The sequence below is a fragment of the Apodemus sylvaticus genome, chromosome 3, assembly GCF_947179515.1.
Source record: "Apodemus sylvaticus chromosome 3, mApoSyl1.1, whole genome shotgun sequence".
In the NCBI taxonomy this organism is placed as follows: Eukaryota; Metazoa; Chordata; class Mammalia; order Rodentia; family Muridae; genus Apodemus; species Apodemus sylvaticus.
The window spans coordinates 92306959-92379047 of NC_067474.1; positions in this window are offsets into that span (position 1 = coordinate 92306959).

Consider the following 72089-nt stretch of genomic DNA (forward strand, 5'->3'; position numbering starts at 1 on the left):
TTTTCCTAATCTGTCCATTGAAGAGTGTGGGGTATTTAAGTCCTCCAAAATTATTGTTTGGAGTGTTATGTGTGCTTTAAGCGTAAGGTTTCCTTTACGAATGCCGGTACCCTTGTATTTGGGGCATAGATGTTCAAAATTGAGAGTTCTTTCTGGTAGATTTTTCCTCTGATGAATATAAAGTGTCCTTCTGTGTCTTTTTTGATGACTTTTGGTTGAAAGTCTATTTTATTGGATATTAGAATAGCTACTCCAGCTTTTTTCCTGGTACCATTTGCTTGGAGAACTGTTTTCTAGCCTTTTACTCTGAAGTAGTGTTTGTCTTTGACACTGAGATGCGTTTCCTGTATGCAGCAAAATGTTGGGTCTTGTTTACGAATCCAGTCTCTTAGTCTATGTCTTCTTAATGGGGGAATTAAGTCCATTAATGTTAGGAGATATTAGGGAACAGTCATTGTTGCTTCCTGCTATTTTTGATGTAATATTTATGTTTGTGTGGTTATCTTCTTTGGGATTTGTTGAAAGATTACTTTCTTGCTTTTTCTTGTGTGTATTTTCCCTCCTTTTGTTGGTGTTTTCCATTCATTAACCTTTGAAGGGCTGAATTTGTGGAAAGATACTGTGTAAATTTGTTTTTGTCATGAAAAACCTTGGTTTCTCCATTTATGGTAATTGAGAGATTTGCTGGATATAGCAGTTTGGGTTGGCATTTATGTTCCCTTAGGGTCTGCATGACATCAGCTCAGACTCTTTTGGCTTTCTTTTTTTTTTTTTTTTTTTGTTTTTTTTGTTTTTTTTTTGTTTTTGTTTTGTTTTTTTTTTTTTGTTTTTTAATTCCTTTATTTAAAGTCAAATTTTTTTTTATTATTCGATATAATTTATTTACATTTCAAATGATTTCCCCTTTTCTAGCCCCCCCACTCCCCGAAAGTCCCGCAAGCCCCCTTCTCTTCCCCTGTCCTCCCACCCACCCCTTCCCACTTCCCCGTTCTGGTTTTGCTGAATACTGTTTCACTGAGTCTTTCCAGAACCAGGGGCCACTCCTCCTTTCTTCTTGTACCTCATTTGATGTGTGGATTATGTTTTGGGTATTCCAGTTTTCTAGGTTAATATCCACTTATTAGTGAGTGCATACCATGATTCACCTTTTGAGTCTGGGTTACCTCACTTAGTATGATATTCTCTAGCTCCATCCATTTGCCTAAGAATTTCATGAATTCATTGTTTCTAATGGCTGAATAGTACTCCATTGTGTAGATATACCACATTTTTTGCATCCACTCTTCTGTTGAGGGATACCTGGGTTCTTTCCAGCATCTGGCAATTACAAATAGGGCTGCTATGAACATAGTAGAACATGTATCCTTATTACATGGTGGGGAGTCTTCTGGGTATATGCCCAGGAGTGGTATAGCAGGATCTTCTGGAAGTAAGGTGCCCAGTTTTCGGAGGAACCGCCAGACTGATTTCCAGAGTGGTTGTACCAATTTGCAACCCCACCAGCAGTGGAGGAGTGTTCCTCTTTCTCCACACCCTCTCCAACACCTGCTGTCTCCTGAATTTTTAATCTTAGCCATTCTGACTGGTGTAAGATGAAATCTTAGGGTTGTTTTGATTTGCATTTCCCTAATGACTAATGAAGTTGAGCATTTTTTAAGATGCTTCTCCGCCATCCGAAGTTCTTCAGGTGAGAATTCTTTGTTTAACTCTGTACCCCATTTTTTAATAGTGTTGTTTGGTTTTCTGGAGTCTAACTTCTTGAGTTCTTTATATATATTGGATATTAGCCCTCTATCTGATGTAGGATTGGTGAAGATCTTTTCCCAATTTGTTGGTTGCCGATTTGTCCTCTTGATGGTGTCCTTTGCCTTACAGAAACTTTGTAATTTTATGAGGTCCCATTTGTCAATTCTTGCTCTTAGAGCATACGCTATTGGTGTTCTGTTCAGAAACTTTCTCCCTGTACCGATGTCCTCAAGGGTCTTCCCCAGTTTTTTTTCTATTAGCTTCAGAGTGTCTGGCTTTATGTGGAGGTCCTTGATCCATTTGGATTTGAGCTTAGTACAAGGAGACAAGGATGGATCAATTCGCATTCTTCTGCATGCTGACCTCCAGTTGAACCAGCACCATTTGTTGAAAAGGCTATCTTTTTTCCATTGGATGTTTTCAGCCTCTTTGTCGAGGATCAAGTGGCCATAGGTGTGTGGGTTCATTTCTGGATCTTCAATCCTGTTCCATTGATCCTCCTGCCTGTCACTGTACCAATACCATGCAGTTTTTAACACTATTGCTCTGTAGTATTGCTTGAGGTCAGGACCTCTTTTGGCTTTCATAGTCTCTGGGGAGAAATCCAGTGTAATTCTGATAGGTCTACCTTTATATGTTACTTGAATTTTTTCCTTACTGCTTTTACTATTCTTCCTTTTTGAGTACATTTAGTGTTTTAATTATTATGTGACGGGAGGAATTTCTTTTCTGATCAAATTTATTTGGCGTTCTGGAAGCTTCATGTATGTTCATGGGCATCTCTTTCTTTAGGGAAGTTTTCTTCTATAATTTTGTTGAAGACCTTTACTCGCCCTTTAAGTTGGAAATCTTCACTTTCTTCTCTACCTATAATCCTTAGGTTTTGTCTTTTCATTTTGTCCTGGGTTTCCTGGATATTTTGGTCAGGATTTTTTGCATTTTGCATTTTCTTAGACTATTGTATCAATGTTTTCAATAGTATCTTCTGTAACTGAGATTCTCTCTTCTATCTCTTGTATTCTGAAGTTGATGCTTGGATCCATGACTCCTGTCTTCTTTCCTAGGTTTTCTATGTCCCGCTTTGTCTCTCTTTGTGATTTCATTATTGTTTCTTCCTCCTTCATTATATCCTGGATGGCTTTGTTTAATTCCTTCACCTGTTTTGTTGTGTTTTTCCTTAGTTCTTCAGGGGCTTCTCCCTGTTTACTTGTGTTTTCCTGTTTTTCTTTAAGGGAGTCATTTAAGTCCTTCTTGAAGCCCTCTATGAAGCCCTCCATCAGCATCATGACCTGTGATTTTAAATCCAAATCTTGCTTTCCTGGTGTGTTGGTGTATTCAGGACTTGCTGTTGTGGGAGAATTGGGTTCGGATGGTGCCATATTACCTTGATTTCCCCATGTTTGCCTTTTGCCATCTAGTTATCTCTGGTGTTAGTTGGGCCTGCTGTCACTGGCTGGATATTGCCCTTCCTGTGTGCCTGTAGGCCTATCTCAGCAACCCTGGGTGACCTGCTTTGCTCTGGCACAAATTGTTGTGGTGCTGCAGAGTTCCTGGGTACAGGAGGAGTCCTGGTGGTGTGTGTCCCAAGTGATCCTCTACTGTGGTGAACCCTGCCTACCAATCTGTTACACAGTCACAGGAGCAAAGTTGGTGGCTGAGACACACTCTCTTGTAGTAGTATTTGGGTATGTAACTCTGTGGCCCTGATCAACTCTGGATGCAATCTGTGCTGGCTCTCTCCTCTGCACTGGCTGCTGAGTTGTTTAAAATCTTCTGACTTTTCTGCATTTGAGGAGACAAGCTTGATTCTCTGTGTCCCTAAAGGCAGATAGGAAAGGAGTCTGTGCTGGTGAACTGAGGTCAAGAATCCTGGTCTGAGTGATTGTTGACCAGATCCTCAGAGGACGTACCTTCAGAACATTCACCAAGAGTAGGAGAGACCCCCTGAGTGGACCACACAGAGATGGGAATTGATGAAAAAAGCAAGAGGATTTTTATTTAGTATCCAGCATGTTGGGGCCACCCTGCACATGGAGATAGACATATCTATATCATCTATACACAAATATTATTTACATATATTTTATTGATTATTTTATTTATTCACATTTCAAACATTATCACTCTTCCCATTTTTCCCCTGCATAAGGTCCTTATCCTCTCCTCCCTCCACCCTGCCTCCAAGAGGGTCCTCCACCACCAGACCACACACTGCTGCCTAAGCAACATAGCATTCATTTATCCTGGGTCCAAGCCTCCATACGACCAAGGAGCGCTCCTCCCAGTGATGCCAGATAAGGCAATCCTCTGCTACATATACATGTGGAGCCATGGGTACACCCTATGTATTCTTTGGTTGGTGGTTTAGTCTCTGGGAACTTTGAGTGAGTCTGATTGGTTGATATTGTTCTCATTTTGATGTTGCAAACCCATTCAGCTCCTACAGTCTCCGTTTAGCTCTGTACACCATTTTGTATTAGGGTTATTTGCTTCTCTGGATTCTAACACCTTGAGCTCTTTGTATATTTTGGATATTAGCCCTCTAACAGATGTAGAGTTAGTTAAGAATTTTCCCAATCTGTGGATTTACCATTTTCATATTGACATTGTCTTTTGCCTTACAGAACCTTTTCAATTTTATGATGCAATTCTTGATCTTATAGCATAAGTCATTGGTGTTCAGTTCAGAAAATTTTCTCCTGTGACAATGTGTTCAAGATTCTTTCCCACTTTCATTTCTGTTAGATTCATTATATCTGGATTTAAATAGAAGTCCTTGATTCACTTGGAATTTGGCATTATAAAAGAGATAAGAATGGGTCAATTTTCATTATTATACATGCTGACCATCAGTTGATTCAGCACCACTTGTTGAAAATTTTGTCTTTTTTGTCCAATGGATAATTTTGGTTCCTTTGTCAAAGATCAAGTAATCATAGTTATGTGGGTTCATTTCTGGGTCTTGAATTCTATTCCATTGATCTACTTGCCTGTCACTGTATCAATACCATGCAGTTTTTTATCAGTATTGTTCTGTAGTACAGCTTGGGGTCCAGGATGCTGATTCCTCCAGAAGTTATTTTATTGTTGAGAATCGTTTTCACTATCCTGGGCTTTTTGTTATTCCAGATGATGTTCAAATTGGTCTTTCTCTCTCTAAGAAGAATTGACTTGGAATTTTGATGGGGATTGCATTGAATCTGTAGATTGCTTTCTGCAAGATGGCCATTTTTACTATATTAATCTTGCCAATTCATGAGCATGGGGTGTTCTTTCTATCTCCTGAGATCTTTAATTTCTTCCTTCAGAGACTTGAAGTTCTTGTCTTACAGATCTTACAACTTATTAGGGTCACACCAAGCTATTTTATACTATTTGTGAATATTGTGGATGTTGGTGTTTCCCTAATTTCTTTCTCAGCCTGTTAATCCTTTGAGTACAAGAAGGACACTAATTATTTTGAGATAATTTTATACCCAGTCACATTACTGAAGTTGTTTATCAGTATTAGGTGTTCTCTGGTAGAATTTTTGGGTCACTTAAGTATACTGTCATATCATCAGCAAATAGTGATATTTTGACTTAATCCTTTCCAATTTAGATCCCTTTGACCTCTTTTTGTTGTCTAATTGTTCTGGCTAGTACTTTGAGTACTATATTGAATAAGAATGGAGAGAGTAGTCAGCCTTGTCTAGTCCATGATTTTAGTGAGATTGCCTCAAGTTTCTCTCCATTTCATTTGATGTTGGCTACTGGTTTGGTGTATATTGCTGTTACTATGTTTAGGCATGAAACTTGAATTCCTGATTATCCCAGTACTTTTATCTGAAGGGGTGTTGAAATTTGTCAAATGCTTTCTCAGCATCTAATGATGTGATCATGTGGTCTTTGTTTATATAGTGCTTTATGTTAATGGATCTCCTTATATTGAACAATCCCTGTATCCATGAGATGAAGCCTACTTGATCATGATGGATGATCATTTTGATGTGTTCTTGGATTTAGTTTGCAAGATTTTTATTGAGTATTTTTGCATCCATATTCATAAGGGAAATTGGTCTGATGTTCTCCTTGTTTGTTGGGTCTTAGTGTGGTTTAGGTATCAGAGTAATTGTGGCTTTCTATAAGGAATTGGGTAATGTTCCTTCTGTTTCTATTTTGTGAAATACTTTGAAGAGTATTGGTATTGGGTCTTCTTTGAAGGTCTTAGAGGATTCTCCACTAAACCCATCTGCTTCTGGGCTTTTTTTTTTTTTGGTTGGGAGACTACTAATAACTGCTTCTACTTCATTAGGCAATATGGGAATGTTCTGATCATTTATCTAATCCTGATTTAACTTTGGTACCTGATTTCTCTCTTTCTTCCTTGACCAAGTTATCACTGAGTAGAGTGTGGTGCAGCTTCCATGTGTATGTGGACTATCTGTTGTTTTTGTTGATACTGAAGAGCAGTCTTAGTGATCTGGTAGGAGGCATTTCAATTTTCTTATATTTGTTGAGAGGTCTGTTTTGTGACTGAGTATATGGTCAGTTTTGGAGAAGGTACCACGATGTGCTGAGAAGAAAGTATATTCTTTTGATTTTGAAATGTTCTATAGATATCTTTTAAATCGTTTCGGCTCATAACTTCTGTTAGTTTTACTGTCTCTCTGTTTAGTTTCTATTTCCATGATCTGTTCATTGATAAGTGTGGGGTGTTGAAATCTCTCACCATTATTGTGTGGAGTACAATGTTTGCTTTGGATTTTAGTAAAATTTCTTTTATGATTGTGGGTGCCCTTGAATTTGGAGCTCAAATGTTCAGAATTGAGAGTTCTTCTTTGTTGATTTTTCTTTTGATGAGTATGAAGTGTCCTTCCTTATCTTTTTTGATATCTTTAGGCTGAAAGTAGATTTTATTTGATGTTAATGGCTACTCTCGCTTGTTACTTGGGAACCATTTACTTCCAAAATTGTTTTCCAGCCTTTTACTTTGAGGTATTATCTGTCTTTATCATTGATGTGGGTTTCTTATATGCAGCAAAATGTTGAGTCCTGTTTACATATCCAGTCTGTTAGTCTAGGTCTTTTAATTGGAAAGTTGAGCCCACTAATATTAAGAGATATTAAGGAAAAGTGATTGTTGCTCCCCATTATTTTTGTTGTTAGAGGTGAAATTATGTTTATATGGCTATCATCTTTTTGGTTTGTTACTAGATTGTTTTCTTCCTTTTTCTAGGGTGTACTTTCCCTCTTTGTGTTGGAGTTTTCCATTTATTATACTTTGAAGGGCTGGATTTGTGGAAAGATATTGTGTAAATTTGGTTTTGTCATGGAATATGTTAGTTTCTCTGTCTATGGCAACTGAGAGTTTTGCTGGTTATAGTAGCCTGGGCTGGCATATTTGTGTTCTCTTCATGTCTGTATGACATCTGCTCAGGATTTTCTGACTTTTATAGTCTCTGCAGAGAAATCTGGGGTAATTTTGATTGGTCTGCCTTGATATGCTAGTTGATCTTTTTCCTTTACTGTTTTTAATATTCTTTCTCTGTTAGGTGCATTTGGTGTTTTCATTATTTTGTGACAGGAGGAATTTCTTGTCTAGTCCAATCCATTTGGAGTTCTGTAGACTTCTTTTATGTCTATGGATAGCTATTTCTTTAGGTTAGGGAAGTTTTCTTCTATAATTTTGTTGAAAATATTTAAGGGCAATTTAATTTGAGAGTCTTTACCTTCTTACCTATTATTTTTAGTTTTGGCCTTCTCATTGTATCCTGGATTTCCTGGATGTTTTGGATTAGGGCCTTTTAGCATTTTGCATTTTCTTTGACTGATGTGTCAATGTTATCTATTAGATCTTCTGCACTTGAAATTTTCTCTTCTATCTCTTGTGTTCTGTTGTTGATGGTTGAATCTATGACATTTTGTTATTGAATCTTTTTTTATTCGATATATTTTTTATTTACATTTCAAATAATTTCCCCTTTTCTAGCCTCCCACTCCCCGAAAGTCCCATAAGCCCACTTCTCTCTCCCTGTCCTCCCACCCACCCCTTCCCACTTCCCTGTTCTGGTTTTGCCTAATACTGCTTCACTGAGTCTTTCCAGAACAAGGGGACACTCCTCCTTTCTTCTTGTACCTCATTTGATGTGTGGATTATGTTTTGGGTATTCCAGGTTTCTAGGTTAATATCCACTTATTAGTGAGTGCGTACCATGATTCACCTTTTGAGTCTGGGTTACCTCACTTAGTATGATGTTCTCTAGCTTCATCCATTTGCCTTAGAATTTCATGAATTCATTGTTTCTAATGGCTGAATAGTACTCCATTGTGTAGATATACCACATTTTTTGCATCCACTCTTCTGTTGAGGGATACCTGGGTTCTTTCTAGCTTCTGGCTACTATAAATAGGGCTGCTATGAACACAGTAGAGCATGTATCCTTATTAAATGTTGGGGAATCCTCTGGGTATATGTCCAGGAGTGGTATAGCAGGATCGTCTGGAAGTGAGGTGCCCAGTTTTCGGAGGAACTGCCAGACCGATTTCCAGAGTGGTTGTACCAATTTGCAACCCCACCAGCAGTGGAGGAGTGTTCCTCTTTCTCCACATCCTCTCCAACACCTGCTGTCTCCTGAATTTTTAATCTTAGCCATTCTGACTGGTGTAAGGTGAAATCTCAGGATTGTTTTGATTTGCATTTCCCTAATGACTAATGAAGTTGAGCATTTTTTAAGATGCTTCTCTGCCATCTGAAGTTCTTAAGGTGAGAATTCTTTGTTTAACTCCGTACCCCATTTTTTAATAGGGTTGTTTGGTTTTCTGGAGTCTAACTTCTTGAGTTCTTTATATATATTGGATATTAGCTCTCTATCTGATGTAGGATTGGTGAAGATCTTTTCCCAATTTGTTGGTTGCCGATTTGTCCTTTTGATGGTGTACTTTGCCTTACAGAAACTTTGTAATTTTATGAGGTCTCATTTGTCAATTCTTGATTTTAGAGCATACGCTATTGGTGCTCTGTTCAGAAATTTTCTCCCTGTACCGATGTCCTCAAGGGTCTTCCCCAGTTTCTTTTCTATTAGCTTCAGAGTGTCTGGCTTTATGTGGAGGTCCTTGATTCATTTGGATTTGAGCTTAGTACAAGGACACAAGGATAGGTCAATTCGCATTCTTCTGCATGCTGACCTCCAGTTGAACCAGCACCATTTGTTGAAAAGGCTATCTTTTTTCCATTGGATGTTTTCAGCCCCTTTGTCAAGGATCAAGTGGCCATAGGTGTGTGGATTCATTTTGGGATCTTCAATCCTGTTCCATTGATCTGCCTGCCTGTCACTGTACCAATATCATGCAGTTTTTAACACTATTGCTCTGTAGTATTGCTTGAGGTCAGGGATACTGATTCCCCCAGCATTTCTTTTGTTGCTGAGAATAGTTTTAGCTATCCTGGGTTTTTTGTTATTCCAGATGAATTTGATAATTGCTCTTTCTAACTCTGTGAAGAATTGAGTTGGGATTTTAATGGGTATTGCATTGAATCTGTATATTGCTTTTGGCAAAATGGCCATTTTAACTATATTGATTCTGCTGATCCATGAGCATGGGAGGTTTTCCCATTTTTTTGAGGTTTTCTTCCATTTCCTTCTTCAGAGTCTTGAAGTTCTTGTCATACAGATCTTTCACATGTTTGGTAAGAGTCACCCCAAGATACTTTATACTGTTTATGGCTATTGTGAACGGGGTCATTTCCCTAATTTCTTTCTCAGCTTGCTTATCCTTTGAGTATAGGAAGGCCACTGATTTGCTTGAGTTGATTTTATAACCTGCCACTTTGCTGAAGTTGTTTATCAGCTGTAGGAGTTCTCTAGTGGAGTTTTTTGGGTCACTTAGTTAGACTATCATGTCATCTGCAAATAATGATAATTTGACCTCTTCCTTTCCAACTTGTATTCCTTTGACCGCTTTATGTTGTCAAATTGCCCGAGCTAGTACCTCAAGTACAATATTGAAAAGATAAGGAGAAAGGGGGCAGCCTTGTCTGGTCCCTGATTTCAGTGGGATTGCTTCAAGTTTCTCTCCATTTAGTTTGATGCTGGCTACCGGTTTGCTGTATATTGCTTTTACTATGTTTGTGTATGGGCCTTGAATTCCTGTTCTCTCCAAGACTTTAAGCATGAAAGGATGCTGAATTTTGTCAAATGCTTTTTCAGCATCCAATGAAATGACCATGTGGTTTTGTTCTTTGAGTTTGTTTATGTAGTGGATTGCATTGATGGATTTCCGTATATTGAACCAACCCTGCATTCCCGGGATAAAGCCTACTTGATCATGGTGGATGATCTTTTTTTGTGTTTTTGGATTCGGTTGGCAAAAATTTTATTGAGTATTTTTGCATCGACGTTCATAAGCGAAATTGGTTTGACGTTCTCTTTCTTTGTTTGATCTTTGTGTGGTTTTGGTATCAGCATAATTGTGGCCTCATAGAAGGAATTGGGTAGTGTTTCTTCTGTTTCTATTTTGTGGAATAGTTTGAAGCATATTGGTCTTAAGTCTTCTTTGAAGGTCTGATAGAATTCTGTACTGAAACCATTTGGTCCTGTGATTTTTTTTGGTTGGAAGACTTTCTATGACTCCTTCTATTTCTTTAGGGGTTATGGGACTGTTTAGATGATCTATTTGGTCCTGATTAAATTTTGGTATTTGGTATCTGTCTAAGAAATTGTCCATTTCCTCCAGATTCTCCAGTTCTGTTGAGTATAGGCTCTTGTAGTAGCATCTGATGATTTTTTGGATTTCCTCAGTTTCTGTTGTAATATCTCCCTTTACATTTCTAATTTTGTTAATTTGTATACTTTCTCTGTGCCCTTGTTCAGTCTGGCTAAGGGTTTATTTATCTTGTTGATTTTCTCAAAGAACCAGGTCCTGGATTCATTGATTCTTTGTATGGTTCTCTTTGTTTCTAGTTGATTGATTTCAGCCCTGAGTTTGATGATTTCCTGTCTTCTACTCCTCCTGGGTGCATTGGCTTCTTTTTATTCCAAGACTTTCAGGTGTGTCGTTAAGCTACTAGTGTATGCTCTCTCCATTTTATTTTTGTAGGCACTCAGGGCTATGAGTTTTTCTCTTAGCACTGCTTTCATTATGTCCCAAAGATTTGGGTATGCTGTGCCTTCATTTTCATTAAATTCTAAAAAGTCTCTGCTTTCTTTCTTTATTTCTTCATTGGCCAAGGTGTCATTGAGTAGAGTATTATTCAGCCTCCATGTGTATGTGGGCTTTCTGCTGTTTTTGTTGCTATTGAAAACCAGTCTTACACCATAGTGATCTGATAGGATGCATGGTTTTAGTTCGATCGTTTTATATTTGTTTAGGTCTGCCTTGTGACCAATTATATGGTCGATTTTGGAGAAGGTACCATGAGGTGCTGTGAAAAAGGTATATTCTTTTGCTTTAGGGTGAAATGTTCTATAAATATCAGTCAAATCCAATTGGTCCAAAGCTTCAATTAGTTTTACTGTGTCCCTGTTTAGTTTCTGTTTTCCCGATCGGTCCACTGAGGAGAGTGGAGTGTTGAGGTCCCCCACAATTATTGTGTTACGTGCAATGTGTGCTTTGAGCTTTAGTAAAGTTTCTCTTACGAATGAGAGTGCCCTTGCATTTGGCTCATAGATGTTCAGAGTTGAAAGTTCTTCTTGGTGGATTTTTCCTTTGACCAGTGAGAAGTGTCCTTCTCTGTCTCTTTTGATGACTTTATGTTGAAAGTCAATTTTATCTGATATTAGAATGGCTACTTCTGCTCATTTCCTGTGACCATTGGCTTTTAAGATTGTCTTCCAGTCTTTTAATCTAAGGTAGTTTTTTATCTTTGACACTGAGGTGTGTCTCCTGTATGCAGCAATTTGTAGGCTCCTGTTTCCTTATCCAGTCTGTTAGTCTATGTCTTTTTCTTGGGGAATTGATACCATTGTTGTTAAGAGATATTAAGGAATACTGATTATTACTTCCTGTCATTTTTGATGTTCTTTTTATATTTGAGTGGTTATCTTCTTTTGGTTTTGATGAAGGAAGGTTACTATCTTGCTTTCTTCAGGGTGTAGTTTCCCTCCTTGTATTGGCGTTTTCTTCCTATTACTCTTTGCAGAGCTGGGTTTGTGGAAAGATATTGTGTAAATTTGGTTTTGTCATGGAATATCTTGGTTTCTCGATCTATGGTTAATGAGAGTTTTGCTGGGTATAATAGTCTTGGCTGACATTTGTGTTCTCTTAGAGTCTGCATGAGATCTGCCCAGGATCTTCTAGCTTTCATGGTCTCTGGTGAGAAGTCTGATGTGATTCTGATAGGTCTTCCTTTATATGTTACTAGGCCTTTTTCTCTTACTGCCTTTAATATTCTTTCTTTGTTTAGTGCATTTGGGGTTTTGATTATTATGTGATGGGAGGTATTTTTGCTCAGGTCCAGTCTGTTTGGAGTTCTGTAGGCTTCTTGTATATTCATAGGCATCTCTGTCTTTAAGTTGGTAAAGTTTCTTCCATAATTTTGTTGAAGATATTTGCTGGCCCTTTCAGTTGTAAATCTTCACTCTCATCTATACCTATAATCCTTAGGTTTGGTCTTCTCATTGTATCCTGGATTTCCTGGATGTTCTGGGATACAAGCTTTTTGAATTTTGCATTTTCTTTGACAGTTGAGTCAATGGTTTCTATGGTGTCTTCAGCATCTGAGATTCTTTCTTCCTTCTCTTGTATTCTGTTGTTTATATTTGCATCTATGGCCCCTGATTTCTTCTCAAGGTTTTCTAATTCCAAAGTTGTCTCCCTTTGTGATTTCTTCATTGTTTCTACTTCTGTTTTTAGATCCAGAATGGTTTTGCTCAGTTCCATCATTTGTTTGTTTGTGTTTTCCTGTAAATCTTTAAGAGATTTTTGTGTTTCCTCTTTCATGACTTCTGCCTCTTGACTCAAGTTCTCCTGCATTTCTTTAAGTTTTTTTTTTTTTTTTTTTTTTTTTTTTTTTTTTTTTTGCCTTTCTTCTTTATTGGCTTCTATCTCTTGGGCCTTATTCTCCTGCATTTCTTTAAGTGATTTTTGTGTTTCCATTATATGGGTTTCTTGCTTATTCATGTTCCCCTGTATTTTTTAAGAGATTCATTTATGTCCTTTTTGTGTTCTTCTAGCAGCATCATGACCAGTGATTTTAAATCCAAATCTTGTTTCTCTGGTGTGTTGGCATAACCAGGACTTGCTGATGTTGGAGAGTTTGGTTCAGATGCTGCCATATTGCCTAGATTTCTGTTAGTAGCGCTCCTGCATTTGCCCTTTGTCATCTTGTTCTCTGGAGCTAGTTGGTCTTGTCTCTGGCTGGTGTTTCAGCCTCCTGAGAGGCTCTAGGGCTATTTCTGCAACACTGGATGGCAGGGTTTCCCTGTTGCAGATTGCTGATGTGCTGTCTTCCTCTTGGGTGCCCTTGCAGCCCTACTGTGCTTTGCCCCAGATTGTGTCAGTGAACAAGATGGTGCCCGTTTGCTCCTTCAGGGACTGCTGAGGGTGTATGCTGCAGGGACGTTTTCTTTGTGTTGATCACTCTGCTGGGCAGCGGAACTCCCAACAGGGTTGGTGCACACAAGGCTAGCCTAGCTGCTCAGGCCCTGAGTCTAGGCAAAAGCTTGGCAGGCCAATGTCCAAGCAAAGTTCCCCTCAGCTGTGAGTGTTAATTGGGTCTGTCAGATGGCCAGGATGGAGGTGTGTGTGTGCTCCCTGAGAGTGCTGGGAGAGTCTGCTGGGCTAACAACCTCCTGGCTGGGTTGGCACACAGATGGCCCACTGAGCAGCCCAGGGCCTGGGGGCAGGCCAGGGCCTGACTGTCTTAGACCCCTGCAATGTCAGCCTCCAGCTATGTCTGTTAGCTGGTTTGGTTTTGCCTGCTAGGACTCTCTGGCTTCTGTAGGCAAAATGGCGGGGGTGTGCGCAACAGCCCGGACAAACTACCTCCTGGCTGGGTTTGCAAACTGGTGGCCCCCTGACCAGCCCAGGGCCTGGGTGCAGGCCAATGCCCGTCGGGCTTAGACCCCCTTGATGTTGGTCTTGGGTTGTATTTGTGTACCTCATTCTGTCTTATCTCTCTGGCGTCAGAGAACCAAGATGGAGGCCAGTCTCTTGTAACTGACTGGGGAGAGGCAGAGTTTTGATGTGGCTTCTGTGTGGTGAAAGGCACCGTAAATCCTCCGCTGCTTGCAGCCCAGCTGGCCAGCGATGGCCAGTGGTTGTGGGCGCAGGGTCTGCCTGGACCCTGTCAGCTTGGTTCCACTGCTGATGGCCCTTCCTCTGGACCAGCCACTGCTGCTGTTGCTGCTGCCACTGCCACCCTCCCAATTCCTCGCATCTATGACTTTTAATCTCTTTCCTAGGTTTTCTATCTCCAGAGTTGTCTCTTTTTGTGATTTCTTTATTATTTATAGTATTTTAGATCTTGGATGGTTTTGTACAATTCCTTCACCTGTTTGGTTGTGTTTTCACATAATTCCTTAAGAGATTTTTGTGTTTCCTCTTTAATGGCTTCTGCCTGTTTACCTGTGTTCTCCTGTGTTTCTTTAATGAAGTTATTTATGTCCTACTTAAAGACCTCTATCAGCATCATGAGATACGATTTTAAATTCAAATCTTGTTTGTTTGGTTTTTTTTTTTTTTTTTTGGTATGTTGGGGTATCCAGAGCTTGCTGTGGTGGGAGAACTGAGTTCTGGTGATGCCAAGTAGCCTTGGTTTCTGTTGGTAGGATTCTTGCACTTGCCTTTTGCTGCCATCTGGTTATCTGGTTATTTCTGTTGTTAGTTGGTCTTGTTGTTGCTAGCTGGTTCCTGTCCCTCCTATGGGCCTGTAAGCCTGTGTCAGCACTCCTGGGAATACAGCTCTCTCCTGGTGGGACCCATGTCCAGAGGGTTCTGGAGCAGCTCCTGCTCCAGGGTGCAGATGTTAACTAGAAGTTTGTCTCCTCTTTAAGTGCTTCTACAAGTTTACTTGTATTCTCCTGTTCTTCTTTAAGTGAGTTATTTATGTCCTTCTTAAATTCCTTTATCATATTCATGAGATGGTATTTTAGATCTAAATATTGCTTTTCAGGTGTGTTATGGTATTCCAGGCTGGGTGTGGTAGGAGAACTGGGTTCTGATATTGTCAATTACCATTGTTTTCTGTTGCTTATGTTCTTTTGCTTGCCTCTTGCCATCTGGTTATCTGTAATCCTAACTGCCCTTGCTGTCTCTTACTGGAGCCTATCCCTCCTGTGGATGCAGTTGTGTCAGAAGTCTTTGGAGTCTAGCTGTTCCTGTGATCCTGTGATTCTGGTATCCTCTGATCTTGAGATCATGGGTGTGTCAGAGCTTCTGGAAGTCAAGGTGTCTCTGGGAAACCTGAAATCCTGATGTGACCAAACTCCTGAGATCCTATTTTGATAGAAATCTGGCAATCAAGCTTTCTCTTGGTGTTACAGGAGTGAATAATTTACATTCGCATATTGACTCATTTATATACCTATGTTTTTACATACTTGCATATTTTCATATTTACATGTTGCACATTTACATGTATTTATATACTTAAATATTTGCATATTCACACACACACACACACATATATATATATACATGTACACACACACACACACACACACACATATATATATATATATATATATATATATATACATATTGATGTATACATACACATGGTTTAATTATTAATTATGTAATGAAAGTACATATTCATGACCCTTAGTTGAAGGAACATTTTTTAGATGTATCCATTGGAAATCAGTTCCACTATTTTGATTCTTTGTCTTTTTCTGGAGTGCTGTCTGTTGATTTTACTATCAACTTTCTACAAATCACAATCACTTTGGCATAGATACTCTCAACTGCAAAACTTAGGATAGAGGAAATCTACTCTGAATGCCTGTGAAGCTTCCATTAGAAGCCAAAATACAGGGTGCATTAGTGAAAAACTATTCTCTTGGCAAAGAAGTCTTGGCCAGTTACTGTACCTTAGTGTTAACTAAAACTGAAAGTTTGATATTTGTGCGAGTTACCCATTTTGAGCTGTAATTATCTTAAGCACCTAGCCATAAATTTGGATGAGCAGAGCAGCAATCTTCTATCAAACAGATGTTTTATATGCATATATATACATACACACACACACACATAATAAACATATATCATGTATTTAAGTGATTTGTATTAAATATATTATTTATATTAAATATATGTCTGTTACTTAATAAATACCTTTATAACCATATTACTAAAATAATATTAAGTTGCCCTACTTTATACTGCCTGGCCTTCAGATTGTTGTATATGACTTGAATATTTGTCTAATTTATGGTACTATGTCTCCTTTAGTCAGCAATCATGGGTCCAGGAATCAAGTGATAAAAATAGGCAATGTACCATTCAACATTACCTCTTATGACAAACTAAGGAAACTAGCTTTTTGTTCTCTTAACCTTATGATCTTCAGGCCTAGAAGTTTTTATTCCATATGGAGAAATTAATCTTCCAGAAGGCAAAACAAACATTCTGTCGAACTTGAAGTTAAGACATGCTTCTGGCTATGTTCGGCTCCTGATGCCCTATGTCAACTGGCTAAGGAAAAGGTAACAATGTTAGGAGCTGGGACTGATCCAAAATACCAGGGAAAAATTGTGCAGTTTCTCCACACTTTAAGTGAGTAGAAATATGTCTTTAGTGCAGGAGGTCTATTTTGGTTATCTTTGGTTTTACTATAGCTCATGATTAAAGTCAGTAAGAAATTTCAACAATCTAACTGAAAATTGATGCTAAAAGTTAAAACCTTTCAGTAATCAAACTATAGGTAGCACCAACAGGTAAATAAAGGTGAGTCTTGATTCACTAAAATACTTTCTTGATAGTGGAGGAAAATAGAATATATAGTTGAAAAAGATAGTTATAAATAATATCTAAGTCCATGTAAACAGATATAGTTACAAGAAATGATTATATAAGTATTTTTGCCCTACTTGTAATTATATTATTTTGTTCACTTTAAGTAGATGCCTAAGATTTTCTTTATTCTATTTTCAGCATGTAATATAATATAACATGATATAGCAGGAATTGTTAAGTGCTATAATTTTATGTTATGATCTTTAAATTTGGGAAACATTAAAAAACCAATCACACTAAAAAACAATGTTACCCAAGCACTGTGGATACTACAAGATTGGATTCCAACCATCAGATGCTGATTTTTATCACACCTAATTCATTGTTTATTGTGCAGTTTGGTTATGAATTATATATTTGTTCATATGTTTGTGCATTTATATGTTTGTAAAGTACTTGTATTTTTTTTTGCTTTTTAATTAGAAATAAAGGTGACTTCTTAGTACCATAATATATTTGAAATATGTTCCTTATCTTCAATCTTTATAGAGTATAGTTAAAATACTTAAGATTTTTGAAACACTTAATTTGAGAGATCTTTCAAAATGAACTATATATTAAATATGAAATAAACATGAGTCTTAGAGCACAGAGCTATGTTTTGTAAGATTTAATTTGTAAGTTGGTTTTTTTTTTGTTATTGTTTATAATTGTGCTAAGTGTAGTTATGTGTGCCTGTATAATACCAGGGTTTTACAGTGTCACGTTTGTTTATTGAGTGGACCAAATGAACTTGGATTACAATAATTAGTTTTAATGTCACCTATCACAAATTAGAAATACTTGAACTGGAAGCCCCACCTGAAGAATCATACTACCTTTTGGTTGACAAGTTGATTGATCTTGTTGCTTCTGTTGCTGATTCCTCTACTAATACCTGAAATTGCTTTTATAGACTTCCATTTTGACCAAGAACCAGTGTCTCTTCAGGAGTATCCTAGGTGTTCTGGATAAATTGGGACTTCTAGGACACCCAGCCTTGTGGATGAGCAGCTACATGGCTTTCAGTGTGTCAGGAGTGAGATGACTGTTATGATTTTAACATAAAATATTTTTAAAATTACATGTATAAATATATTTGTATACACTCACAAACACATATATACATATTATATTAATTAGTTTTTTCTAGAGGAACAAAATCAATAATTAGAAGATATAAATGGATATATATGTATATATATATATACATACATATATGTATATAAATTTTCCAATTATTTTTCTGCTACTCTTGAGAAACTTAACATAATATTCTCAAACAATATTTTTAGAAAATAAAATTTTAATTAAAAAGGGAAATATAAATAGAAAAATATTAAAATATTTTATTTTATTTTCCATATATTAATATATGGAAATATAAAGTTGTCCAATGTTGAAATACTATGCATATAACTAGGTTAGTTTAATTGAAATAAGATAATCTGATTTCTGATTTCTAACATTTCTATTATATGTTTCCTGAGCTATTTATTTAAGCTTTCAAAACTACATTTATAGAACAACCTAAAAAAAACAAAACAAAGTGTGCTAGGAGATCTTCCTTTTATTTGCACTAGATAATTTAATACTCAGATTCTGAAACCTGTCACTTAGAGCACTTTTAGATTGTGCTTTAGCCCATGACTATAAGTGTGTTACCTGATATTATACTTAGAATACTGTACTTCAGTTCTATTAAATAACTACTATTCTTCTCACCTTACACTATTTTCTGACTCCAATCACATATTTTCTTTCTGAAAATACCACTCAGAGAACATAAAGACAGTGAATCTGTGTTTGTTTTATATGACTGAAGAGGTGAAAACTCATCATGAGAAATTCTTAGCAGGGCATCAAAAGGAAATAGAATTTCTTTTCTGGTATGGTGTCTGAGTTAGAGCAAATGTTTCAGTGCCCTTGAATGGGATTGCATAGATTTAGTACTTCTTCAATGGGAAAAATCAAAAGTAAAGGTTTTTAGACTGTGGTGGTTTGAATATTCTTGACCCAGTGAGAGGCACTATTAAGAAGTATGACCCTGTTTGAGGAACTGTGTCACTATGAGGCTGGCCAATGAGACCCTTCTCCTAATAAAGTAGGAGCCAGTCTTTTCCTACCACCCTTCAGATGAAGATTTAGTACTCATAGCTCCTCCTGCCATTCCTATGTAGATGCTGTCATGATCCTGCTTTGAGGATAATGGACTGAACATCTGATTCTGTAAGCCAGCCCCTTTATTGCTGTCCTTATAAGAGTTATCTTAGTTAGAGTGTCTGTTCAAAGCAGTAAAGCCCTAACTAAGGCAGAGAATGATAGGGAAAATCTATTGATGACAAACACTGAAAAACAAAACAAGTTGGTTTTCTAAATGTGTTTTTTCCTTGCTTCCCCAAACACAAAGAAAAGCAATTCTAAACTGTTTCATTTTTCTTTTGTACAAAACTTACAAGTATGTTCAATACCTTTCTTTCTTTCTTTCTTTCTTTCTTTCTTTCTTTCTTTCTTTCTTTCTTTCTTTCTTTCTTTCTTTCTTTCTTTTCTTTCTTTCTTTTTGGCACAGAGAGAAATCTTGCTGATGACTCCTCCTTTGGATTCCTCAGAGGATAGCTATGTATTTTCAAGTATCTACCCACTAATCATTTGATATTTTGAAGTAAAAACAATACCTCTTATTTTCCATTGGCATTAAAATATTGTTATTGAAGTGTAGTGAAGTAGAAGCTTCCTAAAATAGATAAAGTTGATCCTAATAAATTCTACTAATGGGAGATGTGACACAGAGTCTCTGCTGTTTATCTCTTGTTACCAAGTGGGGCTTTCAGCATGGGTACTGTGTTTCATTCAATTGTGTTGTTGGGCAAAGGGAACCCAGAGAAATCCCTGAACAACCCAATCCTCTGATAAGACAGTGAGTTCTTCTCCACAAGCTGACAGTAAGACCTCATTACTCACACACTTAAACAACCCTACAATTCAAAGAATATAGAGAAGTCAAACTGCTGCATACACAAACCATTCACCCCTACATTAAATTGTCATACTTTCCCTATGATCTTCTTGTACATCTCCTAGACTTTTTCTTATCTTTGTGTACAAAGATCATAATATACTACTTATTTTGCCTTTAAAAAATTAGAAATTTCAAACTTGCCAACTAATCTCTTATAGCTCCAATACACTGGACATGTTTTCATTTATGGAATATTCACCCTTGTATGTATTTTAATTGTATTCAGCCCTATATGCTTTTTATTAGATACTTGCTTTATTTACATTTCAAATGTTAACCCCTTCCAGGTTACAGCACTGACAACCCTCTATCAAATCCCCCCTCCCCCTGCTCACACCACCACCCAATTTCCTGACTTGCATGCCCCTATTCTGGGGAATCAATCCTTCACAAAACCAATGGCCTCTCCTCTCACTGTTGTCTGAAATTGTGATCTTTTGATACATATGGAGCTGGAGCCATGGTTCCATGTGTACTCCATGTGTACTCCTTGGTTGGTGGCTTAATCCCTGGAAGCTCTGTGGGTACTGATTGGTACATATTTTTCCTCCTGCATAGATGCAAACCTCTTCAACTCCTTGGGTCGTCTCTCCAGCTGCTTCACTGGGGACCCTATTCTCATTCTATTGATTGGCTGTGAGCCATGGGTATTTTGATCCACATTCCAATAAGAATCAAAATATTCACACTTTGGTCTTCCTTCATCTTGAGCTTCAGGTGGTCTGTGAATTGTATCTTGGGTATTTTGAGCTTCTAGGCTAATATCCACTTTTCAGTGAGAGCATATGTTGTATGTTCTTCTGTGATTGGGTTACCTCACTTAGGATATTTTCTAGCTCCATCCATTTGCTTAAGAATTTCATGAATTCATTGTTTGTAATAGCTGAGTAGTACTCCATTATGTAAATGTACCACATTTTCTGTATCCATTCTTCTGTTGAGGGACATCTGGGTTATTTCCAGCTTCTGGTTATTACATATAATGCTGCTATGAACATAGTGGAGCATGTGTCCTTATTGCATGTTGGACCATCTTCTAGGTATATGTCCAGGAGTAGTATATTTGGGTCCTCAAGTAGTGCTATGCCCAGTTTTCTGAGGAACTGACAAACTGATTTCCAGAGTGGTTTTACCAGCTTGCAATCCTACCAGCAATGGAGAAGTATTACTCTTTCTCTACATTCTTTCTAGCATTTGCTGTTCCCTGAGCTTTTAACCTTGGCCATTCTGAATGGTCTGAGGTGGGATCTCAGGGTTGTTTTGTTTTGCATTTCAATGATGATTAAGGATGTTGAACATTTCTCTGTACCCCATTTTTAATAGGGTTATTTGGTTCACTGCAGACTAATTTCTTGAATTCTTTGTATATATTGGATAATAGACCTCTATTGGATGTAGGATTGGTAAAGATCTTTTTCTAATCTGTTGGCTGCCATTTTGTCCTATTGACTGTGTCCTTTGCCTTACAGAAGCTTTACAATTTTATGAGGTCCCATTTGTCAATTCTAGATCTTAGAGCATAAGCTATTGGGGTTCTATTCAGGAAATTTTCCTCTGTGCCCATGTGCTCCAGGTTCTTCCCCAATTTCTCTTCTATTAGATTCAGTGTATCTGTTTTCATGTGGAGGTCCTTGACCTACTTGGAATTGAGCTTTGCATTGGGAGATAAGAATGGATCAATTTGCATCCTTCTACATGTTGAGTGCCAGTTGACCTAGCACCATTTGTTGAAAATGCTGTCTTTTTTCCACTGGATGGTTTTCACTCCTTTGTCAAAGATCAAGTGACCATAGATGTGAGGGTTTATTTCTGGGTCTTCAATTCTATTCTATTGATCTACCTGTCTGTCTGTGTACCAACACCATGCAGTTTTTATCACTATTGCTCTGTAGTATACCTTGAGGTCTGGGATGATATTTCTGTCAGAGGTTCTTATATTGTTGAGAATATTTTTCATTATCCTCGGTTTTTTGTTATTCTGGATAAATTTGGAGATTGCTCTTTCTGACTCTATGAAGAATAGACTTGGAATTTTGATGGGGATTGTATTAAATCTGTACATTGCTTTAGCCAAGATGTCAATTTTTATCATATTAATCCTGCCAATCCTTGTGCATGGGTGATCTTTTCATCTCCTGAGATCTTTTTCAATTTCTTTCCTCAGAAACTTGACGTTCTTGTCATACAGACCTTTCACTTGCTTGGTTAAAGTCACACCAGGGTATTTCATATTATTTGTGGCTATTGTGAAGGGTGTCATTTCCCTAATTTCTTTCTCACATTCTTTATCCTTTGAGTCTAGGAAGGCTACTGATTTGTTTGAGGTAATTTTTTATCAAGTCACTTTGCTGAAGTTATATATCAGTGTTAGAAGTTCTCTGTTGGAATTTTTGGGGTCACTTAAGTATACTATCATATCATCTACAACTTTGACTTCTTTCTTTCCAATTTGAATCTCTTTGACCTCCTTTTGTTGTCTAATTACCCAGGCTATAGTACTTTAAGTACTATATTGAACAGGTAGGGAGACAGTGGATCATCTTTTCTAGTCCCTGATTTCAGTGAGATTGCTTCAAGTTTCTCTCTATTTAGTTTGATGTTGGCAGCTGTTTTGCTGTATATTGCTTTTACTATGTTTATATATGGGACTTGAATTCTTGATCTTTCCAAATCTTTTATCATTAAGAGATGTTGGATTTTTGTCAAAAGCTTTCTCAGTATCTAATGAAATGATCATGTGGTTTTTTTTATTTTGAGTTCATTTATGAGGTGGGTTACATTGATGCATTTCCATATATTGAACCATCCCTGCACCCTAGGGTGATGCCTACTTGATCATGGTGAGTGATCATTTTGATGTGTTCTTGGAATCAGCTGGCAAGAATATTATTGAGTATTTTTGCATTGATATTCATGAGGGAAATTGATCTAAAGTCCTCTTTGTCTTTTGGGTCTTTGTGTGGTTTAGGTATCAGAGTAATTGTGGCTTCAAAATTATCTTTGCTTAATGCATTTGAAACAAAATGTAGTTGTCACTAAAGAAAATACAAGATCATTTATTCTGAGTCAAATATAAGATTTCATGGCACTGAGATATAGATACTGGTTGCTTATATGTGGTTTAATGTGGAAATGCTTACATTGACTTGTAGGGTCATAGAAGAACAAACATCATAAAGTAAGACATTTTTTCAAATGGATTTGTGGTACATAAACAAGATGGGTTATAGTGTAATGGAATTTCTGTTTTCGATGGTTTATAGTGACGCTTTACAATTTTTTTGTTGGTAGAAGCTAAATCCATTAAGACATCCTAATTATTTGACCTAATAGTTGAGGGATATTAGAAGCCAGATGCAGGGAATGAGGGATAAATGAATATTAAATGGACAAAAATAGTTCAAAATGAGTTGACTCTGTATTTTCATCATTCCATATAATGATGGATATCATATCCTAGGGCTCAATTAATATATCAACCTTGAAGAATCTTGAAAATTTGTAATATATAACATTTTCATCTCAGAAATGCAGGGTGCAATGCAACAAAGCATGCTATGTTTTCACTGGACAGGCATTTAAATACTGGTAGACCCTGTTTTCCAAATATTATGTTCTCAACTTTTTATATTTTGGTGTATTCTAAAATGTTGGAACTATTAATAAAATTCTTATGTATTTTGGATAAATTTATTGTAGGTATTAGTTGCTATATAAACTTAATATTTTCCCCTTAGGCTTCTATTTAGATCAAGTTGCTCCATTTGAGGGCTTTATTTTAAGATGGGTTATCAAACTTTGGTAAGCTACCAGGGGAAGAATCTTAATGGTTTGGCCCACCCTTACTTATGGTCACCTGATTCCTGATTAAGGGCAAAGGGAAGAAATCCTCAGGCATGGACTTCTTCCTCACCCCTCTCCCTCATGAAGACATGAACTGGGACCAACAATTTTCCTACTGCCTTTTGAGATATCTTTAAAACATAGACATTTGGATAACTTTATACTTTCCCCTCATTTAATTAAAATATTTTGTAAGTTTCACCTTTGTCTTTGTCTTGTCTTCCCCAATCACATCTTTTAAAAGGAAAATTACAATCACAAAATTGTGTAACAAAACACAAAACTGGTCAAATTATCAGCATTAAGGGGTTTCAAATATTGATTGTCCTTCTTGCATATTGCTCTACCTCTTAGCTCACTGTTACAGAGAAGATGCTAATGATGCACCTAACAATGTTTTATGCCATGTATAGAACTTACTATACATTGCTGAATACATTTTAGCCAAATTCAAAATGACTTATTTTCATCATATTTGCTTAGGTCATATTTTCCTTCTTAGCTGTTGATTTGAAGAATTGTGTCATTGGCTTTCTATTAAGTACAATTCTACATGCATACTTTGCAATATGATTATCCAATAATCTTATATGAATTACTCATTCTTTTTGTAGAATTCCCTTTGTTTTACCTCCAACATCTCAAATTAATGGTTTCTTGATTTTAATTATTGCATAAACACACATATATTACACATATATATTTATAAACTTCTATCATATATGTATGCATATGTATATATGTGAATAATAAACTGAATATGTATGTATGACATGTGTGTGTCTGTGTGTGTGTTTGTGTGTGCATGTGTAATGTGTGTATTTAGGGATAATTATTTAGTAGTGGATAAATGATTTAATGGATTAATTTTCTCATTCTTTAGGAAAACTAGTATTCATTATTTTTCATAGTGATTCAATGCTTACTGCTTTTCTTCAACAAATGAGGCTCTGAGAAAATACCCCACTCACATTAGCAATCAACTTGTGCTACCACTGTTCAGGTCTTGCTTAAGCAGTCATGCTGTTAAAATTCAATGCAGGCTAAATTCTAAAATCTTTCAACTACTCTACCTTGGATATCTGTCTTCAATTTTCTTATTAAAGCCTTCTTAGGAAAAATGCAGTTCTCCTTAACTTCTTTTCAGTCAAGCTTATACTGCCAGATATCTCAATTTGGCCACTATCTTCCTTTGTAATTCTGTGTGAAATTCAGTGATTTTATTTTTTATTTATGTCTTCTTTCTATGTGACCTTCAATGAGTCACATTTATCTCTGATAATTTTCCCTTTGTAGGCATAAGCAACTGCCCTCTCTGAGCCTATGAGGTTAAAATATGTAATGATGATTTCTTGAATTTCTGAGATCCTGCTAGAAGACCTTCAAGTCTGAAACTATTTTCTTTAACAGTTTTATACGTGTCTAAGGAAGGTTTCTTTACTTTATGAAATATGATATCACATAGGTTAAAAATAGAAAAACACAAAAGAGCCTATCAACTAGTAATTGAAGAAATATTAAATGTATAAATGTTATAAAGAAATGTAACAATCCCAAATTATTTCTCTGAAAGCTTTTTAATATATGTGTGTGTGTACTTGAGTGTTATATATGTCTTATTCCATATGACGATTCATATTTAAAAATTAGAAGTGCAGATCTTCATAGGAGAAAACATGGTATTCTTTTTGAGCCTGGAATACCTGGCATAAAATTTACATTGGTTAACAATAATTTATTTTACAATAAGTAAAACTAGCAAGCATCTCAGCTGTAAGATGGAGTTTCTTTACTGTATATGCTCAATAGCATTTCAGCTAGGTTAGGTGGAAATTCTATTTGCTTTTCTAGAAGATCCCACACTGTTTTTTAGAGGTACCCTAGCATACATTTCCTCTAAAAGTGAATAAGTGTTCTTTCACCCATATCTAAACATAGTAAAAGCAATATACAGCAAACGGGTAGCCAACATCAAACTAAATGGAGAGAAACTTGAAGCAATCCCACTAAAATCAGGCACTAGACAAGGCTGCCCCCTCTCTCCATATCTTTTCAATATAGTTCTTGAAGTCCTAGCTAGAGTAATTAGACAACATAAGGAAGTCAATGGGATACAAAGTGGAAAGGAAGAAGTCAAACTATCACTATTTGCAGATGATATGATAGTATACTTAAGTGACCCTAAGAACTCTACTAGAGAACTCCTACAGCTGATAAACAACTTCAGCAAGTGGCTGGCTACAAAATCAACACAAGCAAATCAGTATCCTTTATATATTCAAAGGAGAAGCAGACTGAGAAAGAAATTAGGGAAATGACTCCCTTCACAATAGCTACAAACAGCATAAAGTATCTTGGGGTGACTCTAACCAAACAAGTGAAAGACCTATATGACAAGAACTTCAGATCTCTGAAGAAGGAAATCGAAGATCTCAGAAAATGGAGAAATCTTCCATGCTAATGAATTGGCAGGATTAATATAGTTACAATGGCCATCTTGCCAAAGGCAATCTACAGATTCAATGCTATCCCCATAAAATCCCAACCCAGTTCTTCATAGAGCTAGAAAGAGAAATTCTCAAATTCATCTGAAATAACAAAAAGCCCAGGATAGCTAAAACTATTCTCAACAGTAAAAGAACTTCAAGGGGATTCAGTATCCCAGACTTTAAACTTTACTACAGAGCAATAGTGATAAATACTGCATGGTATTGGTACAATGACAGGCAAGTGGATCAATGGAATAGGATTGAAGAGCCAGAAATGAACCAACACACCTATGGTCACTTGATCTTCGACAAAGATGCTGAATGCATCCAGTGGAAAAAAAGATAGTCTTTTCAACAAACAGTGCTGGTTCAACTGGAGGTCAGCATGCAGAAGAATGTGAATCGATCCATTCTTATCTCCTTGTATCAAGCTCAACTCCAAATGGATCAAGGACCTCCACATAAAACCTGACACACTGAAACTAATAGAAAAGAAACTGGGGAAGGACCCTTGAGGACATGGGAACAGGGGAAAAGTTCCTGAATAGAACACCCATAGCTTATGCTCTAAGATCAAGAATTGACAAATGGGACCTCATAAAACTACAAAGTTTCTGTAAGGCAAAGGACACTGTCAAAAGGACAAAACGTCAACCAACAGATTGGGAAAGGATCTTCACCAACCCTAAATCCGACAGAGGGCTAATATCTAATATATACAAAGAACTCAAGAAGGTAGAACCCAGAGAACCATATAACCCCATTAAAAAGTGGGGTATGGAGCTAAACAAAGAATTTTCACATGAAGAACTTTGGAGGACTGAGAAACACCTTAAGAAATGTTCAACATCATTAATCATTAGGGAAATGCAAATCAAAACAACCCTGAGTTTCACCTCACACCAGTCAGAATGGCTAAGGTCAAAAACTCAGGAGACAGCAGGTGTTGTTGGCGAGAATATGGAGAAAGAGGAACACTCCTCCACTGCTGGTGGGATTGCAAGATGGTGTGCCCACTTTGGAAATCAGTTTGGCGCTTCCTCAGAAAACTAGGCATGACACTTCCTGAGGACCCTGTTATACCACTCCTGGGCATATACCCAGAGGATTCTTCAGCATGCAATAAGGACACATGCTCCACTATGTTCATAGCAGCCCTATTTATAGTAGCCAGAAGCTGGAAAGAACCCAGGTGTCCTTCAAACGAGGAATGGACACAAAAAGTGTGGTATATTTATACAATGGAGTACTATTCAGCCATTAGAAACAATGAATTCATGAAATTCTTAGACAAATGGATGGAGCTGGAGAACATCATACTAAGTGAGGTAACCCAGTCTCAAAAAATCAATCATGGTATGCACTCACTGATAAGTGGATATTAGCCTAGAAACTTTGAATACCCAAGACATAATCCACAAATTAAATGATGTCCCAAAAGAATGGAGGAGTGGCCCCTGGTTCTGGAAAGACTCAGTGCAAGAGTATAGGGGAATTCAGAATAGGGAAGCAGGAAGGGGTAGATGGTGGAACAGGGGCAAGGAAGAGGGCTTATGGGACTTGCAGGGAGTGGGGACCCAGAAAAGTGGAAATCATTTGAAATGTAAATAAAAATATATCAATAAAAATAAATGTTCTTTCCCAATGTCTTCACCTGTATTGTTTGTTTTATTGATTACAATAATTTAAAATCATCTAAATTAGATTTTATTTTATGTGTATGACTCTTTTTCCTGTGCCACATCAGAATTCCCAGGTCTAGAGTTATAGATATTGGTTAACTGCATAACGCTGTTTACAATAAAATTCATGTCCATTGTGATGGCAGCTAATCTCTTAATAACACCCACTATAACAACTCTCTTGCCCTTATATCATTTTTTAATGGAATGGATTGAATCTCAAAGTTTTGATTCTCATATTGATTTAACATATTTTTTGGCCACTTTTGCTTGAAAAATCTCAAATTTACTCATTTAAGTGATTAACTTTCCTTGGTGTTTATTTTTTCAAGTGGTGAACCCCTTTTCTGAGATGTAGATGGCAAATTTATCCTATTTATTCTATTGATGATTTGCTGATATTCTGCCATGGAGAAGCTTTTGAATTTCATGCATTTTCTACTGTCATTTCATGAAGTTATTTCTTGTACTTGGGATTCTATAAATATATTTGTTGCCTAGGTTGGTTTATCCGTAGTGCTTTCAACCTTTTTCATATTTGAGTTGAAGCCTTTTATTCTGTTTTTTTTTTTTTTACTATCACATATTTATCTTTCCACTATCTGACATATTCTTCAATTTCTACTTTCTTTCTCTTTTTATAGTATATTTTTTGTATTTCCCTTTTTAAAATTTCTATATTCTTTGTTTACATTCCAAATGCATTCCACTTTCCCAGTTCCCCCCTCCCCATAATTCCCATAAGCTCTCTTCCCTCTGCCCTTCCCCAATAACCCCCTCCCATTTCTCTGTCCTGGTACTCCCCTACAATGCTGGATCAAGTCTTCCCAGGATCAGGGCCCTCTCCTTCCTTCTTCTTGGGAATCATTTGATATGTTAATTGTGTCTTGAGTATTCAGAGCTTCTGGGCTAATTAATATCCACTTATCTGTGGCTGCATCCCATGTGTATTCTTTTGTGATTGGGTTACCTCACTTAGGATGATATTTTCCAGTTCCAACCACTTGCCTAAAAATTTCATGAATTCATTGTTTTTAATTGCTGAGTAGTAGTCCATTGTGTAAATATATCACATTTTCTGTATCCACTCCTCCATTGAGGGACATCTGGGTTCTTTCCAGCTTCTGTCTATTATAAATAAGGCTGCTATGAATATAGAGGAGCATGTATCCTTAATGCATGCCAGGGAATCCATTGGGTATATGCCCAGGAGTTGTATAGCAGGGTCCTCTGGAAGTGTCATTCCTAGTTTTCTGAGGAACCACCAGACTGATTTCCAGAGTAGTTGTACCAGCTTGAAATTCCACCAGAAGTGGAGGAATGTTCCTCTTTCTCCACATCCTTGCCAACACCTACTGTCTTCTGAGTTTTTAATCTTAGCCATTCTGACTGGTGTGATGTGAAACCTCAGGGTTGTTTGGATTTAATTTCCCTAATGATTAATGATGATGAACATTTTTTAAGGTGCTTCTCAGTCATTCAAAATTCTTCAGGTGAAAATTCTTTGTTTAGCTCTGTACCCCATTTTTAATAGGGTTGTTTGGCTCTCTGGAGTCTACCTTCTTGAGTTCTTTGTATATATTGGATATTAATCCTCTGTCGGATATAGAGTTGGTGAAGATATTTTCCCAATTTGTTGGTTGCCATTTTGTCCTTTTGACAGTGTCCTTTGCCTTACAGAAACTGTAATTTTATGAGGTCCCATTTGTCAGTTCTTGATCTTAGAGCATAAGCTATTGGTGTTCTGTTCAGGAACTTTCCCCCTGTGCCCATGTTCTCAAGGGTTTTCCCCAGATTCTTTTCTATTAATTTCAGTGTGTCTCGTTTTATGTGGAGGTCCTTGATCCACTTGAAGTTGAGTTTTGTACAAGGAGATCAGAATGGATTGATTTGCATTCTTCTGCATGCTGACCTCCAGTTGAACCAGCACAATTTGTTAAAAAGGCTATCTTTTTTCCACTGGATGGTGTTAAAAATTTGATTTTCTTGTCATATAGTTCTTACACTTGCTTATTGAGAGCTACACCAAGATGTTTTATATTATTTTTTTAGAGTTTTGTTTAATTTTGTATCCAGCTACTTTGCTAAAGGTGTTCGTCAGCTTTAGGTGCTCCATGGTAAAAAAATTTCTTTGTGGTTACTTATGCTTAATAATGTATTATCTGCAAATAGAAACACTCTGCTTTTTAATTTCCAATTTATATACACTTGATCACTTTAGCTGTCTTATTGTTCCAGTTAAAATTTCAAGTAGTATTGTTAATACATACAGGGAGCACAGAGAGCTTTTCCTTGTCCAGGATTTTAAAAGAATTGCTTTATTTTTCTCTCCATCTAATATAATGTTGGTTATCCTATTTCTGTATATTCCCTTTATTACATTTAGGTATGTGTATTCTATCACTGATCTAAGAATTTATAATGAAGGGTTTCTAGATTTTGTTGAAGGCTTTTTTATTATAAATTTTTTATTAATTATTTTCATAAACTCCATATTTTATTTTCCACCCTGCCAATCGCCAACACCTGTCCACCCTCCTAATCTTCCACTCCCATACTTCCTCCTCTCCTCCTGTCTCCATGTGGATGTCTCTACCCCCACCCCACCTGATCTCTAAACTCCCTGGGCCTCCAGTCTCTTGAGAGTTGTTAGGTACAGCCTCTCTGAATGAACACAGACCTGGCAGTCCTCTATTATATTTGTCCTAGAGGCCTCATATCAGCAGGTGTATGCTGCCTATTTGGTGGTACAGTGTTTGAGAGAACCCAGGAGTCCAGATTAATTGAGATGTCTGGTCCTCCTATAGGGTGGCCCTCAGCTTCAATCAGTCTTCCTAAATTCAACAGGAGGGGTTAGCTGCTTCTGTCCATTGGTTGGGTGAAAATATCTGTATCTGACTCTTTCAGCTCCTTGTTGGGTCTTCCAGGGAGTGATCTGGGAGGGACTGTGGGAGGGGTGGGGTAGTGGTGAGGAGTGGGGAACCTAATCACTTATTGGGTGAGAGAAAAGGACTTGAAGCCCTGAAGTCCAGCAGAAAGAAGGGAAAAAGGCAACTTCAGGAGATAGGATGTTGGTAGGACCTTCCAGAATACACCATAATCCTGGGAGGTGAGTGATTATCAGGAATCAAAAGGAGGTGCCTGACAGTAGGGAGAGGGAACTTATAGAGGACACCTCCAACAGGAAGTCAGGGCATCAAATGAGGGAAAGGAGTCCATCCCACTGTCACAACTCTGACACATAATTGTTCCTGTCTGAAAGAATTACAGGGATGGAAATGGAGAGGAGCCTGAGGAAAAGAAGGTACAGAAACAGGACCAAAGTGGGATCCAGCTCAAGGGGCGGACCCAGGGCCTGACATTAATACTGAGGCTATGGAGCACTGAAAAAAGGGACCTAGCATGACTACACTCCGGAAGATCCAACAAGCAGCTGAGTCAGATGAAGATATTTGTACCCAATCAATGGACAGAAGCAGCTGAGCCCTGTTGTCGAACTATGCAAGACAGAAAGAAGCTGAGTAGGATGGCTCTGTAGGAGAATCAAATTTGGTCTTTTAATAGTGTTTCAAATTTCTTGGATGCTTGTGTCAAAAACTTTTCAGATTTAACAATTTTTTTTACTTGTGTCAATTCCTTTTTAGTATCCTCTCTGCTTGATATTTTCTCTGATATCTCTTGTATTCTGTTGGAGATGCTTGCATCTGTAGTTTCTGTTCTCTTACCTAGGTTTTCTAACTCTAGGATTTCCTCAGATCATGTTTTCTTTATTGCTTCTATTTCCATTTTGAAATCTTAAACGGTTTTATTTATTTTTTCACCTGGATGACTTTATTTTCCTATATTTCTTTAAGGACGTATTTAGATTCTCATTAAAGGCCTCTATCATCTTCATAGCATTGAATTTAAAATCATTTTCTTGTTTTATAACTGTGTTTTGTTGTTGTTTTTTTTTGTTGCTGTTTTTTGTTTTTAGAGACAGGGTTTCTCTGTATAACCCTGGCTATTCTGGAACTTACTCTGTAGACTAGGCTGGCCTCGAACTTAAAAATCTGCCTGCCTCGGCCTCCCAGAGTGCTAGGATTACAGGTGTGCGGCACCACCGCCTGAAAATACCTGTGTTTGTATATCCAGTGTTTGCCGTCATAGGATACCTGGGCTCTCGTGATACAAAATTGTCTTGATTATTAATTGTGTTCTTACGCTGACCTTTTGGTTATCTTCTTTTCCCTTGTGCCACCAGGTCTCAAAGAATGCAGGTAGAATTTTGGGCCAGAAAATAGATCAGAGGGGACCTGGTATGCTTTACAGCTGTGTGCTTTAGGGATATTTGGCAGGCAGGATATTAGAGGTTGGGTCTTATCTGGTTGTCCATTTTGCTGCCAGTCCTCCAGCAATGTCTTCCCAATGTAATGGGAAATAGAACACAGGGGACAGTCCATGGTGCCAGGATTGCCCAGGGAGATCAGGCAGACAGAGCACTGGGGGAGGAGAGACATTGGCCTCATTTGGATGTCCCTAGTACTGGCAGCCCTCAGAGAACCCATGAAATACTGTGGGCTGGAAAACAGGAGCACAAGAAACTTGTAGTTTACCACTTTGGGTGTGTCCCAACGACCTAGCAGGCAAGGGCTTGGTGGATAACATTTCTGGCCATCTCTGGTACCAGCAGATCTCCAGGTATGCAAACAAAATTATGGGGCAAGAAATGGATTGTTTGATGCATTTTAATTGATATTTCTGAGAGGGTGAGAGGAGGGAGAGATAGAGTGGGAGAGGGGAGAGGGGGGAGAGGTAGAGGGGAGAGGGGGAGAGGGAGGTGGGAGAGAGAAAGAGAGAGAGATTCTAGTGAGTAAACAGACTGTGATCCAATGGATGGAGCCCTGAAAGTGAAGTTTAAAGGGCAGCAGGTTCTGCACAGCATGGCAAAGGACTTCTGAAGAAAGACAGTGTCTAATTAACTTGTTATATTGTTGCCTGACAGACAATCAACACTATCAGGGCCTCTGAATGGAATGTGGCAAGAAGCCGAAGTCTTGGAAGAGGATCTGCAGTATGAATTGAGAATTGGACTTCCAGCTAGCAGCAGCCAGATAGCAACCTGTTTAATTGTAAACTGCTAAATGTATGATATTTTTTCTCTGTTTTGGATGTATATTAAATTATAAAACCTTTAAAATGTACATTTTATATCATTCCTTTACTTATATTATGATTTCCAGTAATTTGACTTGTTTAGTTATACCTTCTTAAGAGCTTCTACTGCTATTTATTGGTTGTATTATAGCAATTATATACTATGTATGGAAAAACTATCAATTGAAGAGAAGATGATAAATAAGATGAAATCAGTGACTATATCTGACAAATGTGTTAAGAATTATCAAATCTTATATTAAATGTTTGTAGGAGATTTAAAAATGATTTCCAGTAGTTTTCAAGAATGTTTTCTTTTAAAGAAAATAATTCTGATTCTTAAACAATACAGCATATTGTAAATATTATTCTCAAAAGATATTTAAAATTTTAGAGGAATGAGATTAAATTCACACATTCTGTGTAAGATTGATTTTTTTATTTGCGTCAGGAAGAAACATGGAATTCTAAAGCAGGTATGCTGAATGTGTTCTCACTGCAGCATTTGAATCTATACAAACAGCTTTGCATAAAAGTTGTTATGCTGCTGATTTTCGTCATTTGGAAAAGAAGAGTAAACCTTTGACTTACCATTCAATTTCCTTTTCTGTCACATTTTTTTTAATTGAAAGTTTATGTAAACTTTCCAAAGTTAAGAGAGAAGCAGAAATAACAAACTGAAAATTATCTTTCTTAATATACTACAGTAGAGGGAAATGAAAGTACATTTTTTTCAGATTTTGCTATAGCAAAATTAATGTTAGAATATATTATATTTGCTAAGAAATGTTTATATATGATTATAATTCTGTCCAAAATAAATATATGTCAAAACAGTGGAGGGGGACGCTATGAAAATTAACTTTATATTGTATATTATGAGATTTTATTTATTTGATTATTTTTTCTACAATAGGAAAGTTAAATGCTGGATCAACATAGAAATAGAGAATAACATCATTTTTCTTTGCAAAACTTGCAATCTACAATATCTCCTGCATGAAATGTAGATTTTCTACTCTCTAGGATAACTCCAGACAGGATAGGGAAAAAGTGAGTTAATCTACAAAAGAATAAGTACAATATTAGTAAACAAATGTACTTGCTTTGACATATTCTCTTAATAAAGTTATAACTACATGATTGTTACTTTAGGGCCTATTAGGAATCATCAAGGTTCTAGAGAATTGAAAGTAGTCCTCTGGTTAAAAGTAATGAGAAAAATAAAGATCAGTCTTATAAAAATAAAGATTTTTTAAATCTAGATGATTTTCTATTATCAAAATATCAGTAAATATAATGTATGTCAAGAGGAACTCAGGATGTAAAAACTGTAGTAATCTCATATTGTCAGAGTATTTTCACTTGTAAAATTATTTTAAGATTATACATATAGTTTAAATGAAAAGAAATATTTTTGTATATTTTACATATTGGATGTTCAGTTTTTAATCAGTAATTTTATAGAAATCATTTCATTTTCTCTAAATTATAATACTGAGCACCATTTAAATTAAAATAGTCATAATACTTATCACCTCTTTCAAAAATGATGTTTAAATACACTAATAAAGTGAATATACTGAAAGACACATATGCAAATTATTTAAATATGTAGTTAATTAATAGAGACAAATCCTTATAAAACAGATACACAAATTTAATAGTCCTTAGGTTGCAGAGAGACTGCACATTTTTCTAACTTTCATTATTAAAACCTGAAGTAGTTTAGAACTTTTAAGGCTAATCTAGTGATGAATAAAATTTTGAATTAAAAATGTAGAGAGGATGACCCTGTTGGAGGAGGGCCCTTGGCCCTGATAAAGTTCAATGCCCCAGTATACCAGAGCAGGGAAGCCAGAGTGGGTGAATTGGTGAGCGGAGGGAAGGAAGGGATAGGATAGGTTGATTTTGTGGGAAAAAACAGAAAGGGATAACATTTGAAATGTAAATAAAGAAATTATCTTATAAAAATGTTTACCTTAAAACATATAAAAATTATATGAAGCCCCCAAAACCTATATAGCAGAGCACTGCCAGTTCTAGACTCAGTCAGAGATGATGCACCTAACCCTATAGAGACATGGGGCCCTAGGTAGGGTGGTCGGGGGTGGGGGTAAGTGTCTCCTCTTGGAGACAGGGTGAGGAGGTGTAGGATGTAGAACAGTTGGAGGGTAGACCAGAATGGGGATAAAGACTGGATTGTAAAATTTAAAGAATAAATTAATAAAAAGAAAAATAGTATATCATTTTTATCACAACTAGTACTTATTTGAAAATCAAAACTATGTATTTTATTATTCTTAATACTATGCCTAGACATTAATTTTGGATCATATTAGTGGAGGCATCTCATTTAAAAAATAAAGAGGAGTGAAATACCTACTGTTTTTTTAATCATTCTGACAAACCTAGCTACAGCAGCAACAATAACACATTCATAATGATTGTATTACAAAATCATTTTGTAGTATGGAAGACATCAGAATTCAATAAGGAGAGAGTTAACATCTCATTATTCTAAACATAAGAGAAGAAGCATGAAATACTGTCTTGACACACTCTGTGAGGATATCCACTAACACAGAACACAAGCACCCACTGATGACAAACTTCAGTACTGTGACAGAGGCAGATAAACTGGCCAGCAGCAATTACAGAGCCCATGGCTGCTGGAAAGCTCAGTAGTTTGGAGAAATAAATCTTTTAATTTGGTAATGTAGAATTCTAGTTTTACTCTTTTTGATCTTGCAATACCGCTTAGTGATAAAAGTTCAAATTGAGAATTTGACCCTTTAACTACTCAGTGATTAAAACCGATGAATTAATGAAATTCTTGGGCAAATGGATAGAACTAAAAAATATATCGAGTGAGGTAAGCTAATGACAAAAGTACACACATGGTATGTACTCACTGATATGTGGATATTAGCACAAGAGCTCAAAATACCCAAGATACAAATCATAGACCACATGAAGCTCAAGAAGAACGAAGACCAATGTGTGGGTGCTTCAGACATTCTTAGAAGGGGAAAGAAAATGCTCACAGGAGGAAATTCAGAGACAAAGTGTGGTGCAGAGACTAAAGGAAAGGCCTTTCAGAGACTGCCCCACCTGGGGATCCATCCGATAGTGTCCAATCCTGGACACTATTGTAGATGCCAAGATACCATAGCATGCTGAGAATATAGCTTGCTTAATATAACTGTCTCCTGGGAGGCTCTGCCAGACCCAGACAAATATAGAGGCAGATGCTCTTAGCCAGCCATTGGACTGAGCTCTGGGGTCCCTAATGGAGGAGTTAGAGAAAGGACTGAAGGACCTGAAGAGGTTTTCAAGCCCATAGGAAGAACAACACTATCAACAAACCAGACCCCTCAGAACTCCCAGGGACTAAATCACCAACCAAAGAGTCCAAATGGTGTGACCCATAGCTTCAGTGGCATATGTAGCAGAGGATGGCCTTGTAAGGAATCAATGGGAGGAGAAGCCCTTGGTCCTGTGAAGGCTTGATGTCTCAGTGTAGGGGAGGGCAAAGACAGGGTCACTGTAGTGAGTGGGTGCGTGGAGAAACACATTCATAGAAGTAGTGGGAGGCGTAATGGGATAGGAAGTTTGTGGAGGCAGGAAGCCAGAAAAGGGGATATCATTTGAAATATAAATAAAGAAAATAGCCAATATAAAAAGGAAATACTGTTTTTGAACCCATAAATTTTAAAAGTAAAACATACACATGTTTGCTTGTTTGATTGAAATGCTATTTTTAAGCTTTTCATATGATGTAAATTTCTTTAAATTTAGGTAGGGAAATAGAGTATATCTTTTTGTCAGGTAATACATAAAAATAGTGAGAAATAATATGGAACATGAGTGACAGAAATTTATGTATAAATATCTTGGAAAGAATTCTAGAAAATATAAATAAAGGCAGCAGTAATGAAGTAGAGAAATCTATAATCTTTGGGCAAAGTCTAAACTTATCAGAATATAAATGCAGTGTAACGAAGTTTTAGACCTTCTGGAACAAAATGCAAAATACAGAGGTGCAAAAATTAAATAAATGAGAACATTAATGATAAATCTAATTTTTAATATTTTAAATGTTTTGGAGAAACATTTTTCATAATTTTCTATGCTGCTCAATAAGTACCAAATCTTACACACTGACTAGACTCTCTGGATCATTCATTTTGTAATTACTGTGACTTACCAACACTCTGTGGCACTTGAACACATTTCATGCACTCTGTCACACAGCTTAGTGAAAGAATCAACAAAATTAGCACAAAGATGTCTGGGAATACTTCCACAGTTTCACCTTCATGGATTTTCATATTGAAAAAAATCACTAGTTCTAAAGTTTGGTCTGCATTCCAGTTTCATAAGAGTCCAAATGTCTTTGCAGTATGTTTTGGGTTATTAAAACCTTCATCACTTTGCCTTGAATTCAAATAAAATGGCAAAGTGGTTGTATACAATAATTTGATGAAATTTCACACAATTGGTTTTAAAAATCAAGGACTCAGAAAACAAACTAAGGGTCTAGCACAGGAGAATTTAAGTATAAATATGTTTTAAAGATTATAAATTAATATTCTTAAAGTGGGGAAATCAGAGGCTAGCAAGATGATTCAGTAGATAAAACATTTGAGTACGAGCCAGAAATCTGAATTCAATCTCCAGGACTCACATGGTTAAAGGAAAGAACCAACTCCTACAAGTTGTCTTCAGATCACTACATGTATTCTGTGGTATTCCCATGGGCATATGCCTACATGCACACACACACACACACACACACACACACTGAATTTTTGAAATATTAAAATATACTTTATTAATAGTCTAAGCAAGTCTAGAAAGATGTCTTAGCACTTATAAACAGGGGCTGCTCATTCAGAGGACCAAGGTTCAATGTACTACACACATCTGGAGGCTTACCACTGTCGGTAACAAAAGTTCGAGGAGTTCTAGATTTCTTCTGGCTTCTGAAAGCACCAAGCACACATTAGGGACAGGAACATATATGAAGCTAAAAAGCCCATGACATAAAATAAATATAAATTAAAAAGTAAATTAAAATAAGGTAAGCAATTCTAATATATATTCTAAAACATAGGCACTACCATTTTCATTTCCTTTTATTTGTGAGCATTGTGTCCAAATAACCAGAGTCACAGTAATAACAAATTGCAAGTGTATCTTAAAACAGGAAAAACATCAATGTTACACAAAATTAGATATGTATTTGAAAACACAAGGATTCATAAAAACAAAACCTCATCATGATACAGACCTTTTCTATAAATTCATATATTTCTTTTAAATCATGTAGCCAACCCAAACTATATTTTACAGATTTGGATATATATATATATATATATATATATATATATATATATATATATATGATATTATACTGTTTCTATGTATATCTTTTTTTCATTTTAGAGAACTTTCCTATGTCTTGGAGATGGATCACTAGATAACAGGCAGGAAAGTAGAATGATAGAATAACAGACAGAAGATGAATGTCTGAACTCTTCAATTCTGCATGGCAATCTTGAACTACATCCATTAAGTTTTATGAGCATGCAGAGCGTGCCTGAGGTTCACACACTATCTGCTGTAGGTTCCACTTCTAGAACAGTTCATTTGTTGAGGATCATTTACTTAATTAATTATTGACAGCGGTTCTGAGCTGCCAGAGACAGTCTTTCTACAACATCATGTCTTCATAGAATGTTGAAAAGTAAGAGAAGTAATTAATCTAAATAAGATTATCTTATTTAGATGACTTACTTGTTATTTTAAGTAATCTTATTAGATTACTTACTTATTTAGATTTAGGAGTAAGAAAAGTAAGCAATCTTATTTCAGATAGAAGGAGGTTTAATATCTATTAATGGAAATGAGGCAGAGATGTGTTACTTTTTATCTAGTGCATTTTTGTCTATTATTCTAAGTTGCCTGTGTACACACTTATTTGCTAATGCCACAGAATTACAATATTATATTCTATCTTTCTGTTTCATAATAATCTCCCCCATTCTGTGAGAAAATGTTTCGTTTTGATACTTGCACCTCAAACAACAGATGGTAGTAGTATTTTTTCATTTAATGAAATATATAACTATATATGTTTTGAATCACACACACAGGCAGAAACATACACACACACACACACGCATGTACACACATACACACACACACACACACACACACACTCATTCTAGCATATTTGAAAAGGCAGGGATAGTGAATCTCAGAGGTTTGCTGACTGTCCAGGCTAGAACTGAAGGAGATCTTAGTCTGGTAAGTGACCATGGCCCAACAAGGTAGAGAAGTATTAAAACACCTGATGGCCAGCTGAATAACCCACGCACATATTTACATATCCATATATAATACACATAAGATTAAAATAAGAAATGTACCAGCAATTTTGTTACATTTCATTTTTAACAGCTGAATAATACTCCATTGTGTAAATATGCAGCATGTTGTAGCAATTTATATACATTTTACTTGCTGGATTTTCTTACTACACATGCTATGTAGTGAAGTCATACCTTGGATTTACTTCAGTCTTTTATTCTTTAGAATTATATATTTTATGGAACAATGCTAATAGCCACCCATCACCACCTTTATTTTCCTTCAGGTTTTTCCCTACATGGTTACTTTTAATTTTCGTACCCTCTTCCTCTTTGATTAGTAACCCACTAAACCCATTCAATGCTATTTACTTCTTCATATGTACTGGACTCTCGATTGGAGCACATGGAATCTGTCATTGGACACACTCCTCAAACTGATTTTCCTCCTCCAAAACAATCTGCTACTAATTGCTTCTTAGTGGTGGCAACATTTGATTTCCTGTATGACATTTTCTAGAATTATGGCTGGATTCATCTTCTTCTGTTGTTTTACAGATAATCTCAACTGCCAAGAATTTGTGAGTGTGATCTTCATGTTTTATCCAGAAAACATCATTTAACAGACTTAACCCATCCTTTGCAATTTGTAATATCCCTACATCTTCATCATCAATTTTTCATTAACCCTGACAGGAATATAAGGTATTCACAAAGATATCCCATTTAGGTCTGCACATTCCCAGTCTGTATGGATTGACTTTTTCTTTTATCTCAATTCATATTATTAAAATGCTGTTACATATTCAACATTTTATACACATAATTAAGACTAATTTAGGCTTTTCTTTACAGTGACTGTCCAAGGAGAGTATGGCCTGGAGCACAGGGAACACATGAGTGGCAGAACAGCTTGGACAGGGTCCTTTCAGGCTCCATCTGCACCCAGGAGCTGAGTTGCTCCAGAGCCTTCTGTGTACCAGTCATGCCAGGAGACAACTAGTTTCCAGGGAGTGCTTTGACTTCTGGTTTTGGAGGTGATACCACTGTTTGCTCTCTGGCCAACATTTTATACACAAAATTAAGACTAATTTAGATATTTCTTTTTGGTGACTGTCCGAGACAGGTATGGCCAGGAGTGCAGGAACCACAGGAGTGGCAGAGCAGCTGGGACAGGGTCCATCTAAGCTCCATCAGCACATAATAGCTAGGCTGAGTGATAGCCCCCTGTGCCAAGGGAGAGCTGGTCTCCTGAGGTGCTTAGATAGGCTTGCAGCCCCACAGGAGATACAAGCTCGAGAAAGAGACAGTGACACCAACTAACAGCAGAGATCCCAAGATCTCAAAAGGTAAATGAAATAACATGACCAACAGATACCAAGGACACATGGCATCATACAAACCCAGTTCTCCCACAACAGCAAGACATGAATACCCAAATACACTGGAAATAAAAGATTTGGATTAAAAATCACAGCTTATATTGCTGATAGAGGATTTCAAGAATGACACAAACAAGTCCCTTAAAGAATTACAGGAAAACATAACCAAACAGGTGAAAGAATTGAAAAATACCATCCACAATTTAAAAAGGAAAGTAGAAACAATAAAGAAATCACATGAATAACAACTCTGGAGATAGAAAAGCAAGGAAAGAAGTCAGGTATCATAGATGCAAGCATCACCAACAGAATACAAGAGATTGAAAAGAGAATCTCATATGCAGAAGATGCCATAGAAAATATAACAGTCAAAGAAAAGGCAAAATGCAAAAAGGTCCTAACCCCAAAATCCAGGAAATCCAGGACACAATGAGAATACCAACTGTAAGGATTATAGGTATGGAAGAGAACAAAAATAAACCAATAAAGAATATTAAAAGTAGTAAGGGGACAAGGTCAAGTAACATATAAAGGCAGACCTATCAGAATTACACCAGTCTTCGCACCAGAGACTATGAAAGCCAGAAGAAGATCCTGGGAAGATGTCATACAGACCCTAAGAAAACACAAACACCAGTCCAGGGAGCGATAGTCAGCAAAATTCTCAGTTACCTTAAATGGAGAAAGCAAGATATTCTGTGACAAAAAATTAAAATTTATACAAAATCTTTCTACTAATCCAGTCCTTCAAAGGGTAATGAACAGAAAACACCAAAAAAAAAAGTAGGGAAAATACACCTGTAAAAAGCAAGAAAATAATATTTTAACAAACCAAAAAGAAGAGAGCTGAATAAACATAATTCCAATTCAATTAGCAAAAGTAACAGGGAGCAACAATCACTGGAAAAGTGATTAATATTTCTTAATATCAATGGACTCAATTTTCCAATAAAAAGACATAGACTAAGAGATTGGATATGTTAATGGACCCAACATTTTGTTGCATAAAGGGAACTCACCTAGTTAGGCACTTAGGCACTAAGACAGACACTATCCCAGAGTAAAAGTCTGGAAAACAAATTTCTAAGCGAATGGTCCCAAGAAAAAAACTGTGGAAGCCATTCTAATATTGAATAAAATTGACTTTCAACATAAAGATATCAAAAAAGATAAGGAAGGAAACTTCATATTCATCAGGAAAAAATCTACCAAGATGAACTCTCAATTCTGAATATCTATGCTTCAAATGCAAGGGCACCAACATTTATAAAAGAAACTTTCCTAAAACTCAAAGGACACATTGCCCCTCACATGATAATAGTGGGGACTTCAATACCCCACTTTCATTAATGGACAGATCATGGAAACCGAAACTAAACAGACACAGTGAAAGTAACAAAAGTTATGAACCAAATGGACTTAACAGATATTTATAGAACATTTTATCTTAAAACAAAAGAATATACCTTCTTCTCAGCACCTCAAGATACTTTCTCCAAAACTGACTATATACTTGGTCACAAAATAGATATCAACAGATATAAGATTGAAATAATCCCATGCACCATATCAGATCACCATGGCCTAAGGCTGGTCTTCAATTACAAAAACAATAGAAAGCCTACATACAAATGGAAACTGAACAACATTCTACTCAGTGATAACTTGGTCAAGGAAGAAATAAAGAAATTAAAGACTCTTTAGAATTTAACAAAAATGAAGGCACTACATACCCAAACTTATGGAACACAGTGAAAGCAGTGCTAAGAGGAAAACTGACAGCTCTGATTGCCTCCAAAAAAAACCTGGAAAGAACATACACTAGCAGCTTGACAGAACATCTGAAAGCTCTAGAACAAAAAGAAGCAAATATAGCTAGGAGGTAATGGCAGGAAATAATCAAATTCAGGGCTGAAGTCAACCAAGTAGAAAAATAAAAGAAAAAAGAACTATACAAAGAATAAACCAAACCAGGAGCTGGTTCTTTGAAAAAAACAAAAAGATAGATAAACCCTTACCAAACTAACCAGAGGACACAGAGACAGTATCCAACTCAATAAAATCAGAAATGAAATGGGAGACATAACAATTACTGAGGAAATCCAAAAAGTTATCATATCCTACTACAGAAGCCTATACTCAACAAATTTGAAATCTAGATGAAATGGACAATTTTCTAGACAGATACCAGGTACCAAATTTAAATCCGGATCAGATAAGTTATCTAAACAGTGCCATAACCTCTAAAGAAATAGAAGCAGTCATTAATAGTCTCCCAACCAAATAAAGCCCAGTACTAGATGAGTTTAATGCAGAGTTCTATCAGACCTGCAAAAAAGACCTAATACCAATACTCTTCAAACTATTCCACAAAATAGAAACAGAGGAACTTTACCCAATTCTTTCGATGAAGCCACAATTAGTCTGATACATAAACCACACAAAAACCCAACAAAAAAGAACTTCAGACCAATTACCCTTATGAATTTAGATGAAAAAATACTCAATAAAATTGTCGCAAATTAAATCCAAGGACACATCAAAATGATCATCCCTCATGATCAAGTAGGCTCAGCTCAGAGATGCAGGTCTGGTTCAATATAAGGATATCCATCAACCTAAACCACTATATAAATAAACTCAAAAAAAAACATGATCATTTCATTAGATGCTGTGAAAACATTAGAAAAAATTCAACACCCCTTCATGATAAATGTCATAGAAAGATGAGGAACTCAAGGCACATACCTAAACATAATAAAAGCAATATACAACCAATCAGTGGCCAACATCAAACTAAATGGAGAGAAACTTGAATCTATCCCTTTGAAATCAGGGACTAGACACGGCAATATACTACAGAGTAATAGTGATTAAAAAAAAAAACTGCATCATATTGGTACAGTGGCAGGCAGGTAGACCAACGGAATAGAATAGAATTCCCAGAAACATGCCCACACAGCTTTGGTCACTTGCTCTCTTACAAAGGAGCTAAAACCATCCAATGGAAAAAAGACAGCATTTTCTACAAATGGTGCTGGTTCAACTGGCAGTCGACATATAGAACATTGCAAGTTGACCCATTCTTGTCTCCCTGTACAAAACTCATATCCCAATAGATCACTGACATCCACATAAAACCAGATACAATGAATCTAGTAGAAGACAAAGTGGGGAAGAGCCTGGAGCACATGGGCTTCCTGAACAGAACACCAATACCTTATGCTGTAAGATCAAAAATTGATAAATGCAACCTAATAAAATTGCAAAGCAAAGGATACTGTCAATAGGAAAAAAGGCAACCAACAAATTGGGAAAAGATCTTTACCAATCCTACATTCAATAAATGTAAAGAACTCAAGAAGTTTGTCTCTAGAGAAACAAATAACCCTATTAAAAATGGGGTACAAAGTTAAACAAAGAATTCTAAACTGAGGAATACCAAATTGTTGAGAAACACCTAAAGAAGAAGGCTTAGGGGACGAATGGGGAGGGGGAACCGGGAAAGGGGAAATAATTTGGAATGTAAACAAAGAATATAGAAAATTTAAAAAATAATAAAAAATAAAAAGAAATGTTCAACATCTTTACTCATCAGGTAAATACAAATCAAAACAACCCTGAGAGTATATCTCATACCATTCTGAGTGGCTAAGATCAAAAACTCAGGGTACAGCAGATGCTGGAGAGGATATGGAAAAAGACAAACACTCCTCCATTACTAGCGGGACTGCAAGATGGCAAAACAATTCTGGAAATCAGTTTGGCAGTTCCTCAGATATTTGTACATAGTACTACCTGAGGACACAACTATACTATTCCTGGGTATATACCCAGAAGATACTCCCACATGTAATAATTATACATACTCCACTATGTTCACAGCAGTGTTATTTATAATAACCAGAAGCTGAAAAGAACCCAGGTGTCCCTCAGCAGAAGAATGGATACAAAAAATGTGGTACATTTACACAATAGAGTACTACTCAGCTAGAAAAGACAATGAGTTCATGAAATTCTTAGGCAAATGGATGGAACTAGAAAATATCATCCTGAGTGAGGTAACCCAATCACAAAAGAACACACATGGTGAGTGCTCATTGATAAGTTGATATTAGCCCACAATCTTGGAATACCCAAGATATAATTCACAGACTACATGAAGCTCAAGAAGAAGGAAGACCAAAGTGTGGGTACATTGGTCCTTCTTAGAAAGGGGATCAAAATACCCATGGATTATAGCAACCTATGTACTGAGAATAGGGTCCCCCAATGGAGTAGCTACAGAAAGGACCCAAGGAGCTGAAAAGTTTTGCAGACCCATAGGACAAACAATAATATATATCAACCAGTACCCCGAGAGCTCCCAGGGACTAAACCACCAACTAAAGAGTACACATGGAGGAACCCATGGCTACAGTTATATATGTAGCAGAGGATAGACTTTTCAGACATCAATGAGAGGAGAGGCCATAGGTTCTGTGAAGGATCGATGCTCCATTATAAGTGAATGTAAGGTCAGGAAAATGGGAGGGGGGGTTGGTAAGCAGGGGGAGGTGGGGATGGGATAGAGGGTTTTCAGAGAGGAAAGGCCGAAATGGGATGACAATAGAAATGTTAAATAAATCAAATATCTAATAAAATGTCTCCAAAAATCCACTAATTTAATACTTTTTTATTTTATACTAAACTATGCAAGTATTTTCACGAACCAAACTTATTTACTATTATTTGTAGAAAATAATAAAATGATAGGTACTGAGAATATAAATATTTTCTGTATTTATTTATGAATATTTTTCATGAAATAAAAAGCTATTTTTCCCAATTATGCAAACTAAATATGTTATACAGTATTTAATTTCATTTTTGAGCTATACTGAATAACTAAATAAGAATTTAATGAAAACTATTATATTTGTGCCACATTATTATATGTGCTGAATGGAGGAAATTATTTTAGTTTAACTCTGCAACTTTTCATTTACATTCAATCTGTGATCTGAGAAACAGGCCATGTTAAAATTATATTACAAAAGAAAATTATGCAACTCTCATTTAGTCACAAAATTACCCATCTATATCTTTGTTCGCAATTGATTAATAGTTTAGTTATTGCTTCTGACTGGGTTCTTTGGCTACCTAGACTATTTCATATCTATATATTCATTTTATGTCTGAATACTTTGATATGTGGTACATGAGTGAGCTACCACATACATCCTAGAATAAATTATAAACATCCCTATTATAGAGTGTCAGTTTCTCTTAAATTCTGTGTTTGAGCTGGTTTTCATCATGATCTTGACAGGATGTTTATTGCTGATCTTCAAGTCTGAAAAATCATAACACACCCAAATATTCACATGATTCTTCACCAAATGCTATTTGATATTTAATCTAAAATAAACTACACTATCTATGTATTTATGAAGGTACTAAATCTCATTTCTAATATGTTTGTGTCAACTTCATCTCTCATCTACATTTGGCATTTGTGTAGCTTGCTTTTGTGTATATTAATTCAATTCAAACTTTCTCCTTCAGCAAACAGAGTCCAAGTTTTGGGGTAACTCATAAGTACTACCTTTTTTGACTCAAATTTAAGAAGATGCTTACCACTATCTAACATTGTAATAGTCAATCTCACAGTAATTTGTAGGAGCAATTCAAGGCATCCCTGTAGCCTGTGAGTTACCTCACTTGGGTTTCTTAGTTGGTTTCTTGGGGCTCATAAACTAATGATTATATTTTCAAGAAAACTATGAAACTATGAAATTTGATTCTGTAAAAACAAACCCTATGAAATCATAAAAATAAAAAACCACAGTTTTGTAAGAAAAAATGTAAAATGGTAATTTGAGATAATTATAATTTTGCTCCAAATCTCTCAATTCACTGCTTGTATTTATAACTGTGCATTTTTGTATTTTCATTCATGAATAATTGCTTAATGAGTTTCATGGGAAGATACAGTGATAATACATTAAACTAAAATTTTCTTTCACAAAAGTTTCTAAATATTAAGAGAATCATTTAATGCTTATTTCATTGACTTTATATTAATTTTAATGAAGTTTTACTTCTTATTAAACTAACCCTAGTGTTTAAGTTTTATTTATGTTCTTTTCATTCCCCTTCACTCAGAATGCTGAAGGGTAGGAGTATTGTTTCTTAAATGATTTAAGTTAAACACAAGCTTTTGAATGAATCTATCAGTGGACTTCCATGGATCCTTGATCTCTCTGTAGTGTCTACTCTAAATTTGCTACATATTACTGAAAGCTTCTCATAATATTTCAAAGACTATTTTAGAACAGCAAATATAGGCTTTTATTAGTCAAGAAAGTTTATTATATAAATGTTTTATACATGTTTTATGCAGGTTTTCAGTTGCTATCTACAGTAAGTATAAATTTTTTTCTCTGTTATGAGTGTTATTGAATGTCCACGTAATAAAAATATACACTAATGGAAGACTATTTACTATTCAGACAAAAAAGATTGACATTTTTATGAAAAACAAAAATAATAAACAAAACACAAAGTATGATTCATGACATTCAGAACAATATCCAGAAGCTATATGCCAATTACTAAATTGTACAGTCCACAAGAGTTTGGTCTTGGGAATCAATTGTCATTTCCAAATGGAGAGACACACTGCCTCAGGGAACATGCACTACTCACAAAATAGCTACTTGCAAAATGACACCTACAAATCATACTGGCTATTCTGTGGACCTATTTTGTGTTCTACATTACTTACTTTCTACTCTAGTGGCATGGGGTTTCAAAATGTAATAAATGATTATTTAGATTTCCTAATATAAATTTATTAATAACTAAGACTCAAAACATAAATGTTCTCATATTTGGATTCTCAGTACTCAATTTTCACACAATATTATATATATATATATATATATATATATATATATATATATATATATATACATACGTGTAATGTTTAAATCAAGTTAAAGATGTCAGTTTTATTCCATATTTACCATTTCTTTATAGGATCATTTTCACCATCACTTTTTTCAGCTTTAGAAATGTATAATATATTTGAGATAGAAATGCAATAATTATTGATTTTTTTGGTTGCTATTTTTTACTCTGCATAAAAACTGTTTTGATTACTGTCCTCTCTGTATCCATTCTTATCTCAATTCCATCCTAATTAATTATGCCTCCATCCTTCCTACAGTACCATTTGTTGAAGATGCTTTGAATTTTCCATTGTATGATTTTTGCTTCTTTGTCAAGTAGCATGTGAAGGGAATGGAACTAGATAATAATAGTCCAAGTCAGGTAACCCAGACACAGACAAACATCTATGCCATATACTCACTTGAAGTAGACATTAGCCAAAAATGCAGGATAACCATGTTATAATCCAGAGATCCAATACAACTGAGTAATAAAGTAGCCTCAAGGTAGGATATGTGACTCTCAGAAGGGGAAACAAAAATCACTGGGTATGTGTAGAGTGAAGGAAATCTTTGGAAGAATGGTGAAGAGGAAAATGGTGATTAGAAGTCAGAGAGGGGCTCCTATAGAGGCTGGGAGTGAGATTGGAAATCAGTGGGGGATCAACTCTCCAGCTAGCTGAAGACCTGTTACTGGGGATGGGGATCCAGGAAGTCTATAGGAGTAAACTATGATAATATTCCTACAGTGGATATTATGGAGACAGAGTGGCCACCTACTATAGCCAGACAGATCAACTATGGGAATAAAGCTTATATAATTAAATCACATATTTATTCATTTGAGTTTTTCCCTGCTTCAGCACAGATACCTGACTTGGGTGCTATAGCAGCTATTTTTAAGATGTTAAAAATCAAGATATATGTATATATATATATATATATATATATATATATATATATATATATATATATATATATGTGTGTGTGTGTGTGTGTGTGTGTGTGTGTGTGTGTGTGTGTGTGTACAATTGCTTAAAATTATTCCATTTTTAATACTGCTAATTCTTAAGTTTTACAATTGTTTATACAAATGTAATTCAAATTTAAAAAGATATTTTCTTTAAATGACTGTCCTATGGATATCTAAGAGCTAATTCAAAGGCTGGAGATACAGGCATGGATGCTGGGAGCCAAACTCTTATATTTTATGGTTGTTGAGTCTAGAGAGATGGCTCAGCCATTAAAGGCTGGAATATCATGGAATATGTGAGCTTAGATTCCAGTGACCACATGGTGGCTCACAACCACCTACGGTGAGATCTAATGCCCTTTTCTGGTGAGTGTGAAGACAACTACAATATACTTATAGATAATTAATCTTTAAAAAGGTGCCAGGACAAGACCCCTTAAGGCAAGGCACTTAAAATTTGTATCCCAAACAGGCTATATAGGAGCAATTGGATGTACAAGCATATTATTCATATCATCAAAAGGATAAAAGCTTAAAAATAATTTTATATTTTTGTGCACATCAAATTATAAAGATTTGTTCTTGATGTCTTCAATTTCTATCTCTACCACATCATGGTGTTGATTTTAGAGGACTTAATTAATTATTACAGATAAATGATACTCATATTTCTAATTTAAAAAATTAAAATATATGCATATAACTGATTCATTTTGGGGCATTCTAGTTGCAACTGCTCTAGCAAAAAGCAACTAGGCATGCTATGTTTATTTTCTATAATTACATAGTAATTGCCTATGTTATGATATATGCTTGGTGTTCCAACCTAGATTGGAACAATGAAACTGGCTATTTAATGAATAAAGGTTATTCATTGAAGATGTCTTTGACAATTTGATTCTTTATTATCGTCAAAGATGAGATAATATAAAACATTTTTAAAAAACAAAACACTATCTTCTTAAAAAAGAAAAAGAGAGGAGAAATGGTATCCCCATGCATAGCATTTAAATTATGCTTGTCTATTTTAAAGAAAATTTTAAAATTTGGATGCGAAGGAACTCCTTGCTGAATGTATATGGCATCCTATAACTAGGAATACTGATGCCTAGATGATATGGAAGAATTCACTTATTGGCATATGACATGATCCTGACTTAATATTGGGGAATAAGGCATCTCTCCTATGTTTTCTCCACAGAATGCTGCAGAAGCATGCGAGCTGCCAGAGTAATTGTTGTGGTACTGAAGATAATATTGACTATGGGCTTGCTGAGTGCCCAGACAATGGTAACAAAAAAGCTATTATTTTTTTTGTGTGTGTGCAATGAAACGCCAACATTTATTGAAGTTACACATATGGGTTCAAGTTATCTTTGATTGTCCATAATGCACTTGATCTTTCCTTAGCTTCAGAGAGCTAGAAAGAGCAATTCTCAAATTCATCTGGAATAACAAAAAACCCAGGATAGCTAAAACTATTCTCAACAGTAAAAGAACTTCAGGGGGATTCAATATCCCAGACTTTAAACTCTACTACAGAGTAATAGTGATAAAAAACTGCATGGTATTGGTGCAATATCAGGCAAGCGGATCAATGGAATAGGAGTGAAGACCCAGAAATGAACCAACACACCTATGGTCACTTGGTCTTCAACAATGGAGCTGAAAGCATCCAGTGGAAAAAAGATAGTCTTTTCAACAAATGGTGCTGGTTCAATTGGAGGTCAGCATGCAGAAGAACACGCATCAGTCCATTCTTATCTCCTTGTACCAAGCTCAACTCCAAATGGATCAAGGACCTCCACATAAAACCTGACACACTGAAACTAATCGAAAAGAAACTGGGGAAGACCCTGGCAGACATGGGCACAGGGGAAAAGTTCCTGAATAGAACACCAATAGCTTATGCTCTAAGATCAAGAATTGACAAATGGGGTCACAGGCACAAGTGGGCGGTGGCGGCGGCAGCAGCAGTGCAGCAGTGGCTGGTCCAGCTGAAGGGCCATCAGCAGTGGAACCAAGGCGACACAGGGTCCAGTTAGGCCCTGCACCCACGACCACTGACCTTCGCTGACCAGCCAGGCGGCAAGCAGCTGCGGTTCTACGGAGCCTTTCGCTGCACAGAAGCCACTTCAGAACTCGGCTTCCTGCCAGTCAGGAGAGACTCACCTCCATCTTGATTTCGGACTCCAGAGATTGGACAGACTGAGGTACACAAACATAATCCCAGGCCAACACCGCAGGGGTCTGAGCCCGACGGGCGTTGGCCTGCACCCAGGCACTGGACTGTTCGGGTAGCTATCGGGGTGCCAACCCAGCCAGGAGGTTTTTTTGCCCTGGCCTGCGCATGCGCCGCCATTTTGCCTACAGGACCCAAAGTGCTCAGGAGGGCAGAGATGGCTAACAAGCGTAGCCTGAGGCTAACAAAACGGGGGTCTAGGCCCCAAAAGGCACAGGACTGACCCCAAGAACTGGGCGGCTTGGTGGGCCATCTGTGTGTCAACCCGCCCAGCAGATTGTTAGCACCTCAGACTCTCCCAGTGCTTTCGGGGAGCGCGGACGCGCACGCCGGCCATCCCGGTCACCTGGCGGACCCAATTAACAGTCATAGCCCTAGGGGAACTTTGCTCGGACCTTGGCCTCCCAGGCTTTTGCCTGGACTCAGGTACTGAGCGGCCAGGCTAACCTTGTGTGCGCCAGCCTGGTTGGGGAATCGGCTGCCCAGCAGAGTGAGCAGAACACAGGGGAGATCACAGTAGCATACACCTTTGGCACTCCCAGGGGTTGCACACGGGCTCCATCTGGTCCACAGACACAATCTGGGGCAAGGCCTCAGGCGGAAGCCCTCAGCTCAACTCTCTCCACTTCAGATCAGCCTGGGCGGCCACACCACATCTCCAGGTCCCTCAAGAGGCTAGCGGGGGCTTCCGGGCGGCCAGCTGGGAGAAGTCGGTTTGCTCCGGTAAATCCTGCGGGCCACAGCGGGAGCCTTCAGGTGCCTGCCTTGGGATCTGAACAGCCTGGACAGCAGCACCCTGTCTACAGGCAGTGCAGGGTGTAAGCTGTGCACCAGAGGCCAACGGGGAAGGGGCAGCTTGCACTGGTGTGTCCAGCACTGACAAGACCAAGTAACACCAGTGAGAACTAGAAGGCAAAAGGCAAACGCAGGAAATTCACAAACAGAAATCAAGGCAATATGGCAACATCTGAACCCAGTTCTCCTCTACATGTCCTGGATACCCCATCACACCAGTAAAACAAGATTTGGATTTAAAATCACTGGTCATGATGCTGGTACAGGAACACATGAAGGACATACTTAAAGAAATTCAGGAGAAAATGGATCAAAAGTTAGAAGTCCTTGCAAGGGAAACACAAAAATCATTGAAAGAAATCCAGGAGAATACAAAAGCCAACAAGGAGGAAATGCAAAAAACACTTAAAGAAATACAGGAGAACTTTGGTCAACAGGCTGAGGTCATGAAAGACGAAACACAAAAATCTCTTAAAGAAATACAGGAGAACTTTGGTCAACAGGCTGAGGTCATGAAAGAAAAAACACAAAAATCTCTTAAAGAATTACAGGAAAGCACAAACAAGCAAGTGAAGGAGCTAAGCAAAACCATCCAGGATCTAAAATCAGAAGTAGAAACAACTAAGAAAACTCAAAAGGAGACAACTTTGGAGATAGAAAGCCTTGGGAAGAAATCAGGGGACAGAGATGCAAATATCAACAACAGGATACAAGAAATAGAAGAAAGAATCTCAGATGCTGAAGATTCCATAGAAACCATGGACTCAACAGATAAAGCAAATGCAAAATGCAAAAAGCTTGTAACCCAAAATATCCAGGAAATCCAGGACACAATGAGAAGACCAAACCTAAGGATTATAGGCATAGATGAGAGTGAAGAATTACAACTTAAAGGGCCAGCAAATATCTTCAATAAAATTATGGAAGAAAACTTCCCTAACCTAAAGAGAGAGATGCCCATGAATATACAAGAAGCCTACAGAACTCCAAACAGACTGGACCAGAACAGAAATACTTCCCGTCACATAATAATCAAAACACCAAATGTTCTAAATAAAGAAAGAATATTAAAGGCAGTAAGAGAAAAAGGCCAAGTAACATATAAAGGAAGACCTATCAGAATCACAGCAGACTTTTCACCTGAGACTATGAAGGCTAGAAGGTCCTGGGCAGATCTCATGCAGACTCTAAGAGAACACAAATGCCAACCAAAACAACTATATCCAGCAAAACTCTCAATCACCATAGATGGAGAAACTAAGATATTTCACGACAAAACCAAGTTTACCCAATATCTATCCACAAACCCAGCCCTAAACAGGATAATAGGAGGACAACACCAATACAAGGAGGGAAACATCACCCTGGAAAAAGCAAGATAGTAACCTTTCATCCAACCAAAAAGAAGTTAAGCAATCAAATTTAAAAAATAACGTCAAAAATGATAGGAAGTAACAATCACTATTCCTTAATATCTCTTAACATCAATGGACTTAATGCCCCAATAAAAAGACACAGACTAACTGACTGGATACGTAAACAGGACCCTACATTTTGCTGCTTACAGGAAACACACCTCAGGGTCAAAGACAAACACTACCTTAGAGTAAAAGGCTGGAAGACAATTTTACAAGCAAACGGTCTCAGGAAACAAGCTGGAGTAGCCATTTTAATATCAGATAAAATTGCCTTTCAACCCAATGTCATCAAAAGAGACTCTGAGGGACACTTCTTGCTGGTCAAAGGAAAAATACAACAAGAAGAACTCTCAGTCCTGAACATCTATGCTCCAAATGCAAGGGCAACCTCTTTCATAAAAGAAACTTTATTAAAACTCAAAGCACACATTGCACCTAACACAATAATTGTGGGTGTCTTCAACACTGCACTTTCCTCAATGGACCGATCAGGAAAACAGAAACTAAGCAAGGACACAATGAAACTAATTGAAGCTTTGGACCAATTAGATTTAACAGATATATATAGAACATTCTATCCTAAAACAAAAGAATATAACTTTTTTTCAGCACCTCATGGTACCTTCTCCAAAATCGACCATATAATTGGTCACAAGACAGACCTCAACAAATATAAGAAGATCGAACTAATCCCATGCCTCCTATCTGATCACTATGGAGTAAAAGTGGTCTTCAATAGCAACAGAAACAATAGAAAACCCACATACACGTGGAAATTGAACAATAGTCTACTCAATGATACCTTGGTCAAGGAAGAAATAAAGAAATTAAAGACTTTTTAGAACACAATGAAAATGAAAACACAACATACCCAAATCTATGGGACACAATGAAAGCAGTGCTAAGAGGAAAACTCATAGCCCTGAGTGCCTCCAAAAAGAAAACGGAGAGAGCATACATTACCAGCTTAATGACACACCTGAAAGCCCTAGAACAAAAAGAAGCTATTTCACCCAGGAGGAGTAGAAGGCAGGAAATCATCAAACTTAGCACCGAAATCAATCAAGTAGAAACAAAGAGAACCATACAAAAAATCAACAAAACCAGGAGCTGGTTCTTTGAGAAAATCAACAAGATAGATAAACCCTTAGCCAGACTGATCAAAGGGCACAGAGAAAGTATCCATATTAACAAACTTAGAAATGAAAAGGGAGATATAACAACGAAAACTGAGGAAATCCAAAAAATCATCAGATCCTACTACAAGAGCCTGTACTCAACACAACTGGAGAATCTGGAGGAAATGGACAATTTCCTTGACAGATACCAAATACCAAAATTAAATCAGGACCAACTAGACCATCTAAACAGTCTCATAAAGCCTTAAGAAATAGAAGGAGTCATAGAAAGTCTTCCAACCAAAAAAAGCACAGGACCAGATGGTTTCAGTGCAGAATTCTACCAGACCTTTAAAGAAGAGTTAACACCAATACTCTTCAAACTACTCCACAAAATAGAAACAGAAAGAACACTACCCAATTCCTTCTACGAAGCCACGATTACGCTGATACCAAAGACACACAAAGATCCAACAAAGAAAGAGAACTTCAGACCAATTTCCCTTATGAACATCGATGCAAAAATACTCAATAAAATTCTTGCCAACCGAATCCAACAACACATCAAAACGATCATCCACCATGATCAAGTAGGCTTTATTCCGGGAATGCAGGGTTGGTTCAATATACGGAAATCCATCAATACAATCCACTACATAAACAAACTCAAAGAAAAAAACCACATGGTCATTTCATTGGATGCTGAAAAAGCATTTGACAAAATTCAGCATCCTTTCATGCTTAAAGTCTTTGAGAGAACAGGAATTCAAGGCCCATACATAAACATAGTAAAAGCAATATACAGCAAACCGGTAGCCAGCATCAAACTAAATGGAGAGAAACTTGAAGCAATCCCACTGAAATCAGGGACCAGACAAGGCTGCCCCCTTTCTCCTTATCTTTTCAATATTGTACTTGAGGTACTAGCTCGGGCAATTCGACAACATAAGGAGGTCAAAGGGATACAAATTGGAAAGGAGGAAGTCAAACTATCATTATTTGCAGACGACATGATAGTCTACCTAAGTGACCCAAAAAAACTCCACTAGAGAGCTCCTACAGCTGATAAACAACTTCAGCAAACTGGCAGGTTATAAAATCAACTCAAGCAAATCAGTGGCCTTCCTATACTCAAAGGATAAGCAGGCTGAGAAAGAAATTAGGGAAATGACCCCCTTCACAATAGCCACAAACAGTATAAAGTATCTTGGGGTGACTCATACCAAACATGTGAAAGATCTGTATGACAAGAACTTCAAGTCTCTGAAGAAGGAAATGGAAGAAGACCTCAATAAATGGGAAAACCTCCCATGCTCATGGATCGGTAGAATCAATATAGTTAAAATGGCCATTTTGCCAAAAGCATTATACAGATTCAATGCAATACCCATCAAAATCCCAACTCAATTCTTCACAGAGTTAGAAAGAGCAATTTCAAATTCATCTGGAACAACAAAAAACCCAGGATAGGTAAAACTATTCTCAGCAACAAAAGAAAATCTGGGGGAATCAGTATCCCTGACCTCAAGCAATACTACAGAGCAATAGTGTTAAAAACTGCATGGTATTGGTACAGTGACAGGCAGGAGGATCAATGGAACAGGATTGACGATCCAGAAATGAACCCACACACCTATGGCCACTTGATCCTCAACAAAGAGGCTGAAAACATCCAATGGAAAAAAGATAGCCTTTTCAACAAATGGTGCTGGTTCAACTGGAGGTCAGCATGCAGAAGAATGCGAATTGATCCATCCTTGTCTCCTTGTACTAAGCTCAACTCCAAATGGATCAAGGACCTCCACATAAAGCCAGACACTCTGAAGCTAATAGAAAAGAAACTGGGGAAGACCCTTGAGGACATCAGTACAGGGAGAAAGTTTCTGAACAGAACACCAATAGCGTATGCTTTAAGAGCAAGAATTGACAAATGGGACCTCATAAGGTTACAGAGTTTCTGTAAGTCAAAGGACACCATCAAGAGGACAGATCGGCAACCAACAAATTGGGAAAAGATCTTCACCAATCCTACATCAGATAGAGGGCTAATATCCAATATATATAAAGAACTCAAGAAGTTAGACTCCAGAAAACCAAACAACCCTATTAAAAAATGGGGTACAGAGTTAAACAAATAATTCTCACCTGAAGAACTTCGGATGGCAGAGAAGCATCTTAAAAAATGCTCAACTTCATTAGTCATTAGGGAAATGCAAATCAAAACAACACTAAGATTTCATCTTACACCAGTCAGAATGGCTAAGATTAAAAATTCAGGAGACAGCAGGTGTTGGAGAGGGTGTGGAGAAAGAGGAACACTCCTCCACTGCTGGTGGGGTTGCAAATTGGTACAACCACTCTGGAAATCAGTCTGGCGGTTCCTCCGAAAACTGGGCACCTCACTTCCAGAAGATTCTGCTATACCACTCCTGGGCATATACCCAGAGGATTCCCCACCATGTAATAAGGATACATGCTCTACTATGTTCATAGCAGCCCTATTTATAATTGCCAGATGCTGGAAAGAACCCAGGTATCCCTCAACAGAAGAGTGGATGCAAAAAATGTGGTATATCTACACAATGGAGTACTCTTCAGCCATTAGAAACAACGAATTCATGAAATTCTTAGGCAAATGGATGGAGCTAGAGAACATCATACTAAGTGAGGTAACCCAGACTCAAAAGGTGAATCATGGTATGCACTCACTAATAAGTGGTTATTAACCTAGAAAACTGGAATACCCAAAACATAATCCACACATCAAATGAGATACAAGAAGAAATGAGGAGCGGTCCCTGGTTCTGGAAAGACTCAGTGAAACAGTATTTGGCAAAACCAGAACAGGGAACTGGGAAGGGGTGGGAGGGAGGACAGGGGAAGAGAAGGGGGCTTACGGGACTTTCGGGGAGTGGGGTGGGGGCTAGAAAAGGGGAAATCATTTGAAATGTAAATAAATTATATCGAATAAAAAAAATTAAAAAAAAAAAGGAATTGACAAATGGGACCTCATAAAACTACAAAGTTTCTGTAAGGCAAAGGACACCGTCAAAAGGACAAAACGTCAACCAACATACTGGCAAAGGATCTTCACCAACCCTAAACCCAACAGAGGGCTAATATCTAATATATACAAAGAACTCAAGAAAGTAGAACCCACAGAACCAAGTAACCCCATTAAAATGTGGGGTATGGAGCTAAACAAAGAGTTTTTACATGAAGAACTTCAGAGAGCTGAGAAACACCTTAAGAAATGTTCAACATCATTAATGATTAGGGAAATGCAAATCAAAACAACCCTGAGGTTTCACCTCACACCAGTCAGAATGGCTAAGGTCAAAAACTCAGGAGACAGCAGGTGTTGGCTGAAAGTGGAGAAAGAGGAACACTCCTCCACTGCTGGAAGGATTGCAAGATGGTGCAACCAATTTGGAAATCAGTCTGGCGATTCCTCAGAAAACTGGGCATGTCACTTCCTGAGGACTCTGTTATACCACTCCTGGGCATATATCCAGAGGATTCTTCAGCATGCAATAAGGACACATGCACCACTATGTTCATAGCAGCCCTATTTGTAGTAGCCAGAAGCTGGAAAGAACCTAGGTGTCCTTCAACCGAGGAATGAATACAAAAAATGTGGTATATTTACACAATGGAGTACTATTCAGCCATTAGAAACAATGAATTCATGAAATTCTTAGACAAATGGATGGAGCTGGAGAACATCATAGTAAGTGAGGTAACCCAGTCTCAAAAGATCAATCATGGTATGCACTCACTGATAAGTGGATATTAGCCTAGAAACTTTGAATACCCAGGACATAATCCACAAATTGAATGATGTCCAAAAATAATGGAGGAATGGCCCCTGGTTCTGGAAAGACTCAGTGCAAGAGTATAGGGGAGTTCCTGAACAGGGAAGTGGGAAGGGGTAGAGGGAAGAATAGGGGGACATAAGAGGGCTTATGGGACTTGCGGGAAGTGGGGACCCAGAAAAGGGGAAATCATTTGCAATGTAAATAAATAAAGAAAAAAGAAACTGAAGGAGATATCAGAAAAAAAAAGTCATAGTAGGAGAAATGTTTCGTTATACAAGTAATCATTGAATAATGAAATGATAGTTTGGATCTTTAATCAAGTTCTTAAAAAAACAAAAAAGCTATTTTGAATACACTTTAATTGTCAATTGTTCAAGATTAAGTAAACTAACTTGCTTCAAGCTGTTAGAAATTGTGGGACGGGGCAGCGTTGGTGGCAGCGACTGCAGCGGTGGTGGCAGCAGCAGAAGCAGCAGCAGCAGCAGCAACAACAGCAGCAGCTGGTCCAGCAGAAGGGCCATCAGCAGTGGAACCAAGGTGACAGGGTCCAGGCAGGCCTTGTGCCTGCTACCACTGACCTTCCTGGCCAGCTGTGCTGCAAGCTGTGGCAGATTTACAGAGCCTTTCACCCCACAGAAGTCACATCAGAACTCTGCCTCCCACCAGTCAGTTATGAGAGACTCTCCACCATCTTGGATCTCAGGCACCAGAGAAATCAGACAGACTGAGGTACGTAACAATAACCCAAGGCCCACATCACGGGAGTCTAAGCCTGACAGGCTTTGGCCTGCACCCAGGGTCAGGGCTGTTCGGAGGGGCCATCGGTGTGCAAACCCGGCCAGGAGGTTGTTTGCCCGGCCCAGCATGCACTCCGCCATTTTGACTACAGGACTCCAGAGAGTTCTAGCAGGCAAAGTCAGCTAAGAGTCATAGCCTGAGGCTAACATGGGGGGGGGGTCTAAGCCTAACAGGCCTTGGACTGCCCCCAGGCCCAGGGCTGCTCTGTGGGCCATCTGTGTGCCAACCTGGCCAGGAGTTTGTTAGCCTAGCAGACTCTCCCGGCACTTTCAGGGAGTGCATGCACACTCCACCATCCTGGCCACCTGACAGAACCAATTAACACTCATAGCCCAAGAAGAACTTTGCTCAGACCTTGGCCTCCCAGGCTTTTGCCTAGACTCACAGCCTCAGCAGCTAGGCTAGCCTTGTGTGCACCAACCCGGTTGGGAGATAAGCTGCCCAGCAGAGTGACCAGCACTCGAAAAATGTCCCTCAGCAACATATACCATCAGCACTCACTGAAGGAGCAAATGGGCACCTCCTGGTTCACACAGACAACCTGGGGCAAGGCACTCTAGGGCTGCAAGGACACCCAAGAGGAGGGCAGCGCATTAGCAATCTGTAACAGGGGAAACCCAGCTATCCAGTGTTGCAGAAATAGCCATATAGCCTCATAGGAGGCACAAATACCAGCCAGAGACTAGACCAACTAACACCAGAAATAACAAGATGGCAAATGGCAAACTCAGGAATGCTACTAACAGAAACCTAGGCAATATGGCAGCATTGGAACCAAACTCTCCACATCAGCAAGTCCTGATTACACAAACACGCCAGAAAAACAAGATTTGGATTTAAAATCACTGTTCATGATGGTGCTAGAAGAACACAAAAAGGACATAAATAAGTCTCTTAAAGAAATACAGGGGAACATGAATAAGCTAAAAACCTGTATAATGGAAACACAAAAATCACTTAAAGAAATTCAGGAGAATAAAGCTCAAGAGACAGAAGCCAATAAAGAAGAAACACACACACACACACAAAAAATATTTAAAGAAAGGCAGGAGAAAGTGAGTCAAACAGCAGAAGTCATGAAAGAGGAAACACAAAAATCTCTTACAGAATTATAAGAAAACACAAACAAGCAAGTGAAGGAGCTAAGCAAAACAATCCAGGATCTAAAATCAGAAGTAGAAACAACTAAGAAATCACAAAGGGAGACAACTTTGGAGATAGAAAACCTTGAGAAGAAATCATGGGCCACAGATGCACATATCAACAACGGAATATAAGAGATGGAAGAAAGAATCTCAGATGCCGAAGATACCATAGAAACCATTGAAACAGTCAAAGAAAATGCCAAATGCAAAAAGCTTGTATCCCAGAACATCCAGGAAATGAAGGACACAAAGAGAAGATCAAACCTTAGAATTATAAGTATAGATGAGAGTGAAGATTTACAGCTGAAAGGGCCAGCAAAACTGAGGAAATTCAAAAAATCATCAGATCTTACAACCAAAGCCTATACTCAACACAACTGGAGAATCTGGAGGTAATGGACAATTTCCTAGACAGATACCAAATACCAAAATTAAATCAGGACCAAATCCATCATCTAAACAGTCTCATAACCCCTAAAGAAATAAAAGGGGTCATAGAAAGCCTTCTAACCAAAAAAAAAAAAAAAAAAAAAAAAAAAAGCACAGGACCAGATGGCTTCAGTGAAGAATTCTATCAGACCTTCAAAGAAGACCTAAAACCAATACTCTTCAAACTATTCCACAAAATAGAAACAGAAGGAACACTACCCAATTCCTTCTACAAAGCACAATTATGCTGATAACAAAACCACACAAAGATGCAACAAAGAAAGAGAATTTCGGACCAATTTCCCTTATAAACATCGATGCAAAAATACTCAATAAAATTCTTTCCAACCGAATCCAAGAACACATAAAAACTATCATCCACCATGATCAAGTAGGCTTTACTCCAGGGATGCAGGGTTGGTTTAATATATGGAAATCCATCAATGCAATCCACCTCATAAACAAACTCAAAGAAAAAAACCACATGGTCATTTCATTGGATGCTGAAAAAGCATTTGACAAAATTCAGCATCCTTTCATGCTTCAAGTCTTGGAAAGAACAGGAATTTAAGGCCCATACCTAAACATAGTAAAAGCAATATAAAGGAAACTGGTAGCCAGCATGAAACTAAATCGAAGTAATCTCACTAAAATAAGGGACTAGACAGGGCTTCCCCCTTTTCCTTATCTTTTCAATATTGTACTTGAGGTACAAGCTTGGGCAATTAGACAACATAAGGAGGTCAAAGGGATACAAATTGGAAAGGAAGAAGTCAAACAATCGTTATTTGCAGATGATATGATAGTCTACCTAAGTGACCCAAAAAACTCCACTAGAGAACTCCTACAGCTGATAAACAACTTCAGCAAAGTGGAAGGTTATAAAATCAACTCAAGCAAATCCATAGCCTTCCTATATTCAAAGGATAAGCAGGCTGAGAAAGAAATTAGGGAAATAACACCCTTCACAATAGCCACAAACAGTATAAAGTACCTTGGGGTGACTCTTATCAAACATGTGAAAGATCTGTATGACAAGAACTTCAAGACTCTGAAGAAGGAAATAGAAGAAGACCTCAAAAAATGGAAAAACCTCCCATGCTCACGGATCGGCAGGATTAATATAGTTAAAATGGCCATTTTGCCAAAAGAAATATACAGATTCAACACAATACCCATCAAAATCACAACTCAATTCTTCATAGAGTTAGAAAGAGCAATTCTCAAATTCATCTGGAATAACAAAAAACCCAGGATAGCTAAAACTATTCTCAACAACAAAAGAAATTCTGGGGGAATCAATATCCCTGACCTCAAGCAATATTACGGAACAATAGTGTTAAAAACTGCATGGTATTGGTACAGTGAAAGGCAGACAGATAATTGTTACAGGATTGAAGATCCAGAAATGAACCCACACACCTATGGCCACTTGATCCTTGACAAAGAGGCTGAAAACATCCAATGGAAAAAAGATAGCCTTTTCAACAAATGGTGCTGGTTCAACTGGAGGTCAGCATGCAGAAGAATGCGAATTGATTCATCCTTGTCTCCTTGTACTAAGTTCAACTCCAAATGGATCAAGGACCTCCACATAAACCCAGACATTCTGAAGCTAATAGAAAAGAAACTGGGGAAGGCCCTTGAGGACATCGGTACAGGGGGAAATTTCCTGAACAGAACACCAATAGCTTATGCTCTAAGATCAAGAATTGACAAATGGGACCTCATAAAATTACAAAGTTTCTGTAAAGCAAAGTACACCATCAAAATGACAAATCAGCAACCAACAAATTGGGAAAAGATCTTCACCAACCCTACATCAGATAGAGGGCTAATATCCAATATATACAAAGAACTCAAGAAGTTAGACCCCAGAAAACCAAATAACCCTATTAAAAATGGGGTACAGAGTTAAACAAAGAATTCTCACCTGAAGAACTTCGGATGGCAGAGAAACGTCTTAAAAAAATGCTCAACTTCACTAGTCATCAGGGAAATGCAAATCAAACAACCCTGAGATTTCACCTTACTCCAGTCAGAATGGCTAAGATTTAAAAACTCAAGAGACAGCAGGTGTTGGTGAGGATGTGGAGAAAGAGGAACAGTCCTCCACTGCTGGTGGGATTGTAAATTATTAGAACCACTCTGGAAATCAGTCTGGCATTTTTTCAGAAAACTGGGCTTGTCCCTTCTGAAAGATCCTGCTATACCACTCCTGGGCATATATCCAGAGGATTCCCCAGCATGTAATAAGGATATATGGCCCACTATGTTGATAGAAGCCCTATTTATAATAGCCAGAAGCTGGAAAGAACCCAGGTATCCCTCAAGAGAAGAATGGATGCAAAAAATGTGGTATATATACACAATGGAGTATTATTCAGCCATTAGAAACAATGAATTCATGGAATTCTTAGGCAAATGGATGGAGCTGGAGAACATCATACTAAGTGAGTTAATCCAGTCTCAAAAGATCAATCATGGTATCCAGTCACTAATAAGTGGATATTAGCCTTGAAAACTGGAATACCCAAAATATAATCCACACATCAAATGAGGTACAAGAAGAACAGAGGAGTGGCCCCTGGTTCTGGAAAGACTCAGTGTAACAGTATAAGGCAAAACCAGAACAGGGAAGTGGGAAGGGGTGGGTGGGAGAACAGGTTGGAGGGAAAGGGACTTATGTTACTTTTGTGGAGTCGGGGACCAGAAAAGGGGAAATCATTTGAAATATAAATAAAAATATATCGAATGAAATTTTAAAAAAGAATAAATAAAATAATAAAAAAATAAATTAAAAAAATGGGGAAAAAAAGAAATTGTGGGACAGAGAAATTGAATACTGTTAAACCAACTTAGAAAAATTAATCTAAAGGAGAAATTATAGTGACTCATTTGCTTATAGTAGTATTGTGGCAAAAGTCTCCTCTTATGTGGATTCATTTAAGGGTGTCTCCTAAACGCCATATCCTGTCATATTATGTGGCAATAGCCCACATAATTGTACTTGGAAGGAAGCAGTCACTAACTTGTTTTGGCAAAGAACCAGATATCATTATTCAGCCTATCAAGATGCTTAGATGAAACATCATGGCACAGATTGGTTGCTTGCTCAAATAGGATTTAAAGGAACTCTAGATGGCCATTATCCTCAAGATAGATTAATAAAGTTTTTGGATGTGCATGAGGTTGTATTTCCTAATATGTTCTTTACAGCCACTGCATAATGCTGTTTTGATTTTCATAGATGGTTCTTCTGAAGAAGAGCTAGATATATTATTAATAATCAACAGGTTGTTATAGAAACACCTGGGTTCAGCTCAGTTAGCAGAACTGACAGTGGTATTAAATGTTTTTCAACCTATAAATAATACTTTTAATCTTTTTACAATTAGCTTGTATGTTGCAGAATCTGTCCTTTTATTAGAAACCTGTGGCACATGTAATTTTAATACACCATCAGGATCTTTGTTTTCACTATTGCAAAACATCAGTTTTGCTAGAAAAAATCCCTTTTATATTGGCCAAATACAAGCTCACTCCAGTCTTCCTGGAGCATTAGCTGAAAGCACTGACAGAGCTCTAATAGGAGAGGATTTATTTTTAGAACCTGTTGAATTAATTGGCTTGACATGATCATAATGTGTTCTACCTTTCTAACCATACATTAAGATTCTGACATGGAACTACAGAGGAGCAAGCAAAATTGATTATAAAACAATACCCTAACTGCCTTTCCTTATCTCCAGCTCCCAATTTAGGGGTTGATCCATGTGGCCTTATTATGCCCAATCATATTTGACAAATGGATGTAACTCACTATGCAAAATTTGGAAAATTAAAAATTTACATGCTTGCATTGATACTTATTCAGGATTTCTTTTCAATTTTCTACATTGGAGAGAAGCCTCGAAAAATGTAATCAATCATTGTTCTCAAGCTTTTAAAACCATGGGATTATCCAAAGTCATTAAGATGGACAATGGGCCAGCCTACACTGGCAATAACTTTACCTCGTTTTGTAAAAAATTTGGTATTAAACATAAAACTGGAATTCCTCATAACCCAATGGGCCAAAGAATTGTTGAGCATACACATCACACTCTTAAAAATTGGCTTTTTAAAACAAAAAGGTGGAAACTATCCCTTTCTAAATCACCCAAAACACACTTTGCTTTTGTTTTGTTTGTTTTGAATTTCTTACAAACTGATGTTAAATGTCAGTCTGGAACAGACCGATTGCCATTGGCACCCTGCCATTTCTAATTCTTATGCCATGGTTAAATGGTGAGACCCTTTAACTAATACATGGAATGGTACAGACCCTGTTTTAATATGGAGAAGATGTTCTAATTATATTTTCTCTCAAAAAGAAGATGGAGCCCAATGGCTGCCAGAAAGATTTGTATGGCAGGTAAATAGAGACCCTGAATCAGCTGGTAAGTATGACTAATTCAATAATGTTCTTAAAGTCACTTCTCCCATACTGGGAAGGTAGGCTCCTTTTCCTCTAGCCATCAATTGGCAAGCCAGGATTTGTTCCTAAGCTACTAATTTACAACCAAATTAAATACCATAGGCCTTCCAGAGACAGTCTAAGCAGTTTCTCCTCTTAATCTCTTCTGTTGTGTTTCAAGCAGTTCTCTTTCAGACATAGCTCAGTGGCTCCCAGGACACGGAGGTAGGCTGTTATGAAGGCCAAACAGCTCACATTCACAGAGCATTTATTTTACCAGTGAATCTCCAAAATTGGAGCCGCATAGAACTCAGATATATGCATGTTTGTTAATTAAACAAACATAGGCACCAGCAGGAAGTGTGAGGCAAAGCACTGCAAGGGAAGGACCATGCTTTCTGGCTCCGAGTTCCCTGAAAGCACACCTAACTGCATACGGGATGATGTTGAGAGACTATCCTTATAATAATAAGGAAGTCTATTTCCCTCCTCTGCAAAAGACATCATATACTATTTAAGGGGGTCATGGTCAATTCTTTCCCCCTCTGGTCAAAGCCCACCATCTTTTGATGGATACTTATCTGCTGGTTTTTCTTAGAATTAATAAAAAGGGAGAAATTGTGACCTCTCCCAGGCCAATGTTCTCAAAAAATAGCAGCCAGCAACCTGACCCTTCCACCTCCTGCAAAACAAGCAGAACCGGTTTCCAGCCTTCAGGGGAGGGGCTTGGCCTGCTTTTTTATCTTGGGAGAGATGCATTTAAGGTTGAGACTTGAACCAGAAGCCAAGTCTGTCTCCATGTGTTTTCTATTGCCACCCTGTCCTATTCCCATCTCTCCTTCCAGAAAACCTGCCATTAGAATGTAGCTGCTGGACACTACAGGAAGGAGGCTTCAGCCCACCCACAAAACATTCAAACTAAAATTTGCCTGTCTACAATATAAACAGGATAATGTGGGAGCTGAGATTGAGGGGACAGTCAATCAATAACTGGCACAACTTGAGACAATCCCATAGGAGAGAGCAAAACTTGAACACTATTCATGATAATTGTTTGTACTTTAAGAGCTAGCATTACTGTCTCCAAGAGGCTTCACCTACAGCAGATGAAAACAGATGGCAAGACCCATGGCGAAACATCAGGCAGAGCTCAAGGTGTCATTTGGGAGAGGGGAGAATAGAAATGAGTTAGACAATGGGGTCAAGGAGAGTACAAAAAAAAAAAAAAAAAAAAAAAAAAACCCAACACAGCCAGCTAATCTGGGCCCATGGAACTCACAGAGACTTAACCACCAACCAAAGTGCATGCAGCAGCTGGACTTAGACACCCTACTCATTTGTAGCAATATTCAACTTGGTCTTCATATGGGTTCCATAACTATTGGAGGGGGGGCTGTCTCTTTCTCTGTTCCATGAAATTGTATCCCCTTCCCCTAACTGGACTGCCTGATTGGACCTCCCAGGATAAGGTGGTACCCAAGGAGGCTTCCCTTTCTTTCAGGTGAAGAAGAGAGAATAGTGGTAGGGTTTAATAAGGGTGTTTTGGAGGAGAGAAAAGTGTGGGTCTGTAATCATGATGTAATGTACATAAATAAATTATTTATCATCCCCAAAACTGATTCCTAGATGTTAGAATAAAAACACAATTAGCAATAATAATCTTATCACATGAGGCCATAATTATTCAAACATGGATGAAACATACACAAAACAGATCTTAAAATGAACTGTATGAAAATGTTAGAAGTACTTAAAGAGGGGATGAATAAATCCCTGAAACAAATTCAAGAAAACATGCAGAAAATTATTGAAAACAAATAAATACCTTAGGGGAAAAAATCAAGAAGATACAACCAACCAGGTGCAGAAAATGAATGCAACTGCCAAGACATAGAAATGGTAATAAAACCAATAATGGAAACACAGACTGAGTAAATCATGGAAATTAAATATTTTGTAAATCAAACAGGAACTATCAAGACAAACTTCACCAACAGAAAAAAGAAAGATGCAAGAGAAAACCTGATTCATTAAAGAAACAATAGAAGTGTAAAGATAAAGATCAAAGAAAGTTTTGGATCAAAAGAACACCTGATAAAACAATCCAGAAATTTGTTGACACTATGAAATGACCAAAACTAGAGTAAAAGGAATGGAGAAAGAAGAATTTCAGCTCAAGGGCCTAGAAAATATTTTTAAAAAATAATAAATTAATTTTCTTAATCTAAAGAAAGAGATGCCTATAAAGGTACAAGAAGTATACCCTCTCTGTGTCTCTCTTTCTCTATCTGTCTCTCTGTCTCTGCCTGTCTCTCTGTCTGTCTGTCTCTCTCTCTCTGTCACTGTTGTTCTTTCTCTCTCTCACACACTACCACCACCACCATCAACAAAACAAAACAACAGGAAATTACAATCATTTTCATTGATTTATCAATATCAGTGGTATCTATAAGCCAGTAATAATTACAGATTGTGAAAATGGAAACAAAAATAAAATTCATCCATGTGCTTCATTCAAGAAATATACCTCAATATCAAGGGTAGATATTACCTCAGTATAAAAGATTGGGAAAAATATTTCAAGAAAATAGATCTAAGAAATAAGCTAGTGTACTCATTTTAATATTTTTAATAAAATTCATTTCAAAACAAAACTTTTCAAAAGAAAAAAGAAAGAATACTACATACTCATCACAGAAAAAAAATACACTAAGATGCTATCTCAATTCTTAACATTTATGCTTATATAAATTTCACGTCTTATTATCATACTAGCCTCATATAGAGGAATCTCTCTCAATCCACCCACTCATCCAAGTACTGCAAAGACATATGCTGTTTCTCTTTTCTGCTTTAGAGCAACAGGATAACAATGTCCTCTGAGCCAACTAAGCAAGTTTAGTATGAAATAACAAAGACTGAAATGAAGAGGGCGTACATATTAAGTACTCTGTGTATGTATTATGGCTTTCGGCTTAGAATGTTTATGAGATTCCTGACTATGAGTATGTGTGACTCTCTGGTTTGTGTGGCTGTTCTTGGGACTCTTTCTTTTTGTTGGTTTGCCTTCTCTAAATTCAATATGGTGATTATTGCTTTAACTTAAGGAAACTATAATCACCATATAATAGAGCTGAATCTATTTTTAATAAAAATGGGGGGGAACCTCAAAGAATTTAGCAACTACATTTCAGCACTCAGGGAAATTGGAAAATATTTTACTCTGGAGATTCCCTTTATCACAGGAAAGAAAAGGTGGAAATGTACATACACCTACTCAGGAGCACAAGAGGCAGTCTGAACAAATGTGTAAGTTTTAGCTGTAGATCCTGTTCCCACTTAAGGAAGACAGTAGGACATAAATTACTGTACTGAATCATGAAAACGAAGATAAATTAAGCAACAACACTCATTTGACACCTTAATATTCTGTCATTTCTTATGTGCCTCCTGTCTCAAGAATACTGTAAGGAAAGCTTACCATAATATTGTAGAGGGATCTTAAAACAAATAACAGAAACATAGGGGTAGATCTGTGAAATACTTAAGGAAGAAATCATTGAGAGTGATCATTCTACATGAGGCATCTCTAATAACTTGTAGTTGATATAATCAGTACACAAATCCAGACAAACAGAACAGCTCTTTGAGATTTAGATACAATATATTTCAGTCCACTCCCCTTTCCTCCACTTCTCCTAGATTCCTCAACTCCAGTCACCAAACACTTCTCCTTCATTGTTGTATTTAAAAACATAAATTTCCTGAACAGAAGACCAATGGCTTATGCTCTGAAATCAAGAATCCACAAATGGGACCTCATAAAATCACAATGCTTATGTAAAGCAAAGGACACTGTCAATAGGACAAAATGGCAACCAACAGATTCAGAAAAGATCTCCATCAATCCAACATCTGATAGAGGGCTAATACTCAAAATATACAAAGAACACAATAAGTTAGACTCCAGAAATATAAGTAACCCAATTAAAAAATGGGGTACTGAGCTAAACAAAGTATTTTCAAATGAGGAATACTGCATAGCTTAGAAGCATCTAAAGAAATGTTCAACATTCTTAGTCATCAGGGAAATACAAATCAAAACCATGACTCTACCTTACACCAGTCAGAATGGCTAAGATAAAAAAATCAGTACACAACAGATGCTGGCAAGGGTGAAGAGAAAGAGGAAGACTCCACCATTGGTGATGGGATTGCAAGTTGGTACAACCAATTTGGAAATCAGTCTTGTAGTTCCTCAGAAAATTGAACATAATATTACCTGAGGACCCAGCTATATCACTCCTGGGCATGTATCCAAAAGATCCTCCAAAATATAACAAGGAAACATGCTCCACTATGTTCATAGCAGCCTTATTTATAACAGCTAGAAGCTGGAAAGAACCCAGATGTCTTTCAACAGAGGAATGGATATAGAAAATGTGGTACATTTATACAATTAAGTACTACTCAGCTATTAAAAAGAATGAATCCATGAAGTTCTTAGGCAAATGGATGGAACTAGAAAATATCATCCTGAGTGAGGTAACTCAATCACAAAAGAACACACATGGTATGCACTCACTGATAAGTGCATATTACCCCAAAAGTTCAGAATATCCAAGATATAATTGACAGACCACATGAAGCTCAAGAAAAAAGATAACCAATGTGTGAGTGCATTGGTTTTTCTGACAAAGAGGAACAAAATACTCATGGAGGCAAATACAGAGACAAAGTATGGAACAGAGGCTGAAGAAAAGGCTATTTAGAGACTGTCCCACCTGGGGATCCAATCCATATACCAAACCCAAACTCTATTGTGAATACCAAGAAGTGCGTGTTGACCAGAGCTATCTCCTGAGAGGCTCTGTCAAGCCTGACAAAGAGTCAGATGCTCAATGATCACAGTCAACCATTGGACTGAGCACAAGGTCCCCAATGGAGGAGTTAGAAAAAAGACTGAAGGAGCAGAAGGGGTTTGCAACCCCATAGCAAGAACAATAATATCAATCAACCAGAACTTCCAAAGCTCCTAGGGATTAAACCACCAACCAAGCTGTACACTTGGCTCCAGCCACATATGTAACAGAGGATGGCCTTGTCAGGCATCAAGGGGAGGAGAGAGGCCCTATGTTGGCTTGATGCCCCAGTGTAGAGAATTTGAGGGCAGGCAGATGGGGAAGTATGGGTGGGTAGGGGAATACCCTCATAGAAGCAGGGTGAGGGAGCATGGAATAGGAGGTTTCTGGAGCAGAAACTTGGGAAAGGGGATAATATTTGAAATGTAAATAAAGAAAATGCCCAATTAAAAAAAGAGGAAAAAAAAGAAGTTATTTGAGGAGAAGCAACAGAAGTTGCAGTAATGAATGGAAGAACAAATTCCTTCCAGAGAATGTCATTAGCAATCACAGGAATGATGTGGAATTCCCAAAGTCTTCCAAATCTTATTCAAGGTTCGATGTGTTTTACCAAATATTGTCATAGTGAAGTTTAGCAAGAATGCAAGCTCCACAATTTCACGGAAATAATGCGCATGAATTCCTCTTTAGGAGAAAATAAAGTATGCATATTTTAATCCCTTTGATGTTCTTTATCATGTGGAATGACTCACACTTACTTACAACCATTCCCTTTCAGATACTAAAATGTTAAAAATGTTCCCTATCTCAATACTGAAAATTATGATGCCCAATGCTTTACTATTTATTGAGCTGGGAATGCCTTGGAGTGAGCTCAGAATGCAAATAAAGATGCAAACAGGTATAGAAGAAGGCATAGAAATTGTTAAGTGCTCATTCATCCTCCCAGATGTCTATTGCTCTTTTCCTTGTTGATTTCCTGTTTCAGAAAATTATAAGTATTATTGATTATTGCCAAACCACATATTGGAAAAATGCTTTCCAGAACTTGGAATAATTGAATGGTATAACTTCTCCAGCCTTCATAACAACAGCTGTAACCACTCAAAGAGGCTTGTGCATCTATAAAAAACAGGTAGTAATATTTCTGCATGCTTAATTTTCTTATATTATCAGGATAGGTGAATTGACTATAAGAATGTTACATTTAAGTTATAATTAATCTGCTCTGTGCTCCTCCTCCAGGAATTGAGAAGTCATAGGAATTCCCTTATTTTCAAGATATATATTGGTACTCTATCGTACCTTAATTCCTCTAAATTTGTGTGTGTGTAAGCGTTTATGTGTGCATGTATGTATATTGTTCTGTTGCCTCAGTTGGATTCTCATATTTATTTCAAAGAGAATAGATTTCTATTTAAAGTCAGTATACTGACATCTGGCAATAGAGGCAAATTCTATTATTCCATGGTGCTGTCATTCTCCACGAGTTTATTTTCGTTATTTTCAGCTCTATTTATCTAAGGTTAACTTGCTTTTATAGAACACCCTTATCTTAACAAAGATGATTATATGTGGGTGCATTCATTTTAATAGGTTCAGTTATGCCTGTGTAATTTCTATTGAATTTGATTATCTCCACTTCTTTTCATGGCTATGACACTTTAACTGGAATTAACATAAATGGTTATTATCTTGGATGTTGAAGCTGCTATATTCCCTTAAGTGATATGGGTTTTTGTATATGTGTAATTGCATAATTATAATTTCTTGGAATGGTAAAATATCACTGTCAGTAAAGTGCTTAGTTTGTGCACATATAGGCATGAATTCAATTTCCAGAACATGTGAATAAAGAAATAAACAAACAAAAATTATGGTGGTATGATTCTCTCTTGACCTCTGAAGTGGGAGATGGAAGCATGAGCATCCTCTCAGGTTTAGTCCTGACCCAGCCTGACCTACATAGTAACTTGCATGGTAAGTGAAACATTTATACATTGCAGACCTCCACATCTGTCCCTGCTCTCTCTCTCTCTCTCTCTCTCTCTCTCTCTCTCTCTCTCTCTCTCTCTCTCTCACACACACACACACACACACACACATACACACACACACACACACATGCACACACATGCATACAGGGAATTTTTATGTGTGCACACATGGGAAATAGAGGAGAGAGAGAGAGAGAGAGAGAGAGAGAGAGAGAGAGAGAAAGATATGCAAGTAATCAATGTTTTCTGAATGAGAAGCTCATTACTATCTAAAAATACTTGTCTAGTATTTTAAACAATAAATTATTTTGTCTTTTCTCTATGAATTGACATTTAATTAATAATGATGGAATTCAGGATTCTTTTCATTTCACCTAGGTGTGACACATCATGGGCAAAATAGTGAGAGATCAAAACACCTTTTCCTTTTCATGTCTTTATTCATCAAAGCATTTTCAGAAGTACATAGAATATTAAAAGTTTTAAGAAGAATTGAATCCTTGTCTGATA